The following is a 72,089-nucleotide window of genomic DNA, read 5'->3' on the forward strand; positions in this document are numbered from 1 at the left end:
ATTTCCTTCTGTCTTTCTTTGTTGAGGTGAACAAACTGTTGAGTTTCTTCACCTGCATCAAGTGTAAATAAGTATGCTGACGTCGTCCGTATATTTTTTCTATAAACCACCGTGTCAGCTAGAGGAAAGAGAAACTTGACGCGGTGGAAGACGTTTAACCCTCTTATGAACCCAATGAACATAATTTATGTTGCTGACGAAACTAGGATTCGAACACTGGTCCCGTGGATCCTTGCAGCTAAGGGGCACAACTCTGTACAGTTTCTACACGAGTGATCGGGAGATGTAACGAAGTAACAACAACAATGGCATTAGTTCTGCAAATTGCAGAATGTGTGAGTGGTGGACGGTAGGGCAGGACATGCTTTACCCTTTTCGCGAACACCTGGGGCCATCGCTGATTTCCAGTGATCCACCCATGTACTTTTCGGGGGCACGGGTGGCCCAGTCGTCTCAGGCGCCGCGATTCGCTGTGCAAAGTTGCGTCCCAAAGGCACGCCAGAAACCTATGATTGTGATTGTACGTCATATGTACATTGTAGGTAGCTGTAGGGTTGATAACTTGCGCATAAAGCCTGCTGTTAATCACATTGGCGAGCGGATGTGACTTGTTGTTAGGAGTTATGCGTTATGAGTCAGGCAACAGACACTTACTTTTTCACGCATTTTGTGTGAGTGACAACGGTAGAGCAGAGGCCTGTTCGGGATATTACGCGAGCGCGCGCTGTTGAACACGGCTGACATGCTTACTCCTTTCGCGAACACTTTGTGTCATCACTGATTCATTCATGATAAACTTTACCACAATTTGAAATGGAATATGTTGGGTGGCCCAGTCGTCTAAGGCGGCGCGATTAGAGAAGCGTCCCTTGGGCACGCCAGAAACCTATGATTGTGGGTTCGAATCCAGGTTCGCCCCGATTATGTTTCTAGGTTTGTCAGCACCATACCCGTGCTCGTGGGTTTCACCGAAGTGGTAAACGTCTGAGACCTGCATCACTTCGGGCTTTCCCACATTAAGCTGACACGCCGCGATATAACTGGAATAATGTTAAAAGCGGCGTTAAACTCAACTCACTCATGTACTTTTCACCGCTATTTTGCATTTTACGCCCAATGGTATCTGTTTCGGCGGAAAATCGAGACTGTTTATTCTCTGGCGTTGACATTTTATATAAATTATTTATTCAATTGCTGTTTCAGACCCGGATTTGGTATGACAAGCTCTAGTGGACCGTGTGCACAAAGACACGACACTGTAAACTCCCTGACCGCTGGCAATGGAGGACAAGCTCATCCATGTCTACACAGAAACTGATCTTCTAAGGTACCTCGTCGCCAACAACTTTAAGAATGACAACTCGTGCAACCCTCAGAACATTGAAACCATTGAGGTGTCCGGAGTCAACATCAGGAACCACTCCTTCAAAATGAAATTTATCGGCATCAAATCCTTCAAACAGCTCGGTGTCCACGAAGCAGACGGGAGATGCCACGTGAGCATCATGGTGTTCTCTGAGAAGAAGCAAAAGGACCGCGGGATGAGGGTTCTGACTGTCACTAACGGTAAGAAGGACACCCTTCACGTGAACACCCTCAGGAACCTGTGCTTCTCGATTCCAGCCCTGGTCCGGAAGCACGTGATCCTTGGGGACCTTGCTGACAGGGATCGGTTGTACAAGATGGATGCCAGACCCCGAGGTCTCTGTGTAATTATCAATAACAAAACATTTGAGGACTCCAACGGGAATGATTATTTACCCTCAAGACTGGGGTCCGATATCGATGCCCAGAACCTCAAGAAACTGTTCCAGAGCTTCGCTATGGAGGTCAAGATATGTATGGATCTCAGTGACTGTGATATCATCAAGGAGACCAAGAAGATATCACTGAGAGATCATTCAGACTATGACATCTTCATCTGCTGCATTTTGTCCCATGGTAAGAATGGTTCCGTGCTTGGCGTAAACAATTCAGAGGTTCCGATCCTAGAAATCACATCCACCTTCAGAAACAGAGGGTGTCCCTCACTGGCCGGCAAGCCGAAGCTGTTCTTCATCCAGGCGTGTCAAGGCGAGAGGCCCCAGAGAGGGGTTGTACAGTCCGACGTCATCATGGACGAGGAGTTCACGAAGGTTCTGCCCGATGGGTCGGACTTCCTCATCGCGTGCTCCACGGAGCCTGGGTATGAATCGTTCCGTCACACGAGCACCGGTTCATACTTCGTCAACTCTCTGGTGAAGCAGCTACGTGCTTCGGCCGACAGAAGCCTGGTGGACATTCTCACTGACGTGTGTAGCGAGGTGTCGGACCACACTTTCGACAACAACAGGAAACAGGTGCCCTGGTTCACCTCGACGCTCAGGAAGACGCTGATCTTCAACCAGTGTAGTCATTATGTCAATGTCTAGCGAGGAGGGGCGGTCGGGTAGCCTAGTGGTTAAACTGTTCGCTCGTCAAACCGAAGACCCGGGATCGATTCCCGACATGGGTACAATGCGTGAAGCCCATTTCTGGTGTCCCCCGCCGTGATATTGCTGGAATATTGCTAAAAGCGGCGTAAAACCATACTCACTCACTCTAGCGAGGAACAACTGAATGTGTTGCTGAGTGAGAGAGTGAGTTGGTGGGTGAGTGGATGGTGAGAGTGAGTGAGTTGGGTTAACGTCGCTTTGACATTGCTTAATGAAAGAAACTGAACTTTGTTCGGGATATGCTTCATGTCAAAACGGATTCAGGTGTACATTCACCACCAACAGCTGTACATAATATTGTGTTGATATGAATTGGAATTCGTGATTGTCTTATAGTTCTTGTGTGAATTGGTTCAAAATGAATTCAAAAGATTTTGCAAGAGTTAAACAATTAAAATGAACTTGATAACGAGACTGCTCACGCCAGAGACAAATCGAACAAAGACAGTATATGTGCAAAAGGTGGTTTGTTTCTGACACTGTCGCAAATTGCTCAAGGAATACAAAGATATATATATTTCTACGAAATAAATAAAAGTTTAATTATAAGCGTTGTCACAGTTGGATAAAACAGAAGCCTACATAGTGCTGAAACGGACCAAATCACAAAGTTTGGGGTGTGTTGATTCACTTCAAAGCGTGGGGATTCCGGGTTAGAAAAGGTCCCCAGCAACCTATGCTGGCTTTAAGAGGCGACTTAATGGAACTGGATGTCAGTCTCAGTGGCTTGGGTGATGACGTGTCAACATGCACCGGCGGCGTGGATGGATGCTCATAAAATCAATCACTGGATTGTGTGGTCCATATTCGATCATTTACGAGCTACCGTCATAAACAATAACCACATTCATAATTCATTTCACGATGAAGTGTAAACATTCTGTGCTTTTCTGTCTTTTTGTGAAGATTTCGTGCTCAAAAGTTGTTTGATCAAGGTTACAAAATTCAAGGCCCCAGTAAAGCTTTCAAAACGTTTTATGGTAGACATGTGACTTTGGCTTAATTAATGATGACATGCTTTGTTCAGAAGACACAATATACAGAAGATCTTTCCAAATTTGACCCATTAAGCCGGGTTTATTTTTGGTTGCGGCAAGCGTTGCGGTGACGTACCTTGACTAGCGATATAGTTTAGCGTGAGGGTCATCGTAAGCTGTTTCGCTGCCGTCGCAGAGAGTTGGCCGATGTTTAGGGTTTGGGAGTTTCATGGGGAGTAGTTTAATAACTGGCCAATTGTATTGGTGTTTTCAAGGTCATTTCGTGAGTGTGTGTTGTTGTTTTTTTGTTGTTGTTTTTTTGTCAACAAAGCAAAACGGCGAAAGGAAGACTTGAAATTCATGAGTTGACTGCCCGGCTATCTATGGTGCAGCTTGTGATCGCAGTGCTTGGAACATTGTAGTCGCCATTCGATAGTAACGGAAATAGCATTCAGGGTCACATCTCATTTCTTGAACCAGATTTCTGTAGTGTCTGAAAGCTTCGCGTCGACGTAGTTTTGGACGAACGTATTTTCTCCGTCCTCTACGTCGTGGGATATATCTGTATACGCACAACAATAGCATCATACCACTGAGGTGACCTCGCACTGTGTCTGTACTCGGTGCTGTTTTTCAGCGTAAAAGAGGGAAAATATAATATATAAAGACGTTCGTTTGCGATGAGAGTTCGGCGGTATCTCTACTCAACGCACCCCGACTTAAGGCTGCTACCGAAGTACAAACCAGTATTCAGTGACCAAAATGTCCGAAGCAATTCCCTATTTCGACTTGTGCTGTATGTCTTTGTGTTTGTTTGGATGGACAGTTGACTTGCCTTTGCATGTGTTTGTGATGCGTGCCACCAGTGGCACAGGATACGCTCACCTTTTCACGAACACCTGGTGTCATCACTATTTGATAGTGATTCATAAACACTTGCTTATTAGTCGTACAATGGACTCACTTTTTGAGATTTCTTGTGATTATGGCAAAGGACTTTGTCGCTTTTATTTCCTCGTCCGAGGAACCTGAGGTAACACGAAGTGAGTGACACTCCAGACACAGTGGGTGCTTGGAGCGTGAGGGCTGCATACGTATACTGTTGTTACAGAGTTCATTAAGGGTGACCGCATGGAACAGGACAGCCTAACGGTGGGCTACTGGTACTCCATTTTGTCTTGTAGTAAGTGAGTGAGTTGGGTTTAACGCCGCTTTTAATAGTATTCCAGTTATATCGCGGCGTGTCAGCTTAATGTGGGAGGAAAACCCGAAGTGATGCAGGTCTCAGACGTTTACCACTTCGGTGAAACCCACGAGCACGGGTATGGTGCTGACAAACCTAGAAACATAATCGGGATTCGAACCCACGATCATAGGTTTCTGGCATGTCCTGGGGACGCAACTCTGTACAGCGAATTGCGGCGCCTTAGACGACTGGGCCACACGTACCCCCTTATGTCTTGTAAGAACAGGGGGCTTGTGAGACGGGGGTGATGCCCATATACTACTAACAATTGACAAAAACTTCAGTAAGTGATTTCTCATTAGATCACTATGTAAGGGATATAACAGGTCATAAGACGGTATTGGGACATCAATACTATAAAGTAGACGTCAAGCAAAGTGCGTACGTCATATGTACATTGTAGGTAGCTGTAGGGTTGATAACTTGCGCATAAAGCCTGCTGTTAATCACATTGGCGAGCGGATGTGACTTGTTGTTAGGAGTTATGCGTTATGAGTCAGGCAGCAGACACTTACTTTTAACGCATTTTGTGTGAGTGACAACGGTAGAGCAGAGGCCTGTTCGGGATATTACGCGACCGCGCGCTGTTGAACACGGCTGACATGCTTACTCCTTTCGCGAACACTTTGTGTCATCACTGATTCATTCACGATAAACTTTACCACAATTTGACATGAAATATGTTGGGTGGCCCAGTCGTCTAAGGCGGCGCGATTAGAGTAGCGTCCCTTGAGCACGCCAGGAACCTATGATTGTGGGTTCGAATCCAGGTTCGCCCCGATTATGTTTCTAGGTTTGTCAGCACCATACCCATGCTCGTGGGTTTCACCGAAGTGGCAAACGTCTGAGACCTGCATGACTTCGGGCTTTCCTCCCACATTAAGCTGACACGCCGTGATATAACTGGAATACTATTAAAAGAGGCGTTAAACCTCACACACTCACGAATATGTCCCTGACAAACCAAGCATCATATTGGGCCACCGTATTTTCAATTTCTTCAATCAGTAGTAGTTGATTATTTACACACGTTTTATATTTTAATTTGAATAACTAATAAAGCATTGAACAGTGATTGTATATTCAAGAAAGACATACAACGCCTCAGTGACTCCAGAGTTTTATATGAATGACACAGTGAAAAGGTCACGTTTGTGTAACCATCACTCTTTCAAAAACAACCTAATTTTAGATTCCACATTTGAAAGGTATGTTACTTATTATTCGGCAATGCACACAGTTAATATGATACGAGTGTTATAGTTTTCGATAAGTTAATACTGTTTTTCATTTAGCAAATCTTAGACGATAAGACCCGATTTAATTCTGTTGATCTTGACCTTTAAAGGAAATCACCCGCGTAACAGTAAACACTGGGTAAATGTGAGAGGTGAGGTGGATTGGGGTTTAACGTCGAGTTCAAGATTATGGCACTTATATAGTGACGAGCATGCACGTGTGTGTGAGTGCGCGCACGTGTGTGTGCATGTCTGTGTGCGCGCGCGCGTTTGTGTGCGTGTCTGTGTCGGTGTGTCGGTGGGTGTCTGTGTGTGTATCTGTGACTTTTTAATTGGCAATCTGGAAGTTGGTGAGTAAATAAGAACACATAAATCTGAAATACTTCTTTTTGAGAATCTACATCAAAACGTGTGTGCTGCGTACGTGCGTTCGCTCCTCTGTGTGTGTGAGTGCGTGCGTGCGTGCGTGCGTGCGTGCGTGCGTGCGCTCCTCTGTGTGTGTTTCTCCAGCTATATGACGGCGGTCTGTACATAATCTAGTCTAGATCAGACAATCAAGTGATTAACATCATGAGCATCGATCCACGCAATTTGGATACAATGACATGCATCAACCAAGTCAATGAGCCTGATCACCCGATCCCGTTAGTCGCCTCTTACGACAAGAATAGTCGCCTCTTACGGCAAGCATGGGTTGCTGAAGACCTATTCTGACCCGGGTCTTGCCAATCTTGAACTGTGGCAGTGAACACTTGGTCATGACAAGTTTTGGACAGATCATCAAGAGCTGTGTTTCACCTAGAGCGATATGCGTACATAGATGAGGGGGTGAAGCGGGTTCAGTAGGACGGTTCAGCCTTATTTATTGCATGTTCATCCGAACCAGGGAACCTTAAGAGAGTGAGTGAGTATGGTTCATGCTGCATTTAGCAATATCCCAGCAATTCCACGGCGAGGGAACACCAGAAATGGGCTTCACACATTGTACCCATGTGTGTAATCGAACCCGGGCCTTCGGCGTGACGTGCGAACGCTTTCACCACTAGGCTACCCGACCAGCCCCACCCTTTAGAGACACATAGAAGGGATCAAATTCACTGGTCAAGCATCTGAAATTATATCAATGTATGGGCATCTTTGACGTACTTGCGGAGGTTTGCAACGACGTTATCACGAGGTACCAAAGCAGGTTTCTTGCCCCAACTCCACATTTAGGAAAACACTTGTGCACAAACGGGGCACAGGTGGCCAAGTCGTCCAAGGCGCCGCGATTCGCTGTGCATAGGTGCGTCCCTTGGGCACGCCAGAAACCTATGATTGTGGGTTCGAATCCAGGTTCGCCCGGATTATGTTTCTAGGTTTGTCAGCACCATACCCGTGCTCGTGGGTTTTACCGATGTGGTTAACGTCTGAGACCTGCATCACTTCGGGCTTCCCTCCCACATTAAGCTGACACGCCGTGATATAACTGAAATACTGTTACAAGCGGCGTTAAACCCAACTTACTCACTCACGCACAAACAGTGACATTCATTATTGACATTTTCTGCATAAACCGAGAGGGGCGGTGCCTTTCTGTGTCAATATGTCTGCATGAATTGGGACTATCAGGCAAATATAAGAAAAACAGAGGTATCTGTGATTGAAAGTGTTTTAATGTGGCAGTAGAGAGTGTCGTAAATTTGTAGTGATTTTAAGTGGCAGCAAATGACTGTCTCAGGAAATGTGATTAGAGTTACCTCCCTTGATTGCTGACAAACAAGATCATTAAAGAAGTTTCGGAATGGGACAGTTTCTGGAACGCTGGCTGTACCCATATAGGAGCGACACGAGTGCGATTCTAAGTGTTTTACGACCTGACTTGCGTCTTATCTACTTGGCCAATGTGGATTCGATAGTAATGGATACCCGACTAAAAACACCAATTGTTTTTTCAAGAAATCAAGAGTGGAGCAGGAGCTTCTTCCAAGGCATTAACAGTGACAAATTCTTGATATTCATGACTGTACTGACACATGTTCTAAGGTCTGTCATTTATTGGTCTTGTCACTTATTGTCTTTGCTGATTGTAAACGTAAAACTGTATGTTTCAATATACATTGTGCATTACTTCTTGACCTTGTAAGGGGCGGTCGGGTAGCCTAGTGGTTAAAGCGTTCGTCACGCCGAAGACCCGGGTTCGATTCCCGACATGGGTACAATGTGTGAAGCCCATTTCTGGTGTCCCCCGCCGTGATATTGCAGGAATATTGCTAAAAGCGGCATAAAAACCATACTCACTCACTCACTCACGACCTTGTATGGTCACTTAGTTCTATACAAACCGATTTCTGGGTTAACCTTTGGTGTTCAATTTGGAAATCACCTCATAACACTTGCAAAAACACAAACATGGTTATAAATTGAACTTTTTAAAATATAAACGTTAATAAAGTATATGGGGACCTCCATCCAAATGAACAATGAGAGAATTTTGGGATATATGTGTTCTAAAAGTTCCCATTATGATAAATAAGGTACTCGTGCCTTTAGGTACATAAAATAAGCAGCACTAACCCTTGCAACCTACACAAATGCACGTCTGCATAGCATGGTACCTTCCTGGACAATCATTGTTGTATAAAAACAATAACTTGAGCTCTGTTTATTGGATATTGACATAGGTGATGTAAAATGGGGTTTAACGTTGCGTCCAAGATTTTTGCACTTATATAGCGATGTGCATGCACGTGTGTGTGTGTGTGTGGCTGCTTGTACTCGTCTGGACTGATGCCAATATATGTTGCTAGCACGCTGAGTTACCATGCCGCAGGTTAAGATGAATACCCAACTCAGACACGGTATACTGACTCCGAGGCAACCAATACTTGTTTTAGCCCCTTAATGCCGAGCGCCAGACAAGTAACAACAAGCACCATCTATTAACGTCTTTTTATATGACGTGGCTGGGGATCGAACACCAGAACTTCTGCTCTCTGGGCGGACACTCTACCACTAGACCACAGAGGCAGTCGAATATTGATGCAGAAATGCAAAGGATTTTATCAAATAAGTAGTCAACACAAAACGGAGAACTGGCAATCTCTGTCCTGCACTTTTTTCATAGACATTGTATGGATGTCAAAGCTGTCTGGGCTTTGTTGTTTCAGATATTTGGGGGGGGCTTGGCATTTAGCTAACAATGGCCCAGTGTTCAGGAATTGTTTTGTACATACATAAAGAGATGGCTGAAAAGTGTCTAACTCATCATGTCACAGTCAAATACCAGAGAGTAACTACAGCAGCTGAATGTCAACATAGTATTTATTTCTAAGCCACAAGTAACACATATATACAAAGTCCAGGTTCACAACTTCAGGAGAGTGACCCAAGGATCTCCTCCAGTCAAACCACGTCCATGCTACGTCCAGTGTCACCACAGAATGAATACATAAGTCTCTCCCCAGATTGTTCCACGTCACACCTTTTCAGGGTCACCGCTTACGAAGAATCCTCTTGGTGCTGGCCCATTCCTGATCTATCTTCTGCTTCCTGAGGAACACTTCCTTCATCAATGTCCGTGACTCCACCTCGTTTATGCTCTCCCGGTAATGTTTCATCAGGTCATATTTCTCCCACGGTTTGGACACCGCCACCGCCTCCGCCTTTCGCAACCTCTTCTCCGACACATGGAACTCCTCCACCCCCTTCAAGTCCATCCTCTCCCACCTCTCATGCCAGGGCGGTGGACTCAGCTTCACCTACAAGACAGACCAACCCTTAGTTTAGTTCCTTACACAATAACAGACATCCTCTCATGCCACAACAAGGGACTCAGCCCCACCTAAAACAGAGACCAACCCTCAGTTCCTTACACAATAACAGACATCCTCTCCCACCTCTCATGCCAGGGAGGGGCAGTCAGCTTCGACTACAACACAGACCAACCCTCAGTTCCGTACAGAATAACAGACATCCTCACCCACCTCTCATGCCATGGCAGGGGCCACCAGTAACACAAGGGAATAAAACAAGAACACAACTCAAGATCCTAGCTTTTCTTATGGGGCCTTTACACAGGATGGCATCTTTCAGAGGCAAGAGAGTTAACTGACTATAAAAGTCCAGTTTCCACCCTTGCCGAACTAGGCTGGTATTATGGAGTTACATTTTGGCTGGACTAACAAGTCTATGCATAGTCCAATAAAAATCGCGCACCAAAATCGAAATTCGGTTCGTAAACTGTCGTGCAGATTTCAGTCGATTGCAGGATTTGCAAAGCATGTGCACTGCCAACTCGTTGTCAACAGATATTTTCCAAACCTTTTCACGTTTTTAATCACGGTGCTCACGTGATTTAATGCATTTCGCAATGTAAGACCCGACTTATCACAATATAGATCTTGATCATTGATCAGATCGTCTTGCCTGGGCGCCGCCATTTTGTGTGAAGCAAACGCAAATGATATGAGAGGTGGAGTCTGATCGGTCCATAGGAGAGGCTTAGAAGGAACATAACTGGTAATAGCCACTGGTGGCGCTACGATCGAGCCCAGTAGTTCCAGCCTAGTTCGGCAAGGGTGGAAACTTGACTTTTAAAGTCAGTTAACTCTCTTGCCTCGGGAAGATGACAGGATGTGGACCTTTGTGCCTTCCGTGTGCAACCATAGAAATTGCCAGGTCATTGTTGGAGGCTCAAAGGAGACAGAATGGTTGCCTAGGTCATTCCAAGGTGGAACACAGAAGGTTCAGACATCGCCAAGGACGCCGTGAAGTTTTGAACATGTTCAAAACAGTCGCCCAAAGGTCGCCGAGGAGGTTGGTTGCTCAAAGGTGGTTCAAAGGAGGCAGAAGGGAGGCAAAGCATTGCCGTTGTTGCAGAATGAAGGCACAGTGTTTTTTCCCGTTAATCTGGGCGATGCTTCTGCCTCCCTTGTGCCTCCTTTGGGCCACCAACAGCGTGCATTGAACGATGACTCTGGCGACCGCCGTGCCTCCATTCGGCAACCACGGCAACCCTTGAGATACCATGGCAATGCTTTTGCCTCTTTTCTGCCTCCTTTGAGCTACCTGTAGTGCCTCCTCAGCCTGCCTATAAATAGAGGGCTTGTACCTGCAGTGTTTCATTGTGGTTGCAGACATTGAACAACTTGAGCAGTTACTGCTAAACATCTGCTGGAGCAGTTACATAGAAACATGATTTTCTGGGTTTAGGCGACCATTGAGCGTTCTGGCCAGTTTTTGGACGCTCAAAGGTGGCACAAAGGTCGCAGCACTGTTTAAAGGGGCCTTTAGTGGATTATCTCAAAGCATGGCTACCTCCCAAGAGTACTTACAAGTAAGTTGCTGAAAAGGTTTGGTTGATTCACATGAACAAGGCATGACACACCAGTAAACATGACTCAGAAAAGATTTCGTCTCGCCACGTGAAACTGATGGCCAAAACAGTCATTCATCTTCTAGATTGTTTTACAAATCACTTGGAACCTTTTCAGTCACACATTATCTAAACAAGTAACAGTTGCAAAGCAGACAAGTAAAAGGGACAGGAACAGTGCTACCTTTAGGAAGGGGCATGGCCTATTGGGATGTAGTAAATAGACTGACCTTCATTGCATTGATGGGGACAGAGCTACCTTTGGGAAGAGGCGTGGCCTATTGGGATGTAGTACAAAGACTGACCTCCATTGTGTTGATGGGGATAGAGCTGCCTTTAGGAAGGGGCGTGGTCTATTGGGATGTAGTATATAGACTGACCTTCATTGTGTTGATGGGGACAGAGCTGCCTTTCGGAAGGGGCGTGGTCTATTGGGACGTAGTACATAGACTGACCTCCATTGTGTTGATGGGGACAGAGTTACCTTTAGGAAGGGGTGTGGTCTATTGGGATGTAGTACATAGACTGACCCTTACTGTGTTGATGGGGACAGAGCTGCCTTTAGGAAGGGTAGTGGCCTATTGGGATGTAGTATACAGACTGACCTTCATTGTGTTGATGGGGACAGTTACCTTTAGGAAGGGGCGTGGCCTATTGGGATGTAGTACATAGACTGACCCTTACTGTGTTGATGGGGACAGAGCTGCCTTTAGGAAGGGGCGTGGCCTATTGGGATGTAGTATACAGACTGACCTTCATTGTGTTGATGGGGACAGTTACCTTTAGGAAGGGGCGTGGCCTATTGGGATGTAGTACATAGACTGACCTTCATTGTGTTGATGGGGATAGAGCTGCCTTTAGGAAGAGGCGTGGCCTATTGGGATTTAGTATACAGACTGACCTTCATTATGTTGATGGGGACAGAGCTGCCTTTAGGAAGGGGTGTGGCCTATTGGGATGTAGTATATAGACTGACCTTCATTGTGTTGATGGGGACAGAGCTGCCTTTCGGAAGGGGCGTGGTCTATTGGGACGTAGTACATAGACTGACCTCCATTGTGTTGATGGGGACAGAGTTACCTTTAGGAAGGGGTGTGGTCTATTGGGATGTAGTACATAGACTGACCCTTACTGTGTTGATGGGGACAGAGCTGCCTTTAGGAAGGGTAGTGGCCTATTGGGATGTAGTATACAGACTGACCTTCATTGTGTTGATGGGGACAGTTACCTTTAGGAAGGGGCGTGGCCTATTGGGATGTAGTACATAGACTGACCCTTACTGTGTTGATGGGGACAGAGCTGCCTTTAGGAAGGGGCGTGGCCTATTGGGATGTAGTATACAGACTGACCTTCATTGTGTTGATGGGGACAGTTACCTTTAGGAAGGGGCGTGGCCTATTGGGATGTAGTACATAGACTGACCTTCATTGTGTTGATGGGGATAGAGCTGCCTTTAGGAAGAGGCGTGGCCTATTGGGATTTAGTATACAGACTGACCTTCATTATGTTGATGGGGACAGAGCTGCCTTTAGGAAGGGGTGTGGCCTATTGGGATGTAGTATATAGACTGACCTTCATTGTGTTGATGGGGACAGCTGCCTTTAGGAAGGGGTGTGGCCTATTGGGATGTAGTATAAAAACTGACCTTCATTGTGTTGATGGGGACAGAACTGCCTTTAGGAAGGGGCGTGGCCTCCATATCCATGGGGAAGGTCGAGTACTCAGGGGAACAGTCACGCAGATACATGAGATCCTCATCAAGACGTTTCTCCAGCCTCAGCACCTCCATCTTCTGCACCACAGGGTTATACATCTCGTACATGATTTCCACACCTGCCAACACATCATGGCCATAGTTTGTGTACGTCACTTGACACAATCAGAAAATATCATTTTGTTTGTTTGCCATTTAATGCCAATATTCCAGCTATTTCACGGATGCCTGTAAATTGAGACTGAGCCAGACAATCAAGTGGTTGATATTATCACAACGTCCCCCACCTCAGGGGTCTGATGACATGCAGTACAGACATCCATGACAGTAACTCTCCAACGCTGGAGGTACAAAAAGGGTGTGCGAAAAGGGGAGACAATTTAATGTTGTAGCCAGGACTTTCTTCATGTCTTATTATCAACAACACCTCAATGAAAGGAGCTTGAATTGCAGAGATGACACAAGATCGTCAGAGATCAGCTAAATGTTTGTTGCTATGACGGCAGTGTACATGGAAGAGTATCAAAATGTCAAAAACAAAAAATACAATTATTTTACATGTAGACTAATTGAAGAAACCTTGCAAAAATATGTATCAGAAAGCAGGAAACTTTCAATGTGTCGACATTCACTTGTGCTACAATCTGGTACAAACAAGAAATAAAAAGTCTGAAATAATTTGACATTTATGATATTTCTTTGATTATCAGTTAACAAGTCATCTTCCCGAGGCAAGAGAGTTAACTGACTATAAAAGACCAGTTTCCACCCTTGCCGAACTAGGCTGGTATTATGGAATTACATTTTGGCTGGACTAACGAGTCTTTGCATAGTCCAATCAAAATCGAGCACCGAAATCGAAATCCGGTTCGTAGAGTGTCATGCAGATTTCGGTCGACTGCAGGATTTGCAAAACATGTGCACCGCTAACTCGTTGTCGACAGATATTTTCTAAATCTTTTCATGTTTTTCATCAAGGTGCTCACGTGATTTGATGCACTTTGCGATGTAAGACCTTGACAATATAGATCTAAGTGATACGAGAGGTCAATAAGAGAGGCATAGAAGGGACATAACTCGTAATAGCCACTGGTGGCGGTACGATCGAGCCAAGGAATTCCAGCCTAGTTCGGCAAGGGCGGAAACTGGACTTTTAAAGTCAGTTAACGCTCTTGCCTCAGGAAGATGTTAACAAGTATAATATACATATAATGCAAAAGGATAAAAGGACATTGACAGTGACTGCCTTTAGAGCAAAGACTATCATATGCCATGGACAAATGGGAGACAATTCTCTATTCAGATTTTTTTAAGACCAATTCAAGTCCAGTAAATATCACAAAGCCCTACTCATTATCGTTCTAAATACATTTTACACTAAACTGAATTCCAAATCCGTTTAATTCTAACTCCTTTAGTGATAGTAATAAGCGAACCTATCTGAATAATTCCATGTGGATTATCTCCCCTGACTAACCTTGTCCATCCACCACATTCCTCAGGATGAAGTAGGCTCGGAGTCCGTGGCCGCCACGCCGAGTGCAGATACCCACGAACCGGTTTGTCCTCCCGGCTGTATATTTGTCTGCCACCGTGACAGCCAGGATGCTGCCTGAAGTCATACAGGGAACCAATGAATTTGTTGGCATCGCATTTGTGATAGAAGCACAAAGTCGGGGGTAGACCCTCAACATACTGTAAATCTTGAACTTAACACAAGCATGAATTAAATACAAAAAATGCGAGCAGTCTTTGTTCGCATAATGTAACTTGACTATGACTATCAACAATAACATGGCCTCCCTGCACACTTTGGATAGTGGAAATACCAACTTGAATATAAACACAAACATGGTTTGGGCAAGAGCTCTGCCCACTCGTGTCAAACTAGGCATCATTGACCACTCCAGCAGTTAGAACAGAGGCCACGAGGCGTACACTTCGTCAAAGGGTAACACGGACCAACGCGCACCGATAGGCTTCATCACACTCCTCATATCTACAGCCTTTGTCTGCCTTCAAGTTTGCATCTTCTCTGCGTACCAATCAGTGAACTGTTCTTGGTTCAATTATTTTATTGTCTTTGAACTTCCTTAATGCCAGTCAACTAAATAAACATATAAACTGTGTGTTGTTTTTAGGAAAACACTGTTTATTGTATTAGTGGAAGTGCTTTACTCAGCACAAATAAGCGGTGCTATTTGCTGTATGATTGAATGAAGGTAAAGGATATGCATCATTCCACTGGGGATGGGGTGGGGGAGTCGCATTGATATTGAGTCACATTTTTGGCTAGAGTTCAGCAGTTGTATCAATTTGGAGATGCATTAATTTCAAGATTTACAGTACATCTCAAAATGAAAGTAACAGGTGTTATTCGAAATGTTATCAATATTCACCTGGTATAGCTAACAACTTTCCCAAAGTTACAACAAGTAAGTGATTTTTTACAATCTTCTGGTCAGGATACACTGCACTACAATATCATTTCTTATCGAAAGTTTCTATTTCAACTATGGCAACTTCCGATAATACAATGTCGCATTTAATGTCGCGTCCAAGATTATTGCACTTATATAGCGACGTGCATGTGTGTGTGTGGCTGCTTGTACTAGACCGGACTGATGCCGATTTATAGTGCTAGCCCACTGAGATACCATGCCGCAGTTTAACATGAATACCCCACTCAGACACAGTATACTGACTCCAAGTCGACCAGACCTTGCTTTAACCCCTTAATGCCGAGTATTAATGTACCATCTTTTTACCGGCAGTGAATATAATAACCTTCTCTTTACCTCTGTCTATGAAAATTTACACCTTGTGATTTGTAATCCATAAATTGGTATATTAACTTAAATTGTATATTTTCATTCTTATCCTATCAAACACTATGCATTTCTAACACCCTTGACAGCAGGCTTGCCTTGAAAGAGTGAGTTGGGTTTACTGCCGCTTTTAATAGTATTCAAGTTAAATCATGGCATATAAGCTTAATGTGGGAGGAAAGCCCGAAGTGATGCAGGTCTCAGACGTTTACCACTTCGGTGAAACCCACGAGCACGGGTATGGTGCTGACAAACCTAGAAACATAATTGGGGCAAACCGGGATTCAAACCCACAATCATAGGTTTCTGGCTTGCCCAAGGGACGCAACTCTGCACAGCGAATCGCAGCGCCTTAGACGACTGGGCCACCCGTGCCCCCTGCCTTGAAAGAATTAGCTCAACTATTGACCCACTTCTACCATGTCTGTACAATTTCTTAAAATAGTTTGACAGCACTTTCTGCAACATTCCAACCCTATTACAGTGAGGGTACCAAGATCAGCTTCACAACTTGTACTCCTCATCAATCCATGACTTCAACTTGACATCACTAACATGACAAGACTAACACACCTAAAATAAATAACCAGGGTATTGTTTGGATTTAATGGGAACTGTAACACGTCCATAGAAATGAGAATAATAAGTTTCCGAAAAAAAACCACTCAGTAGGCCTAAAAAAATATTTAAAATGGTTCTCAGGCAATGACTATTGAAAATATAGAGTGGGTCGGCGGTGTATTTTGTGTGTGGCTTGTTCAAACTAGTATGTAACCAAATAAACAGTTGCGTACTATCAACCTGGGGAAGGACCTTGTTACATAAACAAGCATACAAAAACCTATTGCCACCATGACCACAACTTGATTTTCGCAGTAAAGGGAAATAACTGCGTAATTTAGGATTTTTTATATCTTTTTGGAAAAAGGAAATAAAAACGAAATGTGCTGCAGACTTTACGATGATCCGGGCTGTGCCTGAGAACCAAGACTATTTTTTTTTTAGCCTTAAATTTTATCCGTAGCTTGACCAGTGTTTATCAAGAACAGCATTCACTAATCAAACTATGGTATGTCAAACAACCTACCAACGTAAAACTCGGGGATGTCCATGTGTTCTCGGCGACGGTACATGTCCTCTCTCTCCAGCAGCTCTCGGACACGGTCTCGGTGCTCCGGCCGCGGCAATGGGAGAAACTCATGCATCACATTGCTGTAATACATGTGACTATAGTAAGTGAGTGAGGTGGTTTTGCGCAGCTTTAAGCAATATCTAAAAAGTTAACAGATACCATGTTTGATAATTGTAGTTGTATCTTTTTACTTTTATCATCAAAGATACAGTAGTCAGAGTGAGTGAGTGAGTATGGTTCAATGCCGTTTTTAGCAATATTCCAGCAATATCACAGCGGGGGACACCAGAAATGGGCTTCACACATTGTACCCATGTCGGGAATCGAACCCAGGTCTTCGACGTGACAAGCGAACGCTTTAACCACAAGGCTACCCGACCGCCCCTACAGTGGTCAGAACAACATGAACAAGGACACAAATAGCAGAGCTCCAGATAAGCTTTTGGTGTTGTGGGTATTTTACCCATGCATTTTAAAATCATTGGGTATCAGTAATTCTATCTGGGTATTCAAATTTCTGTTACCCACTAGTTTTTACACATGTGGGTATTTAAGTTAAATATTTAAAAACACTATTCATCTAGTCCCTGCAAACTGGTGTCGCGTGGGTTCGAGAGCTTTATAGGACTCAAAAATACCACGATACTTCCACAAGAAAGTGTGATGGCAAATGATCATGATGTAACTGTCATCGTGGAGTTTGGCAAGGTTGACGGAATGCCCGTTCATAATTTCAAAATAAGTTGCTGATTTGCTAATCGAATACGCAGGGTTACTTCACAATATTTTGATTATACGAACAAATTTTATTTTTGTAGCGTATCTGTAATGTTTGTTGCGTATTTGATACGCTTGGATTATATTTTACTGCGTATTTCTGCATTTCTGATGCGTATTTCACGCAGATACGCAGCTTATCTGGAGCTCTGAAATAGTCAGACAAATAAAGATAATCTTAATTTGTTTTCTCACTGTAAACAGTAACATATTTAGTTTTTACATTATCAAGGTAATTAGGAATAAAGTTTGTTACGAATGTTGAGGTATTAGGGTTGGGACAATACTCCAACTGTGCAATCCAATACGTGATATCTTGCTCACGATCTGATACGTATCATGATACTTACAAGTGCACTTATCTGTGGTGCCTTAGCCATCTGTTTCAAAGACAGGATGGCCAAATACCTGGTACACTGATGATTTACAGATATCAGTGTCAAGTATGGAGCAATGGATGAAGATATTTACCTTTTCACCACTAACTAGTGTCTGGTGTTACATTTTTTAATGCAAACATTTAAGGGATGAATTGATACTTTTAACTTAGTTATCACACCACTGCTTGTGTCATGGATGTACTACTGCTCTGTGGGCTGACCTGAAATCTGGAGGCAGTTCCACATGGCGCCGTGCCCGCACTTCATCCAGGTCCTTCATATCGGGGTGCTGGGACAGTGGCGTTCGCCGATGACGTTCCACTTTCTCATTGTCTAGGTAGTTGATCACTCTGATGTCATTGCGACCTGAGGAGAGGAATATCAACAAATGATGAGTCAGTCGCTATTCAGCACAAGGTGAAATTGAATGGTAGATCTACATTTTCACTTTCGTAAATAAATGCACACGTATATATTTAGGCTAACATTTCTTTACAACTATCAACTATAATATTACACTCATCATACATGTACCAAATAACCGTGAAGATCTGGGTTAGAACAGTGAGTGAGTGAGTTGGGTTTAACGCCGCTTTTAACAGTATTCCAGTTATATCGCAGCGTGTCAGCTTAATGTGGGAGGAAAGCCCGAAGTGATGCAGGTCTCAGACGTTTACCACTTCGGTGAAACCCACGTGCACGGGTATGGTGCTGACAAACCAAGAAACATAATCGGGGTGAATCGAGATTCGAACCCACAATCATAGGTTTCTGGCGTGCCCAAGGGACGCAACTCTGCACAGCAAATCACGGCGCCTTAGACGACTGGGCCACCCGTGCCCCTGGGTTTAGAACAGAGACCATATAATAGATTATCTATTATATGGTCTCTGGTTAGAATAGGTCTTCAGCAACCCATGCTTGCGGCAAAAGGCCACTATGCTTGTCGGGAGGCTAGTAACAGGATCAGGTTGTCAGGCTCGCTGACTTGGTTGTGGCATGTCATACTGCGTGGATCGATGCACATGATCTCAATCACTGGATTGTCTGATCCAGACTTGATTATTTACGGAATATTGCTGAGTGTGGCGTTAACCAACAAACAAATAAACACACAACATGTACTAAAGAATACTGCACTCGCACTTTACCGTTACGTTTCACCTAGGCCTATTTCATATTGTAACATGATAACTCGTGTTTAGCATTGAGATTGCATCAATTTATCAACAGAACAGTGACAAATAGTTTGGTATAACTTCTCCAGAAATTACCTGATACCACCGTTCTTTTACAGATGATATCATAAGTCCTGACTGACAGTCTTAATGACCTCAACTTTCTTGCAAGGGATGCCATGCTTATGCTCCCATTACTGTAATGCGTCGGCGCAGAACACTTCCGCTTCCGGTAGAAAAGGGGGCACCTGTCATGGATGTAAACATGAGTACTTCTCGAGATCTTTAACAGTGAGACATATTCTATGAGGATTTTCTTTTAACTGTTCATTTTCAGTATGGATAAGAATTGAACCTGCATATGTTATGTTCCGTGAATTTAAGTATCTTGACTTTACGACCGAATATGCCACTTGTTGTGTTATTGGTTCAGTTTTCGATCACCATCCTGTACAAACGACGTCGTGTGTTGTTGTAGAACAGTACTTTCTAGTAGGCCATGTTAACACCCATTGTGATAATGCTCCCTGTCCGTATCCCTCTCAAACATATATATGATTAAAAGGATTGAGCTGCAATGCATTCCTATATAACTTTTATTGGGCAGAAATCTTTTCTCACACTGTTTCCTGTAGTTGTACTCATGGTACTAGTTATTCAATGCAGTTTACCGGGCTCGACTTATATATAAACATTGTCTCAGGCTGCTGACCGTGGATCTTGCTTCTCAGATCACGTGTGCCTCTTTGATTGTATCTGTTAGATGTGTTATGGTGAAGGTAGGTTACCCCATCGCGATGCATGCACGTGTGTGCGTGTGTGTGGCTGCTTGTACTAGTCCAGACTGATGCCGATTTATAGTGCTAGCTCACTGAGATACCATGCCACAGTTTAACATGAATACCCCACTCAGACACAGTATACTGACTCCGAGCCGACCACTCGTTTTAGCCCCTTAATGCCCAGCGCCAGACAGGGTAACAACAAGTACCATCTTTTAATGTCTTTTGGTTTGACGCGGTCGGGAATCGAACCCCGGACCTTCTGCTCTCCGGGCGGACGCTCTACCACTAGACCACGGAGGCGGTCACCTTTCCAATGAAGAGTTGCAGGCTAAAACGGCACCTCAGCAAACATCACTGATTTCTTGGGCTACAATGGCACCTCATTTGGCTACTAATTGTCAGGCCAAAAACTACACATCTATTTTTAAGAACAATATGAACGATATAATTAGTAGGATATATGCTATATTACACTTTTTTATGAAAGGGGAGATATATTTGAAATATCTATAAAATTACTAATTATTTCCTACTTACTAAAATAAATATTAAATATATAGTATACCTGTTTTAAGGCGATTAACATTTCACAATTATTTGTGTTTGCAAGTGACCATGTGAGTTTAATTTCATGCCTTTTTCGCCAGGCAATATAAGCTGTTTTCGCTTTAGGCGAGGTGCATTTTTCGCTCAGTGACGTTTTGCTGAGGTGACGTTTTAGCTATAACCCCCAATGAAGTACCCCTTTACAATAATTAGGGTTAGGTACTAAGGCTGGGACGAGTCCAAATTTACTACCCGGGTACCTATGCCCCTATTACACGACCCTACCCGGGTACACTCTGTAGATCTCAAGAGATAGGTACAAACTGTCCGATTGGGAAATGTTTGCCCTAGCAAAATGTATTTAGATACACATATAAAACGATCTGGTCATGTATACACTGAAGTCTACTGCATGAAGTTTTATCTTTGTATTCAAACATATGTTTTAGATAATATTTGTCATTAAACAATATATCACATGACTCACCACTGGTCCAGGTAGTCCTGTGGGTACCCGGGTCCTACTCAGTACCCACCCAACTCATGTACCCGAGTTACCCGTCCCAGCCCTATTAGGTATCAACTACAGTTTACAGGCATACATCCCTTCACAATCCTTAGGTTTGGGAACCCCTTGCTAATCTAACACCCCTTTACAGTTCTTGGGTTAGTTTTTGTGATATTCAAGAATCTCTTTGGTCTGTTGACAAACGCAGAGCTCCAGATAAGCTTTTGGTGTTGTGGGTATTTTACCCATGCATTTTAAAATCATTGGGTATCAGTAATTCTATCTGGGTATTCAAATTTCTGTTACCCACTAGTTTTTACACATGTGGGTATTTAACATGTTTACGTTAAATATTGAAAAACTCTATTCATCTAGTCCCTGCAAACTGGTGTTGTGTGTGTTCGAGAGTTTTATAGGCCTCAAAAATACCACGATACTTCCACAAGAAAGTGTGATGGCAATTGATCATGATGTAACTGTCATTGTGGAGTTTGGCAAGGTTGACTGAATGCCCGTTTATAATTTCAAAATATGTTGCTGATTTGCTAATCGAATACGCAGGGTTACTTCACAATATTTTGATGATACGCACAAGTTTTATTTTATGCAGATACACAGCTTATCTGGAGCTCTGCAAACGATATGATGATGGTTGGAGTGTAACAAAGACTTTATTTATCTTCACAGTGAGAACAGGGTGGTGCAATTGATACCCACTCTAACATGGTCCATCCCCTAAATGGACCCGTGAAGATCGGGGCTAAAATTGGCCTCCAGCAACCCATGCTTGCCGTAAAAGGCGACTACGCTTGTCGTTAGAGGCGACTAACAGGATTGGATGGTCAGACTCACTGACTTTGTTGATGCATGCCATCGTATCCCAATTGCGTGAAACGATGCTCATGATGTCAATCACTGGGTTGTCTGGTCCAGACTCAATTATTTACAGACCGCTGTCATATAGCTGGAATATTGCTGAGTGCAGGGTTAAACAACAAACAAACAATCCCCTAAATGAGGCTTATTAGATTAACTCATGTCGAAAGAGGCAACTTACAGGATCAGTCTACCTGGCAAACTGAGTTTGATCCTCCATGCTGTGCTACTGATAACACCAGACACTCATAAATGACATTGATTACTTGTAATGGTTACCATGGCTACAGCACAAGTTCTTCAAAGGGAACTTGTTCTTTGCAGTATAATATTAGAATAAGGAAGTTATACATCTTATCATGGTTTATACCTAAGTTTTACAACATAAATTTAGAAGTCATCATTATTTCAACCAAGAAACTTGGTATTATCAAATTATTATTCATGTTTAATTCCAAACATACCGTATTCAACGTAATAAGCGCCCCGCTCTAATAAGCGCCCACGTCGATATTAATATATTAGCCAGTAAACAATCCCAATTAGCACCCCTTATGATTGATCAATGTACACAAGACTTATTTATTCGTGTATAATACGCACTCGTGTGTAATATGCACCCTTAATTATTGGCAATTAAATTCAGGAAAATATATCTGTCATGTATAAGCACATACTTTTCTTTGGTATCATTTCAGGCTGTCAGCATAAACTACGAAATTTACAACTTTTCAACTCTGTTTTTGTCTCATCAAAATTATATTCTGATAAGAGCCCCCTCTTTCTAATTTTGAGAGCGCCCTGGGCGCTTATTGCGTCGAATACGGTACTTAGATTATGGCACTGTCTCTATAAACCATTGTTATATTCTACCCAGATGACTGCTAGACATCCAACCTGACTAAATGGTTGCCAGCTACTGACACAATGAAGAGAGGGCCAAGTCCCTCCTCCAGTGATGCCACCTCACCAGGAAGTTGTGGCCCCGCCCCAAAGATCCCCCGCACTGGTTCATCTGTCACTAGACAATGGTTCCGTCATCCTCCGAGCGGGCGTGGCGCCAGCAGGGGTCCAGATCTGGGGAAGGGTGCTTCAAGCTTCGTCAAGCCAGGCACCAAGACAGCAGGACCCTACATGCTAGGTCGGTTGCTGATGAGATTCTTACAATGCTAAGGCCAGACATTTTTTAAAACTTTTAAATTTGAGAAGAAAATTATAATTGAAAAGTGTGTTTTTATATTCTGCTGACAAGAAATAAGTAAAATGTTAAAATAACACCTTATTCACTGACTCAATCATTGTAAAAAATTACCGGGTATTTAAATTTATAATTAAACACGTTAAATTAAAGCCTCTTGAAACATGTGAAAGTGTATGTAAAAACTCCTGCTGCCACTATTTTTATGTGTTTTTTCTACCTACTTAACATTTTGAAGAAATCCAATTTCTTTTATCTGAAATTCAACCTAATGTCCTAAATGTTTAGGCCAGAAATCTGTTAAAAAAGCAGAAGAATAAAAGCCTTTCTCAGTCAAATAGTTGAATGAGTATATTACATAAAAGGACTGGACGCTCAGATTTTCCCAAACTGATCTGTGCCACAAATATACAATGTGTCAGATTATGCATGACATTTGTGGAGGTAGGATTAATATTGACATGTTTCCAGCAGGGTTCAACAAATATGCTGGTCTAATGGACACCTGCCTTAAATAAAACATGAATCGTGTCACTTACCAGATCATGAAAGTGACTGTCGGAATGTGTTTTCTGATCATGCAACCTCGAAATATTTAACAGAGGGTATTCCGTACGACAGTTAGGGGTTTTATGATTATATCCATACAATCTAGGCCATCTATAAGCCATTCCAGAATGGTTTTTTTATCAGTTTTAAATTTTTTTGTCGAGAATATGTCAAAATATGTTTCGAAGCGTAGTCGCCAGTTTGAAACTAGTGTCGTAAAGCTCGAGAAAGCTGCCTTCTGATTGGATAATGTCGATTACTTGTCAGTCATTTCATTGGTTGGTCAAAGTTTGCCAAAGGTCGTTCTGACGTGACTCGTAATGGGATGTCCTCAGATCTTTGTTTGGCAGTAGCAAAAACTAAGATCTGATTTTAATGAGATTGGGTTTATTGACACAAGATTTGGCACTCCCGGTACCAGGCAAATATAATGAGAACAAAAGGAGTACGGCTCATCAATTTCATTACCATATTTATGCATTAAAGTTCACAACTGTTTAAAATATTCAGTCCTGGTTAAGAAGTTCTGAGTTCTGCATTTTAAGTTACACCTCTGCTCTGCTCTGCGCCTGTCACACTCTCTATTAAAGTTACTCTCATTTGCACATTTCATGATTTGCCATTTGGTGGTATTATTGTGGAAGATAAGACTTATATAGCATGCATTTTTACTCAGTGTCATATTAATGTTATTTCAATTATTACAGTTGGGCATATGAAAGTTTTTCGGTATGTTTGATCTTCTTAAACAGGCGGGGCGGTCGGGTAGCCTAGTGGTTAAAGCGTTCGCTCGTCACGCCGAAGACCCGGGTTCGATTTCCGACATGGGTACAATGTGTGAAGCCCATTTCTGGTGTCTCCAGCTGTGATATTGCTGGAATATTGCTAAAAGCGGCGTAAAACCCCACTCACTCACTCTAAAACAGGCGCTTTATCTGTGAACACATGTGAATCATGAGTAGACTCATTGCAACTGTCATTCGTTACCACTTGCCCCTTTTCGTAACCTGCAAGAAGGCTTGTCCCCCTGTTGATGAACGTGATGACAAACCAATCGGAATGTGCATATGACTTTGGTAAAAAAATCCCTCAGGGATCATTTTTGTTTTTACATATGTCTTGTATTTAAAAATATACCAAAGTTACAGTTAAATGTGTTCAACCAAACTGTATAATACAGTAAGTCCTGATGTGTTTTCAATAGCATCTGGAATATATATGATATATGGGGGATATATACACGAATCATTACGGAACAATATGACAATTATTTTAGCTATGCCAGTTTGCGCATAGATGGAGCTTGGTCGCAAAAATAGCCACGAGAGGGCACGGGTCGCTATTCGGCTTGTCCCGGAATAACACGAGTTGGTCACGAGCGGCAACTGTGAACTCTTTAATGGTTTTGATCTTCTTAAGCTTTATCTGTAAACACATCCGCATTAATAATAATAATAATTTATGCATTTGTATAGCGCAGCATTCACTGTGCATGTGCTCTGTGCGCATTGCGAGTACTCACTAGCTACTACTGTAAACACAGTCAAAAACTCTGAATAACTCGTTTATATCATAAAGTGTATTTCTACTAATGTATTTTGGTATGCCTCATTTATGAAATCAGCCTTCTCGGGGCTATCTGAAATTCAGATTTGGCATTCCCGGCCCAATACTTGCGATATGAAGGTGTGAAGGCTTATTCTCATTGTGTCTTATACATTAAAATAATGTTACCGTATTCAACGTATTAAGCGCCCGGGGCGCTCTCAAAATTGGAAATAGTGTGCTCTTATTAGAATATAATTTTGGTGAGAACAAAAACAGAGTTGAAAAATTGTAAATTTCGTACAGTAGTTTATGCTGACAGCCTGAAATGATTCAAAAGAAAAGTATGTACGTATCATACACGAGAGATATATTTTCCAGAAAATATCGCCATGGGCGCTTATTAGAGCGGGGCGCTTATTACGTCGAATACGGTATATATAAATTCCATGTCTACATCACTATCAGTGATTCAAGAAGCCAGCTGCAGTTTTAACTCCACGGTAGAATGACTTTCACCAAAAAAATAACTAAATGATTGACATAGCTATTTATTTTTATTTCGACCGACTTTTTGTGGAAAAGCTGGAATAAATCCGTGAAACATAAAATTAAACATGTGTGGCCTTATTATCATCTACTTGACCGGTACTGCAACTGGTATCTGCATCAGTTATCATCCAAGTCAATGTGCAAAGCCGAGTCTATCAATGTCAAAATACCGTATTCGACCCAATAATCGCCCGGGGCGCTTAGAATAAAGACAGAAGGGGTGGGCACTTATTGGGACCAATTCAGAGTCAAATTGGCGTAAATTCATCGATATTCTTCTGTTGCTGGGAGGCTAGAGATAAACTGTTACTTACGTTTTACTGGTGAACATCTCCTCATTACCCGACTACAAAAGATTCTTGACCGTATGTAAATAACAGGTGAGTAAATCCTACTTGGGCATCCGGGAAGGGGGGGCGCTTATTGGGACATGGGCGCTTATTGGGTCGAATACGGTACACACAATTTCAATCCAGTGAAATCTTTGATTGTGATATGGCATCTGGGTGAGGTTATTATAGCAGGAGTTGTGTCCCCTGCTAATGTCCGTTTCATTTCAGCTTGACATCACTTCGATGAAAATAATAGCAGGAAACTGGCGAAGACAGTGAGGTGTTAATTGTTGTCACACAAAATTCAATGATCTTATTTCAGTAATACACCACAGTATACAGCAGCTTTTTGAGAACAGCTGCTTTATTGATGTGTGAGTGAAATGTGTAAAAATGTTCATCTTTGGAGTATCAATAACATGATGAAGCAATCCTTTGTCCAACAATTTCAGTCCAGATTTAGACTAACATCTAACATATTTCACAGACAAAAATTATAGTTGTTAAATTATAGTTATGAAATATTATAAAAAAGAGCCCAGAGACTTTCTCCATTCCTGAAACTACAGAAATCTGGACTTGCAAAACATTATAGACTTCCATTGGCTCTATTGGATATATTTGTTTCAGGGTCTGTATGACAGACTAGAAGTCTGGGTTTGTCATATTTTACTTGGTGATAAAGTGGCAACATGAATTTGGATCTGCAGATAAACTTGGTTCTGTATTGAGAGACACCCAAATTGAGACCTGTATTGACAGATGTTGTGAGTGAGTGAGTGAGTTGGGTTTAACGCCGCTTTTAACAGTATTCCAGTTATATCGCGGCGTGTCAGCTTAATGTGGGAGGAAAGCCCGAAGTGATGCAGGTCTCAGACGTTTACCACTTCGGTGAAACCCACGAGCACGGGTATGGTGCTGACAAACCTAGAAACATAATTGGGGCGAACCTGGATTTGAACCAACAATCATAGGTTTCTGGCGTGCCCAAGGGATGCAACTCTGCTCAGCGAATCGCGGCGCCTTAGACGACTGGGCCACCCGTGCCCCCGACAGATGTTGTGACAACTGTGAAATAATAAAATATCAAAAGAGAGAGGTTGATTAATATTTATTTCCACCAGTATCAGTGTTATATAAAATTAGGAAAATGGACAAGGCGTAACTCAAATAAAGCAATAACTTAATAAATATAAATAAGTATAAATAGTGAATACATGTATATACATCTTAATAAAATAATATCAATATTGTACAGAATTCATTATAGTACATTTCATATATACAGCTGATATTTTCTAACAAATGAATTAAAAGTTATTTTAGAAGTGGATATATATAAGTAAAAATATATAGGGGGAAATGTATATAAAATCTATTATCTCAAAAGTGGGTGGATGTTATGTTCAAATGAATTTAGGGTACAGGTAGAGTGAGTGAGTGAGTTTTTTACGCCGCTTTTAGCAATATTCAAGCAATATCACGGCGGGGGACACCAGAAATGGGCTTCACACATTGTACCCATGTCGGGAATATAACCCGGGTCTTCGGCGTGACGAGCGAACGCTTTAACCACTAGGCTACCCGACCGCCCCGGGTACAGGTAGAAAGAGACAGAGTGATGTAACAGCTCAGTAAGGGTTAAACTATGTGTAAAGCATGCACTAGGAACCTATCAGTTTTTGCGACATTTCATGTCAACTGGCAGGTTTGAGAGTTCCCCAAATTCTTGTGATACTGACGACCGATGAAGGGCATGTTTAGTGTCATCCAATCACAGCCTACAAGAAGTCTGCCACTGCCGTTTTGGTAGACAGAGCCCAGTCACATGATCAGCAGTGATTGTCCCCAGGACGTCAAGTCAACAGGGTTTACTGTAGATGAATACCGTATTGGACGTAATAAGCACCCAGGGTGCTCTCAAAATCAGAAATAGAGGGGCTCTCATTAGAATAATATTTTGGTGAAAAAAACACAGTTGAAATATAAATTTTGTGGTTTATGATGACAGCCTGAAATGTTTATGTACGACAGATATAATTTTCCAGAATTTAATTGCCCGTAATTGAAGGTACATATTACGCACGAGTGTGTATTATACGCAAATAAATAAGTCTTGTGTACATTAATCAATCCAAAGGGGTGCTAATTGGGATTGTTCACTAGCCAATATATTAGCAAAAATATCGTCTTGGGCGCTTATTAGAGCGGGGCGCTTATTACGTGTCGAATACAGTATACAACATGGTGTGATGGATATGTGGCCGCGTGCAGTGCACCCTGGAATGTAATCATAATGAACACTTGACACAACAACTGACATCAAATCTTAAACAGTGTCAGAAATAGCAGGAAGAGCAGTTAGTACATATTTTGATATGTTATTGTATTCACAATATTGAATACCTGTATTATAGGAGGTATGGCCATGTTGACCTTGAACAGGGCTCTAGCCATCTTCCCGAGGCAAGAGAGTTAACTGACTTTAAAAGTCCAGTTTCCACCCTTGCCAAACTAGGCTGGTATTATGGAGTTACATTTTGGCTGGGCTAACGAGTCTATGCATAGCCCAATCAAAATCGCGCACTGAAATCAAAATCCGGTTCATAAACTGTCGTGCAGATTTCGTCTGATTGCAGGATTTGCAAAGCATGTGCACCGCCAACTCGTTGTCAGCACATATTTTCCAAATCTTTTCATGTTTTTAATCAAGGTGCTCACATGATTTTATGCATTACGCGATGTAAGACCTGTTTTATCACAATATAGATCTTGATTATCAATCAGATCATCCTGACTGGGCACCACCATTTTGTGTGGAGCAAATGCAAGTGATACGAGAGGTGGAATCTGATTGCTCCATAGGACAGGTTTAGAAGGGACATAATTGGTAATAGCCACTTGTGGCGCAACGATCGAGCCCAAGAATTCCAGCTAAGTTCGGCAAGGGTGGAAACTGGACATTTAAAGTCAGTTAACTCTTTTGCCTCATGAAGGTGGGCTCCAGCAGATATGGCAATATGCTGTGGAAGTGCTATCTTAATACCATATTTTCATGTGTAGTGAGCACTTGAGTATAATCTATTCTTTGGTACAAGTTTTTGTTATATATATATTAATGTGGGTGTGGGTAGGTAGGTAGGTAGGTACTGGTAGGAACATTGGTACGTACGTACGTATATGCATTGTATCGCTTCAGGTGAAAGAACGGGAGATAACAAACTTGGTGAATGGAACGTGAAATGAGCAATAAAACATCACTAGACCTGCTAAACATGATGATCTACAATTTCCTCGTATTTCCTGTTGTGCCAGAGATTAAGATTACCGTGTGTATTTGTTTTGAAAATAAGCTGGTAATAGCAATCAGGTGTACACTCTTTCATATGTTAACATTTCTTCACGATCAGAATAGCAAGGCTCAAAAATGACTCATCACACACCATGGCAATACTGTCACAATGTTATATCAATCGTGGTGTATCCATGGCAATATTGTCACATTGTTATGGCAATTGGGGTGTAACCATGGCAATACTGTCACAATGTTATATCAATTGGGGTCTAACCATGGCAATACTATCGCAATGTTATATCAATTGTGGTGTAAACATGGCAATACTGTCGCAATGTTACCTGTATATCAATTTGAGTGTAACCATGGCAATACTGTCACAATGTTATATCATTTGTGGTGTTACCATGGCAATACTGTCACAATGTTATATCAATTGGGGTGTAACCATGGCAATACTGTCACAATGTTATATCAATCGTGGTTTAACCATGGCAATACTGTCGCAATGTTATGTCAGTTGTAGTGTAGCCATAGCACTACTATCACAATAGTTGATCAACTGTGGCAATACTTCAAATAATGTTTCACATGAAGTTTAGCTGCGACAATATCACCACTGGCAAGACATTTGTGTAGTTTCTCTGGCAACATCGCCCTTTGTGACAATGCTCACAAGTTACAAATGGCACATCGTCTGTTCTTAGGCAGGCCATGTTTGGTACTCTTTCCACTCCCAAGAGCCCATGTGTTGGTGAAGCACACTCTGTCTGGCCCGTACTGATCCTGCAGGGCTGTGATGTCCACATCCTCCGTGTACAGCACCTCCACGTGGAGGGTCCGAGTCGTGTGTACCGTCCCTCCCTCTCGGTACAGGAACGGGTTGTCGTAGGGGTCGAGCTGAAGCAGGGTTGCCTCGCAGAATCTGTCTGTGTCCGATTCTTTTATTGTCATGACAACTGTCACGTAATGAGCTTTGTAGGTGCAGTAGAAATCTGTGAAATATATATTTGTGTTTGCCGTGAAAAGCCCTTCAACAGGAACATCCAGTCTCCGGTTGCCGTAATAAGAGGAAGTAGGAATTCTTCCAGTCATTCTGTCGAGGGAGACACTGAAAAAGAGGCCATCAATGTTGTTGTTGATTGGGGAGTGTGGGTCTCCATTGCGGTCTTTAATGTATTTCTCCATCAATCCATTCTTGTTTTCCATGATGTCGTCCATTTTCTCTCGTGGCTTGTTTCGGAACATGACCTTCACCTCATGTGTATATGGATCTGATACGAATAACTCGGCCTTTTCCTTCAGTCTCTCCAAGTCATCCTTACTCATCACTGTTAAACATAAATTTTATTCAGGGTAAGAAATTCTTCTTCTTTTTCACTTGTCCTCAAAAATGTGTCTGTTACAGTGTTGCCATCTACCTTTTCATGCTTATAGAGAAGGTGGAGTCAACAATTAAATGTCACTTCTGAATTTTTCTACCTAAGACCTATGTTAATTTCAGACCCTAGTCATTAGTGAATAGACATTTAGGGGTCAACAGTTGGGGCCTGGTCACTTACATTGACTACTTATTAAGGACCAGTCAATCAGTTTCTGGTCATTCAAGAACCAGTAAATTAGGAACTGTCTTTCTGGACTAGTAAGGGCACGGGTGGCCCAGTCGTCTAAGGCGCCGCGATTCGCTGTGCAGAGTTGCGTCCCTTAGGCACGCCAGAAACCTATGATTGTGGGTTCGAATCCAGGTTCGCCCCGATTATGTTTCTAGGTTTGTCAGCACCATACCCGTGCTCGTGGGTTTCACCGAAGTGGTAAACGTCTGAGACCTGCATCACTTAGGGCTTTCCTCCCACATTAAGCTGACACGCCGTGATATGACTGGAATACTGTTAAAAGCGGCGTTAAACCAAACTCACTCACTCACTTCTGGACTAGTAAATTAGGAACTGTCTTTCTGGACTAGTAAATTAGGGACTTGTCATTGAAGGATAGGTATTTGTCAAGTAGGGACCATTCATTTAACTAGCTATTTAGAGACCAGTCATGGGTGGATGTCGGTGCCATAGAGGACACAATAAATATTTTGACTGCTAAGGACAAGGGGTTCACAAAAAGACTGTTAATTGAGACTGGTTATTCTCAGGCAATGATGTTTTATATTTACCAAAAAAAAGCAATTTGTTGGAGGGGTATAAAACATTAGATAATTGCAAAATGCATAATTCATTATGAATCAAGAGCATCTGGATGGGCTATGAAAGAGACAATTAATTTTTTTTCTGATTAGATAAGGTAATCCATTGATTCCTATAATGTTGATTCAATACCTGAGTTCAGGATCAAACTTTTAGACATTCGCTGATACTGATACTGTTTGTGTCCGTCGTGATCCGTCCGCGTCGTCTGCAGGAGAACTCCACCATAGGTTTGCCTGGGGGGTAGTGGGAACGGGACCTTCACCCCAGAGGCAGGCATGGGGGTCTCAAGCAGGTACTGGGTGTCCCCCCGGTACAGGTATATCAGGGTGGTACAGGCATCGGGGAGGCTGCAGTCAGGCAGCAACTTGTAGTCTGCTGGTGGTGTGTATCGTGAAGAAACTTCAAGATCATCCTGTTGAAGATGAATAAGACTTACCGTATTCAACATAATAAGCGCCCAGGGCGCTCTCAAAATTAGAAATAGGGGGCTCTTATTAGAATATTATTTTGGTGGAAAAAACAGAGTTGAAAGATACATTTCATGGTTGATGTTGACAGTCTGAAATGTTTATATACGACAGATATATTTTTTCAGAATTTAATTGCCCATAATTAAGGGTGCATATAACACACGAGTGCGTATTATAAGTGAATAAATAAGTCTTGTGTACATTGATCAATCGGAGGGGGTGCTAATTGGAATTGTTCACTAGCCAATATAGGAGCAATTATCGCCATGGGCGCTTATAAGAGCGGGGCGCTTATTACGTCGAATACGGTAATTACATATTACATGAAGAAACATACATCTAGGATTCCAAAATGAGTGCCTTTTCGAGGCACATTTACTTGAGTTTTTTAAGTTATGTATTTTATTATTGCATTCAATATACCGATACAGTAATGTAAAACTAAGCATTCAAGCCTCCTCTAGTATACTGGTCCTGTTATCAGTGAAATACAAGTCACCTCTACAAGCCATAAACATTAGTTTTGCTCATATTAAAAGTAGATTGGTAATCTTGTAAATCCAGTTTTAGAAATTTTAATGACTGTTGCTGTAAATTTGGTGCCACTATTAATAACAGCCTCTGAGAAGGTCTAGATAAATCAGAGCATCTCCTCCATGCTTGTATTTCATGTCTGTAATGAAAGGTAATACTGTAATATAATCTGCAGTGAGAGACTGTACATTTTACTTACAGGCCCCAATGGGGGCGGTCGGGTAGCCTAGTGGTTAAAGCGTTCGCTCGTCATGCCGAAGACCCGGGTTTGAATCCCGACATGGGTAAAATGTGTGAAGCCCATTTCTGGTGTCCCCCGCCGTGATATTGCTGGAATATTGCTAAAAGCGGCGTAAAACCCCACTCACTCACTCACTACACTCCCCAATGATCTAGCTGGAAGTTTGTAGACTGTAGTGTAAAACATTATTCACTCTCTTACTGTAGCCATGGCAACAGAAATTGCCTCCTTCTGAGGTAAGAGAACCTACTTACCAGGTTTTGGAAAAACTCACTTCCGAGCGGGATTTGAGTTTTGCTGAGACTGAGTGACACTTCTGATCCTGTAAGAAAACCTTTTTTTATGCGGATTCTGGTTTCCATGCATCTTACATGTACATGTGTTGTATTCAATTTGATATTTAGTATTGCAAGTAATTTCAGGATGCCCCTGCAATTTTAGACTGGGTCCCGTTCCACAAAGCGATCGTAGTGCAATGACAGTCGTAAGTCTATGTTAAAGTATGGGAGTTACGTTCACCTTAGAGCTACAATAGCTTTGTGCTTGTCATAAGAGGCGACTAACGGGATTGGGTAGTCATGGTAGTTGATGCATGTTATCGCATCCCAATTGCGTGGATCAAAGCTCATGATGTCAATCACGGGATTGTCTGGTCCAGACTCGATTATTTACAGACCGCCATCATATAGCTGGAATATTGCTGAGTACGGTTACACAACAAACAAACAAATGCTTTGTGGAATGGACCCCTGAAGTGGGTTTTGGTTTGGACATGGTTAGGAGAGACAGAAACATATCAACCTGTGCATGAGGAAACTCTGCCAGAGCTCACAACTTGAAACATGCGAAGAGTTTGTCGGACATCTGGCACAGTCAGGCCGTACACCAACACATGAGGTCTCTCGTCATCTATTTGATCAAGTGTCAGTTCCCTTGTGGCCAGATCTTCAACTAGGTACACGCCATGAAGTGTAGAGTATGGCTTGACAATGAACACAATAAGATGTGAAACTTCGTCATCACTCCAGGACACTGTCAGATTCACAGTACGTGTTTCAGTCGTCAATGAAAACGTGAAAGATTTATCCTGAAAGAGAAATCAATACAGTTGACAGGTCAGCCTGACACTACTGACATACACTACTGCTTGGCATACTTGCCACTTGCAGTCTTGCCCCCTGCTGTTGTGCATGTACTGATAATTGATCAGTATTGATTATTGATTGGTACTGGTTATTGATTAGTATTGATTGCTGATCAGTATTGGTTATTGATTGGTACTGATTATTGATTAGTATTGATTGCTGATCAGTATTGGTTATTGATTGGTACTGATAATTGATTAGTACTGATTATTGATTAGTATTGATTGCTGATCAGTATTGATTGCTGATCAGTATTGATTACTGATTAGTATTGATTATTGATTGGTACTGATTATTGATTAGTATTGATTATTGATCAGTATTGATTGCTGATCAGTATTGATTGCTGATCAGTATTGATTATTGATCAGTATTGATTCATATCAACTAATGCAAACATTTAAACAGTGAGAAAGAAGTGGATTTTACCTCTGGGCAAATCATATTTGCAGGGCTCCAGATAGTTATTTACTCCCTAGTTATCATTCAATTTGGGTATTGATAGTTTTCTTTGGTTATTCAATTTATTTTTACTTCCTTGGGTCCACACTATTAGGTTTTTTTATGCCAATGAGTAGCCATTTTTTAAGAATAAGAACTCCTAATTTGCACCTGTTCATGTGGTGCCCCAAGAGTGTCACTTGTCACTAAGCTCACAACAGAGATATTTTATACATGTCTAACTTACAGTAAGCATGCAGTAGTGCTTGTTTGAATTTACTCTTGTGGAACGATGCCAGAATTTGATCGGTAAATAAAGATGTGAGGAACCACAGGTATGCAGGCTAAAACACCGACACTAGGCAAGTACACACAGTATTGTTACACCTCAGCTATTGGGTTTTTCTTATGGGATGTGAAATGTAATTTGACGAAGATTATTGCAATTATATAGCACCACCTCAACTATTGTTGTTGTTTTTTAGGTGAGGTGATTTGTGATTTGACAAAGATTATTGCAATTATATAACGATATGCATGCATGTGTGTCTGTGTGTGGCTGCTTGTATTAGTCTGGACCAATGCCGATTTTATAGTGCTAGCCCCCTGAGATACCATGTCCCACTTTAACATGAATACCCTACTTGGTCACAGTATACTGACTCCAAGCTGACCATTCCATGTTTTTGCCTCTAAATGCCAAGCGCAAGGCAGGGTAACAAGAAGTACCATCATGTGGTACGAGGTGGCGTGACCTTCCTCTCTCCAGGAAGATGCTGTGTCCACTAGACCACGGGGTAGTCAGTTTTGACTCTGTTGTAATTTTATGCTTATTTGTATGAAAGCAACTCAAAAATAATTGTAGTGATGTGCTTTGTTTCATCCCTCTTGATCTCTAATGTGGGACATTTGTTTATCATATTCTATTTTCTATATGCCAGGTATTTCTAAATTCTTTTTTTCATCTATATTTGAATTTTTTTTCAAAAATTATAGAAATGTTGTTTCTCTTATTTTTATGAGCAAGAATACATTTTTTTAAATCAGAAAATTGAAGCAAATACCAGGATCCACCAGGGGACCACTTTTAACCTTGAATTATCCTGTCATCAGAATAGGAGACAATGGTCAATGGGTTTGCATCCCAGAACCGGACATATCAGCACCACACTTGCTTGGGTTTCACCACACAGATAATCTACGGCCTGCATCACTCTCCTCCCACATTAACACTGACATGCCATGGTAACAGTGAACTACTAATCATCATGTTCATACAGGCATTACATCCAACACTAGCACTCCAACACTAGCACTCCAACTCCAACACCAGCACTCCAACACTAGCACTGCAACACTAGCACTCCAACACTAGCACTGCAACACTAGCACTCTAGCACTCCAACACTAGCACTCCAACAGTAGCACTCCAACACTAGCACTCCAACACTAGCACTCTAACACTAGCACTCAAACACTAGCACTCAAACACTAGCACTCAAACACTAGCACTCTAACACTAGCACTCCAACACTAGCATTCCAACACTAGCACCCCAACATTAGCACTCCAACACTAGCAATCCAACACTAGCACTCCAACACTAGCCCTCCAACTCCAACACTAGCACTGCAACACTAGCACTCTAGCACTCCAACACTAGCACTCCAACACTAGCACTCCAACACTAGCACTCCAACACTAGCACTCCAACACTAGCATTCCAACACTAGCACTCCAACACTAGCACTCCAACACTAGCATTCCAGTCCAACACTAGCACTCCAACACTAGCACCCAAACACTAGCTCTCCAACACTAGCACTCCAACTCCAACACTAGCACTCTAACACTAGCACTTCAACACTAGCTCTCCAACACTTGCACTCCAACTCCAACACTAGCACTTTTAACACTAGCACTCCAACACTAGCACTCCAACACTAGCACTCCAACACTAGCATTCCAACACTAGCACTCCAACACTAGCACTCCAACACTAGCACTCCAACACTAGCACCCCAACACTAGCTCTCCAACACTAGCACTCCAACACTAGCACTCCAACTCCAACACGAGCACTCCAACACTAGCACTCCAACACTATCACTCTAACACTGGCACTCCAACACGAGCCTTCTAACACTAGCACTCTAACACTAGCACTCAAACACTAGCACTCCAACACTAGCACTCCAACACTAGCACTCCAACAGTACTCCAACACTAGCTCTCCAACACTAGCACTCCAACACTAGCACTCCAAAACTAGCACTCCAACACTAGCATTCTAACACTAGCACTCCAACACTAGCACTCCAACACTAGCACTCCAACACTAGCACCCCAACACTAGCTCTCCAACACTAGCACTCCAACACTAGCACTCCAAAACTAGCACTCCAACACTAGCATTCTAACACTAGCACTCCAACACTAGCACTCCAACACTAGCACTCCAACACTAGCACTCCAACTCCAACATTAGCACTCCAACACTAGCACTCCAACACCAGCACTACAACACTAGCATTCCAACACTAGCACTCCAACACTAGCACTCCAACACTAGCACTCCAACACTAGCACCCCAACACTAGCTCTCCAACACTAGCACTCCAACACTAGCACTCCAACTCCAACACGAGCACTCCAACACTAGCACTCCAACACTATCACTCTAACACTGGCACTCCAACACGAGCCTTCTAACACTAGCACTCTAACACTAGCACTCAAACACTAGCACTCCAACACTAGCACTCCAACACTAGCACTCCAACACTAGCACTCCAACAGTACTCCAACACTAGCTCTCCAACACTAGCACTCCAACACTAGCACTCCAAAACTAGCACTCCAACACTAGCATTCTAACACTAGCACTCCAACACTAGCACTCCAACACTAGCACTCCAACACTAGCACCCCAACACTAGCTCTCCAACACTAGCACTCCAACACTAGCACTCCAAAACTAGCACTCCAACACTAGCATTCTAACACTAGCACTCCAACACTAGCACTCCAACACTAGCACTCCAACACTAGCACTCCAACTCCAACATTAGCACTCCAACACTAGCACTCCAACACCAGCACTACAACACTAGCACTACAACACTAGCACTCCAACACTAGCACTCCAACACTAGCACTCCAACAGTACTCCAACACTAGCTCTCCAACACTAGCACTCCAACACTAGCACTCCAAAACTAGCACTCCAACACTAGCATTCTAACACTAGCACTCCAACACTAGCACTCCAACACTAGCACTCCAACACTAGCACCCCAACACTAGCTCTCCAACACTAGCACTCCAACACTAGCACTCCAACTCCAACACGAGCACTCCAACACGAGCCTTCTAACACTAGCACTCTAACACTAGCACTCAAACACTAGCACTCCAACACTAGCACTCCAACACTAGCACTCCAACACTAGCACTCCAAAACTAGCACTCCAACACTAGCACTCCAACACTAGCACTCTAACACTAGCACTCGAATTCTAGCACTCCAACACTAGCACTCCAACACTAGCACTCCAACACTAGCACTCCAACTCCAACATTAGCACTCCAACACTAGCACTCCAACACCAGCACTACAACACTAGCACTCCAACACTAGCACTCCAACACTAGCACTCCACCTTCAACACTAGCACTCTAACACTAGCACTCCAACACTAGCACTCCAACACTAGCACTCCAACAGTACTCCAACACTAGCTCTCCAACACTAGCACTCCAACACTAGCACTCCAAAACTAGCACTCCAACACTAGCATTCTAACACTAGCACTCCAACACTAGCACTCCAACACTAGCACTCCAACACTAGCACCCCAACACTAGCTCTCCAACACTAGCACTCCAACACTAGCACTCCAACACTAGCACTCCAACACTAGCACTCTAACACTAGCACTCCAATTCTAGCACTCCAACACTAGCACTCCAACACTAGCACTCAAACACTAGCACTCAAACACTAGCACTCCAATTCTAGCACTCCAACACTAGCACTGTACTTACACTGTCGGACATGCTGAATCTCCACTCTGAGCAAGTCCCACAACCAGTGTTAGGCAGCCATTGACATGGAGTATGTGTTTATCGGATGTAGATCCCAAAAGTGGGAGACATACGTTATAAATCCTATTGCCTAATGTCTAGTTCCCAATCCAAAGTCAAGTGTCATGTATTAACAACATTGGATCATTCAGTAAGCAGCCATTTTTGTCTTTCCTCGTATCGTATGTCGATTTCCAAGATGTATATTAATAGCTCCAGCTCAAACAGAAAGTAGAAAATTGATCAGCTTCAAAAGCATTACTCTAGCTATCAATGTCTGTTGACATAGAGGTGATAATTATCTGGCAATAAGGGCTACTGAAACAGACACTCAGTTCTGTCAATGTCTGTCAAATTTTTTATATATCTTTTGGGGGGGGGCGGGATCTAAAAGGTTTAGAGAGTTTGCTAACACTTCAGTAATAAAAAGTGTAAATATGAAATATCAGAAAAGTGCTTAAAAAAGCATATTACTGATATTGCCACCACTAAAATATTAAAAAGTTATTTTTTTATATTTTTTTTACCTTTTGATTATTTTTTTGGCGCTACTTTAAGCTCACAGTAAATGTGACTCCTATTCCGTCTGTCTCCTAATGCATTATGATAAATGTTTAATCCATTGCTGCAGTGTAATATCAATGAAGGATTGTACACTGTGCAGACATTGTGTCATTTCCAGGTAAGCATGTTGATTTCCTAGAAGTCTAGAAATAGTTCAGCACAAAGCAAACTGAAAGTGAAAGTAACGTTTGATTAAGAAAGAGCTACTCCAGCTATCAAGGTGTGTTGATATGGAGGTGGTTGATTGTCTTATCTGGCCACAGCAACTGAAACACAGGCACATGATACTGCTTCAGTGCAAATCTCTTTTTTTTTAAATATTTACAGAGTTTTCCAACACTACAGTAATGAAATTTGGAAAAAAAGTAAAACCTGAAAAGTTCTATTTTAAGCTTACTTTGATATCATGGTCATGTCACCGTGAAAGCCATTTTGAAAATGTCAAATGTCATTTTTTTCAATAGCTCAGACACTTTGCATGTATCACTATTTAATTTGATATGCAGTATGTTAAATGCATAAAAACATTTTTTAAATAAATTGTAAGCATGGTAAGTGATCAGTATTGATTATTGATTAGTATTGATTGCTGATCAGTATTGATTATTGATTAGTATTGATTGCTGATCAGTATTGATTATTGATTAGTATTGATTGCTGATCAGTATTGATTAGTACTGATTGCCGATCAGTATTGATTATTGATCAGCATTGATAATTGATTACCGTATATGACCGCGGACAAGCCGACCCTGTAGATAAGCCGAGGTGTTAACTTGACCATTGAAATACGAAAGAAAATGATATGACCCACAGATAAGCCGAACCAGGAAGTGAAAGGCAAAAAACACTGCGAAGTCGGACTGCAAGACATGTGCCGGTACTCGCAGATATTAAAAAATATAAGATGTGGGAAGCTGTTTCTCTTGGGTTTTTTTAATCTCATAATGATTGTTATATGTTGCCATCAACAACAGGCGCCATTTTGTGAATCGGTGTATATAGAATTATGAACCCGTGAGAAAATATATCAGCTAGAGCAAAGACTCGCAGTTTGAATTCAGCATCGTAAGCATGGCATTTTTTGTTTCAAACTCAGGAGGAGAATGTCAGTCAGTAAAAATATCCCAACTTTTATAACCCACTTTATACCACTATTGTATGTTAATCCAATTGAATTAAATAAACTATGAACACATTGAATGACCATCACTTACTCACAGGCTTCTCCAGTTTATTAAACTAATCTCTCGAAAACAAAAAATTTAATCCCCTACTCCCAACACGATCGCTAAGCACCCACAACTTGAAAATGTTTGTGTAAACAACATAACAATACCAATCGGCCCGTTATTATCAGTGCTCCCTCATTTCCTTGTGTACCGTGTTGCTTTTTAAACAACAGGAAGCAATCACAGTGGTCACACTTTGTGACGTCACAGGAAACAGCTGATCACATGTTTTTGCAAATGGCGAACGGAAAAACTCGCCGTTACAGTTATTTGCCTCTTTCAATAAAGGTAGACACTTGTTCACTATCAATTTATGAACTTTGCAAAACGTACGTAATAGCTATTGGCAATTTCATCTGGGGATTATATATTATAGCTGTGAATTACATATATTGTGACATGTAAAGATTGTGGAGTTTATGAAGAACGATAAACTTTGAGCATTCAATTGAAAACTTATTATCGGAAGTAGTAACATGCATAACATTTTTTTATAATGACAACATTGGTGTATAATAATAACTTTCTTGATAATTTATAACAATAATGGCTCTAGTCGTGGCAACTTCCCAACTTTCGGGAAGTTGTAATTTATCGGACCGTCATTCAGGCGATGTTTCTGATAGATCACGATCTGAAAAATACTATCATGAAAGTGTATCCCGTGGATAAGCCGACCCCTTTCTACAGAATCTTTTTTCTGGTCCTCAAAATTCGGCTTATACGCGGTCATATACGGTAGTACTGATTGCTGATCAATATTGATTATTGATCAGTATTGATTATTGATTCGTACCAATTAATGCAAAAATGTCAACAGTGAGACAGAATTGGATTTTCTTCAGGGCAAATCATATTTGCATGGCTTCAGATAATTTTTTAACCATTGATTATATACTCCCATGTTATGAATCACTTTGGGTATTTATAGTTTTCTTTCGGTAATCAGTATACAAAATTTTCCAAGGAAACCCCTCTATTAGGTTTTTTAAGCCAATGAGTAGACATTTGTTTTAGAATATGTCTGCTTAAAATGATACTTCAGTTAACTCCTAATTCGCACCTGTTCATGTGGTGTGTCGACCTGTGAAGATCCGGGGTAGAATAGGTCTTCAGCAACCCATGCTTACCATAAAAGGCGACTATGCTTGTCTTAAGAGGTGACTAACGGGATCAGTTGGTCAGGCTCGCTGACTTGGTTGATACATGTCATCAATCCCAGTTGCGTTGATCGATGCTCATGATGTTAATCACTGGATTGTCTGGTCCAGACTCGATTATTTCACAGACTGCCGTCATATAGCTGGAATATTGCTGAGTACGGCGTTAAAAAACAAACAAACAAATCCAGGTGTGTCACTTGTCACTGAGCTCACAACAGAGATATTTTATACATGTCTAACCTACAGTAGGCATGCAGTAGTGCATTAACTGTAGTGGAATTCATGTATAGACGATGCCAGCATTTGATCAGTAAAATCTGTGAACAAACACAGGTATGCAGACTAAAACACCTACACTAGGCAAGTACACACACTGCTGTTACACCGCAACTATTGTTGTTGTTTTTTGGGTGAGGTGAAATATGCACTAGCACTCCAACACTAGCACTCCAACACTAGCACTCCAACACTAGCAGTCCAACACAAGCACTCCAACGCTCCTACACTTGCACTCCAACACTAGCACTCTAACACTAGCACTCCAACACTAGCAATCCAACACTAGCAATCCAACACTAGCACTCCAACACTAGCACTCCAACACAAGCACTCCAACACTAGCACTCCAACACTAGCACTCCAACACAAGCACTCCAACACTAGCACTCCAACACAAGCACTCCAACGCTCCAACACTAGCACTCCAACACTAGCACTCCAACACTAGCACTCCAACACAAGCACACTAGCAATCCAACACTAGCACTCCAACACTAGCACTCCAACACAAGCACTCCAACGCTCCAACACTAGCACTCCAACACTAGCACTCCAACACTAGCACTCCAACACAAGCACTCCAACGCCCCAACACTAGCACTCCAACACTAGCACTCCAACACTAGCACTGTACTTACACTGTCCGACATGCTGAATCTCCACTCTGAGCAAGTCCCACAACCAGTGTTAGGCAGCCATTGACATGGAGTATGTGTTTATCGGATGTAGATCCCAAAAGTGAGAGGCATACGTTGTAAATCCTATTGCCTAATGTCTAGTTCCCAATCCAAGTGTCATGTGTTAACAATGTTGGATCATTCAGTAAGCAGATATTTTTCCTCGTAACATATGTTGATTTCCAAGATGTTTATTAATAGCCCCAGCTCAAACAGAAAGTAGAAAATTGATCAGCTTCAAAAGCGTCACTCTAGCTATCAATGTCTGTTGACATAGAGGTGATAATTATCTGACAATAAAGGCTACTGAAACAGACACTCAGTTCTGTCAATGTCTGTCCAATTTGGTGCCCAAAAAATTTTATGAAAAAGGTTTAGAGAGTTTGCTTACACTACAGTAATGAAAAGTGTAAATATGAAATATCAGAAAAGTGCTTAAAAAAAAGCATATGACTCATATTGCCACCACTAAAATATTAAAAAGTTATTTTTTAATAATTTTTTTTTACCTTTTGATTATTCTTTTGGCGCTACTTTAAGCTCACAGTAAATGTGACTCCTATTCCGTCTGTCTCCTAATGCATTATGATAAATGTTTAATCCATTGCTGCAGTGTAATATCAATGAAGGATTGTACACTGTGCAGACATTGTGTCATTTCCAGGTAAGCATGTTGATTTCCTAGAAGTCTAGAAATAGTTCAGCACAAAGCAAATTGAAAGTGAAAGTAACATTTGATTAAGAAAGAGCCAATTTAAGGTATGTTGATATGGAGGTGGTTGATTGTCTTATCTGGCCACAGCAACAACTGAAACACTGGTACATGATACTGCTTCAGTGCAAATCTTTTTTTTAAATATTTGCAGATTTTTCCAACACTACAGTAATGAAATTTGAAAAAAGTACAACCTGAAAAGTTCTATTTTAAGCTCACTTTGATATCATGGTCATGTCACCGTGAAAGCCATTTTGAAAATGTCAAACGCATTTTTTTCAATAGCTCAGACACTTTGCATGTATCACTATTTAATTTGATATGCAGTATGTGATATGCAGAATAACATGTTATAAATAAATTGTAAGTGAGTCCATGACATTTGATTGGATAATAATTTGCATTTTATATATAATTTGCATTTTATGTATAATTATGATTTGGCCACGCCCACAAATGGACTACTCTTTCCTGATTGGCTGATAAAAGAATGTGCAGGGCTTGTTGTTAAATAAGCTCTCTGTGAGGATATTGTTGACATATTCACTGTCAAACTTACAAATGTCTCGAAGTAAGAGCTTGGTCCCTGTGTACTCCTTTATTAATCATTATTTAACCTCCGATGTGTCAAATCTGATGTGACAAAGTTATTTTTGTCTCGATTATATTTTCCAGTCCCAAACATGTTCAGTAAACTACGGTTATAACAAACTCAAAGGGACCACTAATTTTTGTTCGTTTTATCCATCATTGGTTATACGCATTTTGACTATCAGACATCTTTTCTCAAGTCATGTGACATCATTTTACTCAATAAAGAACAAAAGGGTGCACTGTACATTTTCAGAATATGCCCACTTCAATCACTGTGTTACTATTGCTAACTGAGGGTGTAATTTGAGGACAAATGTATTTGTACTTAAGAGTAATTCAATTGCCTTCAATTGTTTATTGGGGGCGGCCAGGTAGCCTAATGGTTAAAGCGTTCACTCGTCATGCCGAAAACCCGGGTTCGATTCCCGACATGGGTACAATGTGTGAAGCCCATTTCTGGTGTCCCCCGCCGTGATATTGCTGGAATATTGCTTAAAGCGGCGTAAAACCATACTCACTCAATTGTTTATTGATGCTTTGAATGGCAGCGTGATCGGGTGGTCAGGCTCGCTGACTTGGTTGAAGCATGTCATTGATCCCAATTGCGTGGATCGATGCTCATGATATCAATCACTGGATTGTCTGGTCCAGACTCGATTATGTACAGACCGCCGTCATATAGCTGGAATATTGCTGAGTGCAGCGTAAAACAACAAACCAACCAAACAATATCCGTTATTTTGTTATGAGCGTGTTAGTTATATCCATCAGCTTAATTTATATGATAAAATATATGGCAAATGGACGGGACCAAAACAACATTTTGTTATATCCCTCAGTTCGTTATAAGCATAGTTTACTGTACATCCATCATCAATATACTCTGATAAGACGATCTCGGCACAACTCATCGGTCATCACAGTTTTATTAACAACTCTTTAAAAGACGGACCGCCTCCGTGGTCTAGTGGTAGAGCGTCAGCCCGGGGAGCAAAGGGTCCTGGGTTCGATCCCTGGCCGCGTCATACCAAAAGACGTTAAAAGATGGTACTTGTTGTTTCCCTGTCTGGCGCTCGGCATTAAGGGGCTAAAACAAGGACTGGTCGGCTCGGAGTCAGTATACTGTGTCTGAGTTGGGTATTCATGTTAAACTGCTGCATGGTATCTCAGTGAGCTAGCACTATAAATCGGCATCAGTCCGGACTGGTACAAGCAGCCACACAAACATACACACGTACATGCACGTCGCTATATAAGTGCAATAATCTTAGACGCGACGTTAAACCCCATTTCACCTCACCTCACCTTTAAAAGACGGAAATCTCCACTGCATTGAGTTCAGTGTGTCAAAGGCTTATTGTCTTGTAGTTACACCCAGTGACACCTAATTTCAAAGAAACATTTAATTGATGTGTCAATCAGAGACTAACATATCATTTGATCAACACCATGGACATAAGTGAACAGAGTCATGTGGTTGTCACGCATTTATCTTGTGATTACAAGTTGTGGAATGTGTAAACATGGTTAAATAAGTCAGCAACGATTATAGGCAGGGTTTAGTAATAACACTGTTTTCTTGTTCATCCATGGGCGTCTTCAGAATTAAACTAGGGAGCCCTTTTGGTACATGTCATGAAAAGGTCAAAAGTCAGGGTCACAACAGAAAAACTCACAAAAGTGTTTGTGGTTACTGAGATAGATATAAAAATGAGATCAATGTCATATATAATTTGGGGGTGCGGGTAGCCTAGTGGTCAAAGCGTTCGCTTGTCACGCTGAAGACCGGGGTTCGATTCCCCACATGGGTACAATGTGTGAAGCCCATTTCTGTCCCCTGCCGTGATATTGCTGTGGCTCACACTTGAATGCACTCGCTCTCATCTCAGGGAGCTGACAAGTGTTGGCGATCCAACACCCTTTTCGATCTAAAGGAGCTGACACGCTTTTCCAACCAACACCACTTTTCGATATCAGGGAGCTGACACGCTTTTTCGATCTTAGAAAATGACAGGCTTTCCGATCCAAGATTCCTTTTCGATCCTTAGGGTTAGTCTGGATAGCGCTAGGGTTAGCCGTAAATTATTACTTTTTACAGTGCTTCCAATAACCCAATGAGGGTAATCCTATTAGAGTATAGTCTGTGATAGCACGTTTTGTCGCTCGATTGGTTACTCATTTTGATGGACAATGGCAGGCGTGGTTTCTTCAAGAAGATGAATGGAGAGGGTGTGATGTCAGTAACACACGTCCGTAGTTCACTGTTTACTTGACTGCGTGTTAATGAGGTGCAAATGATCCATTAAGCGAGCACTAATAATATATGATGGCACTCTTGGTCCAGTTGTAGAGCGTTGGGTAATTAATGTACTAATTAGTATGATGATGCATGTCATCGATCCCAATTGCATAGATCAAGGCTCATGATGTTAATCACTGGATTGTCTGGTCCAGACTTGATTATTTACAGACTGCCTTCATATAGCTGGTATATTGCTGAGCGTGGCGTTAAACAACAAACAAACAAAAGTTATTTAATTTATTCTTTCTTAGAAGAATGATGTGTTGAAAGATTGCTGTGTAATGTATGATTTTCCTAATCTCATTCATCATGAATCGTCAATCAATTATTGATTACAAGCCAATGAATTCCCAATACTAATAGACACCAAGTGAAAGAGCAAAAAGAATCGTTCTAAATAATTTGCTGTCTAGAGTTACTTCCCTTAAGCGTGCCAGGAATCTTTGATCACCTACCGTATATGACCGCGGATAAGCCGACCCCGTAGATAAGCCGAGGTGTTAATTTGACCATTGAAATACGAAAGAAAATGATATGACCCGCAGATAAGCCGAATCAGGAATTGAAAGACAAAAAACACTGCGAAGTCGGACTGCAAGACATGTGCCGGTACTCGCAGATATTCAAAAATATAAGATGAAAAACGTTGTAATTATATTGAAAAAGTCATTATTATTTCTAATAAAGATTTAACAATCTGTATCCCGTGGATAAGCCGACCCCTTTCTACAGAATCTTTTTTCTGGTCCTCAAAATTCGGCTTATACGCGGTCATATACGGTAATATGAACATTGGTTTGTCACAAACTTGGTAAATGTCTAGGACCAGTATCACTTTCCTCCCCTGCTCAGCCGAAATGATGTGATGTAACTGAAATACTCACTCACTTTGTCAGATGTCCTGAGGATTGCAGGACAAATAAGACCCAGTTCTCCTGCTTCTAGTAAGGGCCCTCTTAATAAGAGATCAGGTGGCTGCTTGTCACTGTACCCAGACTTGATTATTTCCTGTTCGGGTCTGGAATAATGTGCACAGAGGCATTAAACAACACTCACTCACTCACTCACTCACTCACTCACTCACTCACTCACTCACTCACTCACTCACTCACTCACTCACTCACTCACTCACTCACTCACTCACTCACTCACTCACTCACTCACTCACTCACTGTGACACAACTTCTGGTTGCAGGTCCACGACTTGGGTCATCACCCGTACGGAGCATCGTCCAATGCCTGGCCAGGAAGGAAGACACAGACGAGTTCTACACCATCAAGGTCAGGGTCAGCTCTTGTGCTGTGTCACCGATAGAAGTAACCATAAACATCTAAGGCAACATTCTTGTGCTGTGTCAGCGATAGAAGTAACCGTAAACATCTAAGGCAATGTTCTTGTGCTGTGTCACCGATAGAAGTAACTGTTAACATCTAAGGCAACGTTCTTCTGCTGTGTCACCGATAATAGTAACCGTAAACATCTAAGGCAACGTTCTTGTGCTGTGTCAGCGATAGAAGTAACTGTAAACATCTAAGGCAATGTTCTTGTGCTGTGTCACCGATAGAAGTAACCGTAAACATCTAAGGCAACGTTCTTCTGCTGTGTCAGCAATAGAAGTAACCGTAAACATCTAAGGCAATGTTCTTGTGCTGTGTCAGCAATAGAAGTAACTGTAAACATCTAAGGCAATGTTCTTGTGCTGTGTCAGCGATAATAGTAACCGTAAACATCTAAGGCAACGTTCTTGTGCTGTGTCAGCGATAGAAGTAACTGTAAACATCTAAGACAATGTTCTTGTGATGTGTCAGTGATAGAAGTAACTGTAAACATCTAAGACAACGTTCTTGTGCTGTGTCACCGATAGAAGTAACCGTAAACATCTAAGACAACGTTCTTGTGCTGTGTCACCGATAGAAGTAACCGTAAACATCTAAGGCAACGTTCTTGTGCTGTGTCAGCGATAATAGTAACCGTAAACATCTTAGGCAACGTTCTTGTGCTGTGTCAGCGATAGAAGTAACTGTAAACATCTAAGGCAATGTTCTTGTGATGTGTCAGTCATAGAAGTAACTGTAAACATCTAAGACAACGTTCTTGTGCTGTGTCACCGATAGAAGTAACCGTAAACATCTAAGACAACGTTCTTGTGCTGTGTCACCGATAGAAGTAACCGTAAACATCTAAGGCAACGTTCTTGTGCTGTGTCAGCGATAATAGTAACCGTAAACATCTTAGGCAACGTTCTTGTGCTGTGTCAGCGATAGAAGTAACTGTAAACATCTAAGGCAATGTTCTTGTGATGTGTCAGTGATAGAAGTAACTGTAAACATCTAAGACAACGTTCTTGTGCTGTGTCACCGATAGAAGTAACCGTAAACATCTAAGACAACGTTCTTGTGCTGTGTCACCGATAGAAGTAACCGTAAACATCTAAGGCAACATTCTTGTGCTGTGTCAGTGATAGAAGTAAGTGTAAACATCTAAGGCAACATTCTTGTGCTGTGTCAGCCATAGAGGTAACTGTAAACATCTAAGGCAATGTTTTCTTGTGCTGTGTCAGCGATAGAAGTAACCGTAAACATCTAAGGCAATGTTCTTGTGCTGTGTCAGCGATAGAAGTAACTGTAAACATCTAAGGCAACGTTCTTTTGCTGTGCCAGCAATAGAAGTAACCGTAATTATCTAAGGCAACGTTCTTTTGCTGTGTCAGCGATAGAAGTAACTGTAAACATCTAAGGCAACGTTCTTGTGCTGTGTCAGTGATAAAAGTAACCGTAAACATCTAAGGCAACGTTCTTGTGCATGTTGGCTAGTGCTCTCCTCAGTCCCTGATGGCCTTGTACAACAAACAATGATAATGTGATGCATATAATATGTTGAAAAACACTAGGAGGAACATGCCTCACAATGCATCCTCTAGGGCAGTTGGGTGACCTATTCATAAAGCGTTCGCTTGTCACGACGAAGGTCCATGTTCAATTCCCAACATGCCTACAATGTGAAGCCCATTTCTGGTGTCCCCTGCCGTGTCATTTCTAGAATATTGCTAAAAGCAGCCCAAGACCCAACTAACTCACTGAAGGCAAACCTTTTTGGAACTGTAAAACCACAAGACTTTTATTTTCTATCAGTTTAAAGGGAGAATATGTTCCATTGTATTGTTCCCATTTCTAGTCTCGATATAGATGCTGTGATTAGTGCCATGTTTGAATTTTAGCCATTTGATAACTGTAAGTAAGGTAATATATATCTGTTAAAGTGATGTGCATCATACAATTTAGGTTAGCTGATGAACTATTAACATTTGAACACTTAAATCAAACATGTTAGGATTGCCAATAACCCTACAGCCTAGTTCAGCTTTAGTCATGCTGATGGTGCTTACACTTTTGTATTTTTGTGTTTGTGATATAGTTTGTGTTTTCCAGATCCTGACGATGGAGGACCCTGAGAAGGAGAGCCAGGACGACCGCCAGGGGAAGATGTTGATGCACACGGAGTACTCGCTGTTGTCCCTGCTGCACCAGCAAGATGGCGTTGTCCACCACCACGGGCTCTTCAAGGTACTCACTCCAGCCTCACCCTGTCTACTGTACTGCCTCACCCTGTCTTCACTCCAGCCTCACCCTGTCTACTGTACTGCCTCACCCTGTCTACACTCCTGCCTCACCCTGTCTACTGTACTGCCTGACCCTGTCTTCACTCCTGCCTCATCCTGTCTACTGTACTGCCTCATCCTGTCTACACTCCTGCCTTACCCTGTCTACTGTACTGCCTCACCCTGTCTTCACTCCTGCCTCACCCTGTCTACTGTACTGCCTCACCCTGTCTTCACTCCTGCCTCACCCTGTCTACTGTACTGCCTGACCCTGTCTACACTCCTGCCTCACCCTGTCTACTGTACTGCCTCACCCTGTCTACACTCCTGCCTCACCCTGTCTACTGTACTGCCTCACCCTGTCTACACTCCTGCCTCACCCTGTCTACTGTACTGCCTCACCCTGTCTACACTCCTGCCTCACCCTGTCTTCACTCCTGCCTCATCCTGTCTACTGTACTGCCTCACCCTGTCTTCACTCCTGCCTCACCCTGTCTACTGTACTACCTCACCCTGTTTTCACTCCTGCCTCACCCTGTCTACTGTACTGTCTCAGTCTGTCTACAGTCCTGCCTCACCATGTCTACTGTACTGCCTCACCCTGTCTACTGTACTGCCTCAGCCTGTCTTCACTCCTGCCTCACCCCTGCCTCACCCTGTCTACTGTACTGCCTCACCCTGTCTACTGTACTGCCTCAGCCTGTCTTCACTCCTGCCTCACCCTGTCTACCAGCAACACCCTTCCTTCTGCATTAAAAATGAGTTATTCATACTTCCTTCAGGATGAGTGTCTGGAGGAGACCCAGTCTGTAGACAACAACGGCCTGGTGGAGTACACTGGGCGCCGCCGGAAGCGTCTGTGTCTGGTCCTCGACTGTCTGATCCCTCACGACTTCAGCACCATGACAGCGGACCTCATCAACCTCCAGCACTACGTCATCAAGGAGAAGAAGCTCTCCGAGAAGGAAGCCATCGTCATCTTCTACGACATTGTGCGTGTGGTTGACAGTCTGCATAAGGTCAGTTTGGACACGATTCACACAAGCCAGACTTGTGATTGTGAACTGGCTGAAGAATCATGAACACTCCTGTACATAGACCAACTTTATTCCTTTTGTTCTCTCTTTCTTAGGATTAAAAAAATAAAAAAATTGGTTCTCAGGCAATGACTTTTGAAAATATATAGCTGGTGGGCAGTGTTTTTTTGTCTTGTTAAAACTAGAATGTTACCAAATAAACAGTTGTGTACCATCAACCTGGGAAAGGGCCTCCCTACATAAATAAGCATACAAACTCCTATTGCCGCCATGACCATAATGCGAGATGTGCAGTAAAGCAGTGCACATGTAAAGGGAAGTAACTGTGTGCTATACTGGATTGCATTGTTTTTAAGTATTGGGATTTTTTTTATTGTTTTGGAAAATGGAAATATAAACAAAATGTGCTTCAGACTTTATGATGTTGCAGGTGGTACCTGAGAACCAAGACTATTATATATTTTTTAAGCCTTAATGCGACATTTAATCTTTTATCTATGATGATGGGTTGGAATCCGATTTCACAACGACAATGTTTCTAGGTTTGTCAGCTACATACCCGTGCTCCAGGGTTTCGCTGAAGATGTCAACGCCCATATTAAGCTGACATGCCATGGTGTAACTGGAATACTGTTGAGAGCGGCATTAAACTCACTCACTCACTCACTCACTCACTCACTCACTCACTCACTCATGAGAGCCTATTATAATCCAATAGTTCCCCAGGTTCAGGGATATACAATTGGTGGGTAGACATGCAATTCCTGGGTAGATATACAATTGGTGGGTAGACATGCAATTCCTGGGTAGATATACAATTGCTGGTCAGATATACAATTGCTGGTCAGATATGCAATTGCTGTGTAGATATACAATTGCTGGTCAGATATGCAATTGCTGTGTAGATATACAATTACTGGTCAGATATGCATTTGCTGTGTAGATATACAATTGCTGGTCAGATATGCATTTGCTGTGTAGATATAGAATTGCTGGGTAGATATGCAATTGCTGGTCAGGTATACAATTGCTGTTCCGATATGCAATTGCTGTGTAGATATACAATTGCTGTTCCGATATGCAATTGCTGTGTAGATATACAATTGCTGGGTAGATATGCATTTGCTGTGTAGATATACTATTGCTGGGTAGATATGCATTTGCTGTGTAGATATACAATTGCTGGTCAGATATGCATTTGCTGTGTAGATATACAATTGCTGGTCAGATATGCATTTGCTGTGTAGATATAGAATTGCTGGGTAGATATGCAATTGCTGGTCAGGTATACAATTGCTGGTCAGATATACAATTGCTGGTCAGATATGCAATTGCTGTGTAGATATACAATTGCTGGTCAGATATGCATTTGCTGTGTAGATATACAATTGCTGGTCAGATATGCATTTGCTGTGTAGATATAGAATTGCTGGGTAGATATGCAATTGCTGGTCAGGTATACAATTGCTGGTCAGATATGCAATTGCTGTGTAGATATAGAATTGCTGGGTAGATATGCAATTGCTGGTCAGGTATACAATTGCTGGTCAGATATGCAATTGCTGGTCAGATATACAATTGCTGGTCAGATATGCAATTGCTGTGTAGATATACAATTGCTGGTCAGATATGCATTTGCTGTGTAGATATACAATTGCTGGGTAGATATGCATTTGCTGTGTAGATATACAATTGCTGGGTAGATATGCATTTGCTGTGTAGATATACAATTGCTGGTCAGATATGCAATTGCTGTGTAGATATACAATTGCTGGTCAGATATGCATTTGCTGTGTAGATATACAATTGCTGGTCAGATATGCATTTGCTGTGTAGATATACAATTGCTGGGTAGATATGCAATTGCTGGTCAGGTATACAATTGCTGGTCAGATATGCAATTGCTGTGTAGATATCCAATTGCTGGTCAGATATGCAATTGCTGTGTAGATATACAATTGCTGGTCAGATATGCATTTGCTGTGTAGATATACAATTGCTGGGTAGATATGCATTTGCTGTGTAGATATACAATTGCTGGGTAGATATGCATTTGCTGTGTAGATATACAATTGCTGGTCAGATATGCAATTGTTGTGTAGATATACAATTGCTGGTCAGATATGCATTTGCTGGTCAGATATACAATTGCTGGTCAGATATGCATTTGCTGTGTAGATATACAATTGCTGGGTAGATATGCATTTGCTGTGTAGATATACAATTGCTGGGTAGATATGCAATTGCTGTGTAGATATACAATTGCTGGTCAGATATGCATTTGCTGTGTAGATATACAATTGCTGGTCAGATATGCATTTGCTGGTCAGATATACAATTGCTGGTCAGATATGCATTTGCTGTGTAGATATACAATTGCTGGGTAGATATGCATTTGCTGGTCAGGTATACAATTGCTGGTCAGATATACAATTGCTGGTCAGACATGCAATTGCTGGGTAGATATGCAATTGCTGGGTAGATATGCAATTGTTGTGTAGATATGCAAGTGACTATGGTGTTGCATGTTGTTGTCTGCAGAAGAACATCGTTCACCGAGACCTGAAGCTGGGCAACATGATGCTCAACATGCGGACTCGTCGCATCACCATCACCAACTTCTGTCTCGGCAAACACCTGGTGTCGGAGAGTGACCTCCTGCGTGATCAGCGAGGCAGCCCCGCCTACATCAGCCCTGATGTCCTCAGTGGTAGGCCACATTAAAAGAGTTAATATACATATTCATGGTTTAATTATACCGATTACCGGTATTTATACCAAGGTTCTGTCCGTCCGTCCGCCATCTGTCTGTCTGTCCATCTGAAAGCTTTGTCCGCGCGATTTCTCTTAAACTATTCAGTGGATTCATCTCAAACTTAGTACATATAATCTGGTGAACTTGAACAGAGAATTTTTTTTATTTATTTTTTTAATTTATAAAATTTAAATACACGACTTCACAACTAAAGTTTACCATTACCACGAAGAGTGTGTGGTATTAATAACGATGTCACAGTCTGAGATAGGATAAGTATATAAATATACAATTTATTAGAAAATTTACAAATTCTAAAGAACACATGTAGACATCGTAATGAATGCCTTGTGGCACACTTTCTATCCCGGGGGCTGTCGGGGAGCCTAGTGGTTAAAGCATTCGCTCGTCACGCCGAAGACCCGGGTTCGATTCCCGACATGGGTACAATGTGAGAAGCCCATTTCTGGTGCCCCCCGCCGTGATATTGCTGGAATATTGCTAAAAGCGGCGTAAAACCATACTCACTCAATTGTTTATTGATGCTTTGAATGGCAGCGTTTGGCCGCGGATATTTTGATAGGCAGATTGGTGACATGTGAGAAGCTCAGCTCAGGGATTAACAGTTTGTCATACAATTAAACATTATCATTGACAGAGTACACACCGCACCACAAAGTGAGTTCGCTATATCCATTATTTAGATCCGGGTTAGAATAGGTCTTCAGCAACCCATTCTTGTCGTAAAAGGCGACTGTGCTTATCATAAAAGGCGACTAACGGGATCGGGTGGTCAGGCTCGCTGACTTGGTTGAAGCATGTCATTGATCCCAATTGCGTGGATCGATGCTCATGATATCAATCACTGGATTGTCTGGTCCAGACTCGATATTGCTGGAATATTGCTAAAAGCGGCGTAAAACCATACTCCTCCCTCTCATTCTCTCACTTTCGATCCCGGAATCAGTTTTCCTGTCACTAATTAATGTTTTATCCATGACATTCACAAGTGTCGATGTCTTGTTGTCAGGCAAGCCCTACCTGGGCAAACCAAGCGACATGTGGGCTCTCGGTGTGGTGCTGTTCACCATGTTGTATGGCCAGTTCCCCTTCTACGACAGTCTGCCCACGGAACTCTTCAGGAAAATCAAGTCTGCAGAGTACAGCATACCCAAGTAAGTCTCTGGAATGGGTGAGCTGTGTGCAGTGCTGTACATACACCCTGTGCACTCAAAAGAACCCACTCCTCCAATGGTAGATGACCAGATGGTGGAAACACGAATACGTACATACACCAAGAACACAAGTGTCAACACGTGTGGTGTCCCCCAGGGCAGGTGACTTAGTTCACATGTTGGAATTGGTACCCGATATATGAGGCGGATGTAAAAATCTTCCAGTGCCCCTGGGCATCTTGGGTTGTATACTCCCCAGGGAGTTGAGAATGATAACTGAAATGCTAACAGATCCACTGGTCAGGGAACAAATAAAACCGCATTTAAGCAGATACTGGTACATGGACACCTGCGGTATAATAATGTATAATATAATATAATATAAAGTGAGCGGTTGCGAGCATGGGACTGTTAACAGGGAACTAGGCCCGTGAAGAATTCGGGGTAGAATAGGTCTTCAGCAAACCAAGCATGCTGTAAAAGGCGACTGTGCTAGTCGTAAGAGGCGACTAACGGGATCGGGTGGTCAGGCTCACTGACTTGGTTGAAGCATGTCATTGTATCCCAAATGCGTAGATCGATTCTCATGCTGTCAATCACTGGATTGTCTGTCCAGGCTCAATTATTTACAGACTGTCGTCATATAGCTGGAATATTGCTCAGTGCTGCGTTAAAAAACAAACAAAACAAATTTTATTCTACTACCATGTTGTTTCACAAGGCAACTTGTGCTGGAAATATGATGTAAATATTCTTCGGACTTTTCTTCAGAGTTAAGCCTGAATGTTGTGTATGTTGTCAGTGATGGGCGGGTGAGCAAGGCAACAGTGCTTGTGATCCAGAGACTGCTGGTGCTTGAACCACAGACTCGGATGACTGCCGGTCAAGTCCTGGATGACCTCGGGACAATCATTGCCACATGGTACGTACAGCAACTTGATGCAGCTACCTGTACAACACAGCAATACCTAATCTCTACCTGTACAACACAGCAATACCCAATCTCTATCTGTACAACACAGCAATACCCAATCTCTACCTGTACAACACAGCAATACCCAATCTCTACCTGTACAACAGCAATACCCAATCTCTACCTGTACAACACAGCAATACCAAATCTCTACCTGTACAACAGCAATACCCAATCTCTACCTGTACAACACAGCAATACCCAATCTCTACCTGTACAACACAGCAATACCCAATCTCTACCTGTACAACACAGCAATACCCAATCTCTATCTGTACAACACAGCAATACCCAATCTCTACCTGTACAACACAGCAATACCCAATATCTACCTGTACAACACAGCAATACCCAATCTCTACCTGTACAACACAGCAATACCTAATCTCTACCTGTACAAGACAGCAATACCTAATCACTACCTGTACAATACAGCAATACCCAATCTCTACCTGTACAACACAGCAATACCCAATCTCTACCTGTACAACACAGCAATACCCAATCTCTTCCTGTACAATACAGCAATACCCAATCTCTACCTGTACAACACAGCAATACCCAATCTCTTCTTGTACAATACAGCAATACCCAATCTCTACCTGTACAATACAGCAAATGTAAACAGTTTTTAGGGACTGGTCATTTTTTATAGGGAGAGGGTGGGTGGCTAGTCTTAACAAGAGTTTGCCACTAACGTGGCTATATCCCCCGCCCCTGCTGCAGAATTTATGACATAATTAAATCTAAACAAACCCTAACCTTTTTTATCCGAGGTGGAACTTGTCATGGAAATTGAAAAAAAAAGAAGAGTTTGGAACCTAAGTCCATCTTGTTGCCATGGAAACGTAAAAAATGTAAATTTCGAAAATTTCTAAATAGCAAAAGGCACCAGTTCAGCATGTACCTGACAGACATGCAAAGTTTCATGAAAAAGAATTGAACGGTTTCTGAGTTATGCTCCGGAAACGAACCCTACCCTAACAGAACCCTAGTTTTATCTTGTTTCCATGGAAACGTTAAAAATGTAAATTTCTAAAATTTCTAAATAGCAAAAGGCACCAGTTCAGCATGTACCGGACAGACATGCAAAGTTTCCTGAAAAGATATTTAACAGTTTCTGAGTTATGCTCCAGAAACGAAACGAGATGGACGGAGCCTGTTTCTATATCCCACGCCAACTTTGTTGGGCGGGGGATAAAAAAAGAGAGCCCTGTCTGTCAGTGTCTTACGTGTTAAACATTCCCTCCCTTTCTGTCAGTGTTTTACATGTGTTCAATATTCCCTCCCAAGGAGAGCCCTGTCTGCCAGTGTCTTACATGTGTTCAACTTTCCCTCCCAAGGAGAGCCCTGTCTGTCAGTGTCTTACATGTGTTAAACATTCCCTCCCAAGGAGAGCCCTGTCTGTCACTGGACCAAATCAACAAGTGCCAGAGAACCCACCCTCCAAGCCGGACCACCCTCCTGCCCTGCCAGTCCTGACCCAACCAAGTGACCTGGAGGTGAAGCTGCACCAGCTACAGTCCGACTCCCAGAATGAGGCCAAGGCTCAGAAAGTTCACGTTGTGAGGAAAAGGCCAACTAATGCTCAACCCACAGTGAGGAGAGTGAATGTTGATGCCATGCCGTTAACAGCAGACGAACTCCGTGCTCACCAACACCTTCTGCCAAAATGACACAAGTAGGTGTCTGTGGTCACTTCAGTCTCTGTCAGATTTCAGTACTATGAGGTATTTAGTGTGGGAAATGTAGTTGAATGCAGATTTGGTGTTATTCCATATCAGTTCATTACTGATCATGCTTGTCTATGAGGGCAGTGTTCCCGCTGGCTTTTGAAACTGCCAGTCCTTGTGGACTGGCAACTCTTAAAATTACCAGTCCCCCAAATTTTTGCCAGTCTCAACTTTCAACAAATAAAAAAACGTATGAAAATTATTTGGTTATATTTCTTCAGTGAAAAGATGTCATCTCTGAAGTAACTTAGTTAGATCTATAGGTCATTCACACAAACTTCAGTCACAATTTTCTCCCCTTTTTTGTATTTCGAGACAAAGTAGCTACTAATGGATATTTCACCTAGAAATGGACAAGGGGAAACACTGATGGTAACAGACAAGCTGACTTTGTTCGAAAAATGTACTTATATGAATATAAAGTTTTGTTCAACAACAAAGATTTATAAGGTACTTTATTTGCCGGTCCAAAGGGACTGGCAGTCACATGAATTACCGGTCCAAGCCTAATTTTACCAGTAAAAAACTGGTTATTACTGGTAAATGGGAACGCTGATTAGGGTGAGAATTAAAATCCTAAAATTTCAACATGGAAAACAGGGAATCATGATTTTCACATTTACAAAGTGCTCAATTTATGATTGAAATTATCATGTACTAAACACAGGGAGGAGAATGAATATTTTCCTTTTCAGCTGAAACGTTGTTGCATTGTAGTGTGGTCCGTAATTTGGGGGCGTTTATTGGGGAATCCATCAGATTTTAACAAATTTGATGTCACTAAAATTTGCGGACTCTTGTGGACCTGCAGAAGGTTCTCAGCCCTGTAAACAGTGTCATATTTCATTTAAGGCATATGCATGAGAAACAATCGGCAACATGGATATCATATTGTCATGACATTTCCTGAAAATACTATTGTACAGATGTATATAATAAATCATAAATTTTTAATAAACTGTGACGTCACTGTGCATGTCAAATTGTTGTCATTTGTAGACAAGTATGTGATCTAGCCGATGATAAAACACACACAATACAACCTTCCAAACCAGGCATGTCACAAACGGAGAAAATTTACATCCTACAGTGTACTATACAAATACACTTCTAGACTATTCTGTATTAGTACTGTAAGATTTTAGCTGCTAACTTTGGAAGGTTGCTGTCAGTGTTTTATCATTTCAAGACAAATTCTGCGACTGCAGAAAGATTTGCAGAAAATGTAACTTTCCGCAGAATCGCAGAAAAATCGACCAATTTGCCTTTTATTTTATCAATCAGTACACTAATTTTCATTATTTTTAAGCATTTTAATCAAACTTTCCATTCCGTTAGTGCCCAAACAATTAATATGTGATTCAAACATGCAAAATAGGACTCCTACATAAAACAAAATAAAGCTTTTTTAAACGTTCTTGTGGTATCATGACTGTTACTGTTAAAACTGTTTACAGCTAACCATAAATAAATATGACACTATGCATATTTATTTGCATGTCTTGAAATGTCTAAATGCAAGAGATTATAGTTTTTAAAGGAAGAAAATGAGTTTGTATTAATGTTTAAGGGGGAATGTTTTTACCACAGAATTGTGCAATTTTTGCTACATAGTTTTGGTAATTTTCCTAATTTTGATAATTTTACCCCAGAACATGTCTATATGATACAATATTTAAGAACGATTTCCCCAAAATTATTGTAAACAAAATTTAGTTCAACATCCCCCCACCCCCACAAAAAAACACAAAAAAACACTGCCGCCCACACAATAATGTCTAATTCTTGAGAACCAATTCTATTATTTTTTTAAGCTATTTTGATGGGTCTTTTCCATGTGGTCCTCAATTCATGAAAGTATTATAGGGCCCTGAACCCTTGCCTTTCATGCATAGTTTTAACCACTGTGGAAATAGTAGCACCTTCCTTCTACACACCGACCGCCTCCATGATCCAGTGGTAGAGCATCCGCCCAGAGAGTGGAAGGTTCGAGGTTTAATCCTCGGCCACGTCATACCAAAAGGCATGAAAAGATGGTAATTGTTGCTACCCTCTCTGGCGCTCGGCTTTAAGGGACTAAAACAAGGACTGGTCGGCTCGGAGTCAGTAAACTGTGTCTGAGTTGGGTATTCATGTTATACTGCAGAATGGTATCTCAGTGTGCTAGCACTATAAATCAGCATCAGTCCAGACCAGTACATGCAGACACACACATGCATGCACGTCGCTATATAAGTGCAATAATCTTGAACGCGACATTAAACCCCATTTCGCCACACATCACCTCCTTCTCCACACATGTAAACAGTCACAGCAAGTCAATAGCAAGAACCAAAGCATTTTAAAATGATTTATTAATTGTAAAAACTTGAAAATCAAATAAGCAAGTTCTTTTTACAAAACTTGTACATCAAGGTAAATTTATTCATATCAATAAATAGGCCGTTGAGAAGATTATAACACACATGCAATTCCAGAGTCTAGAAAATAGTGATGATCAGATTATGATATTCTGCAGAAACAGTTCTTTGAAGGTAAGTAATGCTGTTATGACTGACTTGAATTCACAGTAGTGACTCTTTAGTTTAATTAACCTCGTAAGGCTGAGCTGGTCAGCAACAACGGGTTCAGGGACATTTTCCCGAGGCAAGAGAGTTAACTGACTATGAAAGTCCAGTTTCCACCCTTGCTGAACTAGGCTGGTATTATGGAGTTACATTTTGGCTGGTCTTGACTGGGCGACGCCATTTTTTTTTAAACAAATGCAAGTGAAACGAGAGGTAGAATCTGACTGGTCCATAGGAGAGGCTTATAAGGGACATAACTTGTAATAACCACTGGTGGCGCTACGATCGAGCCAAGGAATTCGAGCCTAGTTCCGCAAGGGTGGAAACTGGACTTTTACAGTCAGTCAACTTCCTTGCCTCAGGAAGATGGTTCAGGGATATCAGGATGTGTTGTTCAACAATACACTGTGATAAATCTGCCTGAGCCATTATGCATGATATTTCCTCATCAAGTCAAGGATGATGTTGATTGACATCGGACCTTAAAGGGGCACTGATCTAACGCAATTACCCGGACTGGTTGTTGCCTTTGTTATTTGTTTTTTCCCCGTGAGTACCCGGATGATACACAACGCAACTGAGCGTGACCAGAGACTGGGCTTCCGTCTGCAAGGACAGCTAAATAAACTTGGAGGCTGGAGTCAATATTTGTTTTACGCATTTTTGAACATTGATTAGTTTAACCGTGATCTATAAAGATTTCAACAAAAGGCGCATGTTAATTAATTTCTTCAGCCTAAACAAACAGACAAAAAGAACGGCGGAGCTCATCGTATGTCGTCATTTGGAAATACCCCAGATGGTTATAGTTTAATAATAATAAAAAGTATCCATGCAGTGAAAGCATTTTCGGATTTTGGATTGCGTCGATAATACGATTACTACTCACTTGTTGTCATCCACGTTTTCTGGTATAACCCTACACTTGTGTATTTGTCGTCATTCACTTGATGCTCAGTTAATGAATTTATTACAGGTACAATTAGTGGTAGCACCACTTAGATTACCTGACAAAGGTTCCCATTTGGCATTTATTGTGTCTGGGGTAATTATTCAATCTAAATCCAGGTTTGAAGTGAGGTGAAATGTGTTTTATGTAATATGCACGTGGCAGCCCAGCAAGAGGTGAATGATCAGTTCATTTACTTTTTTTGTAAATCAACGGATGGTTCCTAGTCATCAAAGGATTAACAGAAAATACGTTGATTGATTAATCACTGTTATCTTGCACAGTGGATATGTCAAAAGGGAGTGTTTACATGTCTAGGTTTACTAAAACAAAGGGAATACACTCATATCATGGCGTGAAGTGTCGATGTAAAAACAACATACTTTGTTCAAAGGGTTAACTAATAATACGTTGATTGATTGCTCATTGTTATCTATCACTCAATGGATTTTTTAGGAACCGTGGACGTTATGAAAATAGTTGTCACGTGGGCTTTCTCAGCCGACCCTTGAGACTTGACACCTATGTGAAACACCTGAAACAATCAAAGTGATCAGTTGAGAAAGGAACACGGGTTATAATATCCCGAAACGATATATATCTTTAAAAATATTTGATTGTTACAGAGACACGTGACATCGAATAAGTTTCTTTGTACAGCTGCAGACGAGTGGGATATTGTTCCTTTGTGTGGATATTCACGGATACATTCCTCAAACAAGGAAGCTGTCCAAAATTTATACACATAAATTTGGTAGGTTGTAATTATGGTATTTGCATTTTGTTTTCCTTCATTCGCTGTAGCATTGAACCGATTCGTTCTTGTTCCTCTACGTCTTGGTTGGGAAATTCTTCAGATTGACTAAAATTGATTAAGACGATCAAAAGGGCCTAACAACATCACAACAGATTATTATGTTGGATTAGAAGCCAAACAACATAGAAATGAACTTTTCAACATAACATTTTCAGTCTCTTGGTGATGACATTAAACATCAAAATGTTTGGAATTCGTTATCATAATAATACAGATGGAAATGTTTTTCAGCCACTTTGTAAAATAACTGAATATTTAGGCGTTTAATAAATTTGAAAATGTTACACATTTTGACAGTAAAAAAATATACACACTATAAAAAAAAGCAATGCTCAGGTGAAATATTTACTTTGTGTTGCAAGTCAAAATAGTGTAAACGAAAATCGCAAAATTACCAAGCAAGTGACTTATCAAAATTTCGTCACCATTACCGATGCTACCCGCAAACAAACCTACATTTCCTTATTATCTCGAAAACTGTATTTCATTTTGTTGATCAATGTGACCATACGCCCTTATTACTACCCATAAAAGTGACTAATGCGCTTACGAATGGGGCAGCAGAGGTCGCGAACTAGTCTAGATTTCTGCTATACATCCGAGTACTCACTGGGAAAAAACAATAACAAAGGCAACAACCAGTCCCGGGGAATTGCGTTAGATCAGTGCCCCTTTAAGTCTGTGTTGTGTCAGCGCCACAGCAGTGAGAATGTCACACACACCAGGCACAGCAGCATGGAGTAGACGGTCATCGGGGCACCGCCTGAAATTAGAAACAAGCTGAGTGACAAGGAGCATGTACATACTGAGTCAGAGAGAAGCTGCTGATGTTGCAGGTCATGGTTCCAGTGTTTAACCTGCGTCTTATTATCTTCCCTTGTTCCGGCTGGCTTTTGAAACTGCCAGTCCTGGTGGACTGGCAACTCTAGAAATTACCAATCCCCCCTAATTATTTTCAGTCCCATTTTTAAACAAATAAAATAACTTATGAAAATTACCTTGTTTTAATGTTCAATGGAATGACATCATCTCTGAAATAACTTAAATAGATCTACATGTCATTGACACAAGGTTCAGTCACAATTTTCTCTCTCTCTTTTTTTAAAATTCAGACTGTCCCTACAAATATATATTTAACCTCGAAGCCAAGAGAAATTATATTTCCTTGCACTAAGGATAGACAAGGGGAAACCCTGATGGTAACAGACAAGCTGGCTTCGTTAAAAAAATATACTTATATGAATATCACCGATGTTTTGTTCAACAACAAAGATTTATAAGGTACTTTATTTGCCGGTCCACAGGGACTGGCAGTCACATGAATTGACCGTCCAAGCTTAATTTTACCAGTAAAAAAATGGTAATTGCTGGTAAGAAGGATTACTGTCTTCAATGTTTTGGCAATAACAAATATGTTTCCTAAATCTAGAGTGCAACCTTTAGTGATCAAGTGTGGACCAGACAAATCAGTGATGGAGATTATGAGCAACGAGCCACATCGTCGTAGTAATATGGCACACTGTCTACTAACATTCAGTCTGACCACAAGGGCTGGAACAATACACCAACTGTGCAATCCATATGTATCACGGTACCTTGTTCACGATCCAATACGTATGACAATACCTTGTTCACGATCCGATACGTATCACGGTATCTTGTTCACGATCCGATAATATCACGATACCTTGTTCACGATCCGATACGTATCACAATACCTTGTTCACGATCCGATACATATCACGATACCTTGTGCACCATCCGATACGTATCAGGATACCTTGTTCATGATCCAATACGTGGGGTGTGGTGAAAGCCATCTGCTTCACAGACAGAATGGCCAAATACCTGGTACACTGACGATTTGCAGTTGGCAGTGTAAAGTGTGGGGCAATGGATGAATATATTTACGTTTTCACCACTAATTTTCACTATTTTATGTTTGTTGTTTAAAGCCACACTCAACAATATTCCAGCTATATGAAAAGAAGCAAGTCTGAACCAGACAATCCAGTGATTGACATCATGAGCATTGATCCATGCAGGGGTAGAAACTAACATATTACGTCCACTAGTCCTTATAACGATAACATATAGCAAAACCCTTAAATATGGCAAATTTCTACTAGTCCTTATGATACCTTAACTATTGGGCAGTTTGGCAAGGACTACAGGATTAGTGCCAATTTCTAACGCTGCCATGTAGTTTGGATACGATGACATGCATCAAACAGCATTAGAAACTGGCACTAGTCCTATAGACCTTGCCAAACTGCCCAATAGTTAAGGTATCATAAGGACCAGTAGAAATTTGCCATTTTTACATGCTTTGCTATAGGTTATCATTATAATATATAAGGGGACTAGTGGAGTAAAAATGTTAATGGAGTAAAGTCAGCAAGCCTGACCATTCTGATCCAATTACGGTATTCGACGTAATAAGCGCCCCGCTCTAATAAGCGCCCATTTGCTAATATATTGGCTAGTGAACAATTAGCACCCCTTCCGATTGATCAATGTACACAAGACTTATTTATTTGCGTATAATACGCACTCGTGTGTTATGTGCACCCTTAATTATGGGCAATTAAATTCTGGAAAAATATATCTGTCGTACATAAACACTTCAGGCTGTCAGCATAAACCACGAAATTTATCTTTCAACTCTGTTTTTTCACCAAAATAATATTCTAATAAGAGCCCCCTATTTCTAATTTTGAGAGCGCCCTGGGCGCTTATTACATCAAGTACGGTAGTCACATTTTTTATGGCAAGCATGGGTTGCTGAAATCCTATTCTAACCCGGATCTTCACGGGTCAAATTTATTATTTCACTAATAATTAGTCTGTGGTGTAACAGTTATAAAGTAAACATTTAAGGTATGAATCATTATCAATATGTTTTTCTTTGCGAGCGACTGTGTTTGTTTTGTTTGTTTATAGTTTTACACCGCACTCAGCAATATTCCACCTATATGACGGTGGTCTGTAAATAATTGAGTCTGGACCAGAAAATTCAGTGATTGATATCATCAGCATCGATCCACGCAATTTGGATTGATGACATGCATCAACCAAGTCAGCGAGCCTGACCACCCATCCCATTAGTCGCTTCTTACGACGAGCATAGTTGTGATTGATGCTTGTATTAACAAGTAAATAATTGCAATCGACCGGTTCAGTGATGAATCGTCCCACTACCCCTAACCACATAGAGAGAATTAAGTCACCTCTCCAAACCAGCATATGTTCCTGGCACGCTACTCTAACCCAGGCACTCCACAGGGATACCTGCAGCTGTGCAAACCATGATATAGTCAATAACGTACTTGTAATTTCACAACCCGAGATACGACTAATTATAGTTGTCGCAGCTCCGATCGCAGCATCAAAGATAAGTTTTTGAAAGGTGTCACATGATGATCCTTCTTCCCTCAGACAGCTCAGGTAGGTGTTCTGCTGCCTGGAACAGAGAGAACAGTGTGAGACGGAGTTGCACATCATAAGGTTTTGGTTGGTTGGTTTGTTGTTTTACACCGCACTCAGGTACAGGTGCAACTTTCTGTGAGGAGTTGCGTCCCTTGGGCACGCAAGAAACCTATGATTGTGGGTTCGAATCCTGGTTCGCCCTGATTATGTTTCTAGATTTGTCAGCACCATACCCATGCTCGTGGGTTTCACGGAAGTGGTAAACGAGACTTGCATCACTTCGGGCTTTCCTCCCACATTAAGCTGACACACCATGATATAACTGGAATAATGTTAAAAGCGGCTTAACCCCCTGGATGCCACAGGGACATATATGTCCCTCCTCTACAACCCTCACTTTGAAGTCGAATAAAATTCAAAATACATCATGCACACTAATACACTCCACAGTTTTGAATAAGGTGGGGAATTCCCTGTTCTGTGATATCATCCATTGGCATTTTAGGCCAAGCAAAAGTACAAAAAAATGACCTCTGAAAATTAGGTACTACGTAAATGGCGCCATTTTTTACACAGTACTAAATCACCACTCACCGCGTTATTTACAGCATGTTTTGAAATCTAAATTTCTGATATTTACTCCGAGAAATGAATTTCAAAAATAGCATATCAGTGATCACGGGTATCTGTCCTTTATGAAATCACCAATGATCATTCCAAAACGTCTCCGATAACCCTACAATCGTTTAGAATGTTTGGAAAATACGCAAACACGAACGCCGAAGTGAACTTTCCGCCATATTGGATAGCGTTTACAAAATCACGTATCAGGTACACCGGTTATGAGACGCCTGTAGCATCACGTATATGTCAAACTTAGCTGCGATACACACATCCTTCAATTCCTCATACATTTTAGAATCGAATGAACAATGGTCTTTGTCATTAATACGAAGTGGCTGGATGAAATCAAGCAAAATATGTTATTTGTGAAAACGAACGCTGCGCTCGAAAAACTGCACTTGTTTGAAATGTAAACAAAGCAAAATACAGATTTTACACAGTGTAGCATTTTCTCCTATTTTGAGCTATCCATTCGTCCATCGTTCAAGATATTGGCTCAACATTTTCAGAATATGCATGGGAAGAGAATCGTAGGAAGAATTAGGGAATTTAAAATAGATACATTGACAATTTATGTTGAAAATATCAAATCATTGCAAAGTTACCGTCCTGTGTGACGCCATGACTGACGCAAAATCACGCACAACGACAACGGTATTTATCGGAATTTCTGACTAGTTCGGTTTGTTTCAATGAAAATAATAACAACAAATAACAGTACATAGATTGTCAGAATGTTTCTGATTACTTACATGTCACATTTATGTATATACGATCCCTGAATCAACGAAAGTCCTCTCGTAATATCCCGCGTACTGTTGACAGTGAACACGCCATTTTGTAAAAGTCGGTCACAGGTAGTGATGTCATACGTCAACATTGTTGTACATATTTGGTAATTTCTTTGAGGCCTAGGTGAAGGTCCTTGAACAATGTTAAATGAGAGTGCTCACGATCATTGTACCATGTTGTTTACAGTTTCAGTTATGATGTAGATTTTGCATATCTTTTATACATTTTTTCACACAATTAATTTCACTTTGGACATTTGTCAATGTTCAAAATAATATCATACGTAAATATAGGCCACAACATTTATGAACGAACCTTTGATAATCTCCTGTTTGTTTGAATATTGTTTACATAACAATTGATAGGTTTTCAGTGTCGAATACGATATTTCTTTCCTTTGGACAAGTGTAACAAGATGAAGTGTAAATATGTTACTGCAGCATGTACGTATTTCTTGGGATGTGCAATAGTCAATATTATAAGTTCATATTAGCAATGTCCATGAATAGCCGTTTCATTTTATTTTACGGTAAAATATATGCACACATTTCAGAAAGAATTGTCTTGGTCTTGGAATTTTGTTTTTTTTATGTCGTTTGATACACAGAACAGTGATATCTAACGATTCGCCAGGTGCGCGTTAGTCACAAACAATTTACGAATTATTCCTCTCGTTTTGCATTATATAATCAATGGGTTCATTCTTTTATCAATATTGTGATCACAGGATATTAAACTGTTTACTTAATTTCTCCAGGAATTGTAAAATGTATAAAATAAAATCCATGCCAGGTACCCCGTTGCAAGGTTCAACCTTATACGATTATTCTGATAATTGTATACCAATAGAGCTTTCTTCGCATCTTTCATTGTGTAGACGAGATGAAGAGAAATAATAGCATAATAATGAACAAATATATGTCCAATATTGAATATAATTTTGGTTGTTTTGAAATATTCTCTTGGGTATTTCATTACGTAAATTGATGCCAAACAGGTGCGCGTCTTGTCCAATTAAGATACACGACAAACTATCTAATTGTTTACATATTCAAGACATTATTTACTTGGTGAAAGCAGTAATTTTATGTTGTGTCGAAAAAGCGTCAAATTCCGTTTTACACATCGAGATTTTCCATACCATGAACGAAAATTATGGGAGATATATATTAATCAAAATATCAGTGTCGTCTTTCTCCGACGTTATCAAAGACATAAAACCAGCCATGACGTCAAAAGGAATGGTGTTATTTTGGGGGTATTTCATTACATTTTATGATAAGGCTAGTAATGGTGCAACCTATTCAAATTACACTTACACAATCAGGAGAATGTTGGAATCTAAGGACTAAGTTATAGGTTAGATAGGGCTATCCATTAATTTCTCTATTACCTCTTTTTTATGAAGTACGATTTGATCATTTCTTATTGGTTTTTTTAATAACTAAACTTATACAGTTTCAATATGGATATTTGTGTTGGAATAGTTTGGTTCCTCGTGAACGAAACACCACGAAAATATATTGTACTTACCCACAGCTAATTCTCACAAAGTGACCTGGGTTACAATAAACTAGTGCTAAGCATAGCGGAGTTATGCCCCCTTTTCTTTGTACGCGTGTAATCTCTCTGTCGTCTTTTGACGTCATAGAGAAAAATTAGTTTTCGTCATTTACAGCATGCTATTTTTGGCATTGAATGTATGTCGTTATACATACGCATATAACTCCATTTGATATATAGTTATGTCGTTCAGATATAAGGCAGTATTTTGTTCGCTGACAGTTTCCGTAAAGCCTCGAAATAAACAAAATCGTAGTACAGTACTTTTATCGGTGTACGATAAAAAGCGGAAACATTTACTGTTTTTCAACGCAGAATAAATTCTCGGACAACACTTAGAAGTGTATTGTTTTTAAACCCGTTTAATATTTGCAGTTAATTTTACACCATCAAATAGGAAATTTAATATTCTCCACCTCTGCGTAAGTTTATAGCCAGAGGTCGATCCAGTGCCGCGTGAGCGTAATTCTCGCACAACCTTCACTTTTCCGATCTTAGGAAAATGGGCGTCAGAAAAAAACCTCGGCATCCAGAGGGTTAAACCCAACTCACTCACTCATTGTTACAATGCATTTTCAATCTTTAGTAAATAGATTTGGTGACAGTAATATAAAATATGCTTAGGGTAGATCTAAGTTACTTACAAACAGAAAGCACTGGTGTCATTTGATGTGCTGTTCATGGTTGTGGGAGGTGGCGTGCAGGCAGTCAAGTCACAAGAACTCTCTGCCACTGGGATGACCCAGACAACCGCCACTGAAACAACCACAGCATCAGGAAAACTCTGGGATGAAGCAGTAGGATCATAGATAACTTGAGTTACTGCAGATAGATGGCATAAAGTATGCTACCCAGCTAACAATTTCAGGTTATGGCAACTTTGTGTTTACGTGGTTGTAACGTTAAGATATTACGTCAGTGTTCGAAATACCTGCCTGCCCGACCGTCCGAGACGGGTTGATTTCAACTCGGGCTGCCAGATTTTCAAATCCCCCTGCCCGACGGTCGGGTTATATTTCATATGTGACAATATTCTAAATATTTCCCGATGATAATCATTAATTCACACATGTAAAGATGAATGATAAAATATAAGCAAAAAGAAACCCCGTTAGGTTATCCTGAGAAACATATGATTATAGTGGGCAGGCAGGTTTTGGTCAGGGCTGGCAAGTATTTCAGCTAGCCAGTCCTGTGGTCTGGCTGAAAATTTTGGGAGTTTCATACCCTCATTGCGTCCATACATCGTTATCCTGTGGACTATTTATGTTGTCACAACGTTGTGATAACGTTGTATTTTACGTTGTGGTAATGTTGTACTCTACGTTGTGACAAAGTCATTCTGTGGACTACCGTGAACTAACTTTGTGTTAGAACGATGAAATACGTTGTGACGACCCTATCTCATGACAATACCCCACGAAAATGTTGTAAAAACATTTCGCTACATGTTCCGGAAATGTTTTTTGAAAACATGTTTTATTCACGTAAATGTGTATGGTTCGAGATACCCTTTACCAATGTTTTGAAACCAGGGCGTCCAACAGTCCTGTTAACAGTTAGGTTGTTTTGCTGACAATGTCCAAAACGTAAAAATACAACTGAACTGTTACCACATGACTATAACAAATAGTCAGACACCATAACGCTTTAGGCTTGTACTGCTGGAAAAAAAATAGGAATGGCAGACATGGTACTGTAATCAAAATATAGGATATTTAATCGAAGAATTGAATTTCAAAAGTAGCATTTTAGTGATCACTGGCATGTTTTGTTTTTGGGTTGTTTTTTTTCTTTTCTTTTTTTCTTTTTTTTTTATTAAATCGCTAATAAGATAATCATCGCCGATAAGTATAGAATCGTTTAGAATGTTTTGGAAAATACGCAAACACGGACGCCGAAGTGTACATTCCGCCATATTGGATAGATTTCACAAAATCACGTTTCAGGTATGCCGGCTATGAGACGCCTAAAATAAGATCACGTATATTTCAAACTCAGCAGCGATACATGCATCCCCGAATTCCACTTACATTTTGGAATTAAATGACAAATGATCTTTGTCCCCAATTTAAAGTATCTAGTTGGAATCAAGCGAAATTAATTAGATCTAGCCTAGATATGGAAACGAACACTGTACTAGTAAAACTGTACTTGTTGAAATGTAAAAGCAAAATTCAGATTTTACACTGTGTAGCATTTTCTCCTATCCATCGTCTAGTATTGCATACATTGGCTCACGCGTTTGGTGCTATTCGTGGGAAGGGTATCGTAGCACGAATTATGGAATTTAAAAATATAGATCTACAATACAACAATCAAGTAAATTCAACAGAAATCGTAAAAGTTTCCGTCCTGAATGACGCCATGACTGACGGAAAGTTACGCGCGACGACGGTAGTTATTTGCATTTCTGACTAATTTTCTCGGTTACATTGAAAAACATAAAACAAATAACAGTACGCAGATTGTCAGAATGTTTCTGATTACTTACATGACACATTTATGTATTTACGATCCCTTTATCAACGAAAATCCTCCTGGAAATCCCGCGTACTGTTGTCAATGCACTCTCCTACCCAGAGTTCCATGCGGCCGGCAGCCAGCTAGCATAGTACCTCTGCCACAGGCCAGCGCCATGTGACGATTCGTCACATCTTTCACAGTCCATTCAAGATATTGCATATGCTTTTCATCCGTTTCATGTTTGACAAGTCTACACATTTTCATAAGCAAATGTCATAGAATGGTTAACTTTCATTGAGAAAGTATGCAAATACGTAAAAATCTACTTGTTTTTGCGTAGTTATCCTATGTTTACATTGGTTGTACGGCTCCACGTGCTGTCATCGAAGCGCAACGGAGAGCTAGCGACACGGTCACTTTGATGCATAAATATATATTGTCATGCAACTCACTGTCGCAGTTGTAGTAGCATATCTATATAGTTATGCAAAACAATATGTAAAGCGCCCCCCAATACTTGCATTAGTCCGTTCTATACTGATTTCTGAAAAAGCGCGTTTGTTTACAAACAAGAGAAAAGTCCGGTCACGTGATATGCAAATTAGCCTGTGGCAGTGGTGTTATGCTGAGTCACCACTGCGACGGAGTGTGTTGTCAATGATCACGCCAATTTGTAAAAGTCGGTCACTGGTAGTGATGTCATACGGAAGTAAACATTGTTGTACATATTTGGTCATTTCTTTGAGGTGAAAACTTTAAAGCCCCACCCTGACTATAAATAGCCCGGAAGGTGGCGGTGTTTCAGTTTCGAACAATGACTGACAATGTAAACACAACCGAGTGTCGGGAGACGTTTTTTGAAAACCATAAGGGAACCAGATCACCATTGACCGTCAAACTTCGTGTCAACTTGAATGACAAACCATGGATACAACAAATGGCTCCATATCAAGATATAAGTCAATAGATTTTCTGTAGTTTTATCATAAAAAATCGTATCGATCGTGTTTGGCGTCTGCATCAATCACAGTGGGCGGAGCTTATTTACGGTTGCGCTATAAATAGCAAAGCACATGGTCATGTGTACATGTGACACATTCAATGCATTTGTGGTCAAAGTGAATTGTGTTGCATATTTTTACGGCAGAACAGCAGCAGAACATCAGTTTCGGTTAATGTAACAGTAACGATATTTAAATACGAAATTGACGACGCGATTCTTTGAGTTCAATCCGAAAAATACAGATATTTATTTAGTTTTGGTCATTTGCATTCAACAATTAGATTTGTGCCACACAATAATCAGTTTATATTTATAAAACCTAAATTATTACACAGATTTTTCAACTAGTGTTTAGGAAGGGGCCTAATTTGAAGCACCAGAAGTTGCGCCAATATTTCTCAGCTTGACTACAATAGATTAATATGTCACGTGTATCAACGTTAACATAACAATGCACATAAGCAACTGGTAAATAAGTAA

General features: G+C 41.2%; 5 protein-coding genes across 9 annotated transcripts in view; 2 read left to right on the forward strand and 3 right to left on the reverse strand.

The window, feature by feature from the left end:
- Positions 1-3,011, forward strand: part of LOC124145235 (caspase-3-like) — a 7,033-nt gene extending 4,022 nt beyond the window's left edge. Inside the window, exon 2 of one of the 2 annotated variants that reach the window (XM_046514964.2) lies at positions 1,204-3,010. In XM_046514964.2, coding sequence (XP_046370920.1) covers positions 1,281-2,411 — 1,131 coding nt within the window. In that variant the 5' untranslated portion in view covers positions 1,204-1,280 and the 3' untranslated portion in view covers positions 2,412-3,010. Of the gene's footprint in view, positions 1-1,203 lie in introns of both variants that reach the window. The other variant, XM_046514965.2, reaches the window with a different exon arrangement.
- Positions 3,012-9,220: 6,209 nt separating this feature from the next.
- On the reverse strand, positions 9,221-19,602 carry LOC124145236 (39S ribosomal protein L19, mitochondrial-like). Its single transcript, XM_048384641.1, has 6 exons — positions 19,397-19,602; positions 18,344-18,488; positions 16,921-17,045; positions 14,483-14,617; positions 12,937-13,124; positions 9,221-9,675 (listed from the first exon to the last, which is right to left on the reverse strand). Exons 1-6 carry the CDS (start codon positions 19,479-19,481, stop codon positions 9,409-9,411), a joined length of 945 nt encoding a protein of 314 aa, XP_048240598.1. The 5' UTR covers positions 19,482-19,602; the 3' UTR covers positions 9,221-9,408.
- On the forward strand, positions 19,521-58,373 carry LOC124145185 (serine/threonine-protein kinase 40-like). Of its 2 annotated transcripts, XM_048384639.1 has the most exons (10): positions 19,525-19,591; positions 20,004-20,079; positions 22,893-23,156; positions 47,323-47,408; positions 49,557-49,691; positions 50,509-50,745; positions 53,305-53,473; positions 54,549-54,693; positions 55,496-55,615; positions 57,060-58,373. In XM_048384639.1, exons 3-10 carry the CDS (start codon positions 22,943-22,945, stop codon positions 57,340-57,342), a joined length of 1,389 nt encoding a protein of 462 aa, XP_048240596.1. In that variant the 5' UTR covers positions 19,525-19,591; positions 20,004-20,079; positions 22,893-22,942; the 3' UTR covers positions 57,343-58,373. The 2 variants fall into 2 exon arrangements, with proteins under 2 accessions (XP_048240597.1, XP_048240596.1); XM_048384640.1 differs by lacking the exon at positions 20,004-20,079 and having other exon boundaries at positions 19,521-19,591.
- LOC124145237 (phytanoyl-CoA hydroxylase-interacting protein-like) lies at positions 29,164-42,543 on the reverse strand. 2 transcript variants are annotated; one of them, XM_046514968.2, is made up of 5 exons: positions 42,478-42,543; positions 33,731-34,016; positions 33,184-33,251; positions 31,814-32,096; positions 29,164-30,817 (listed from the first exon to the last, which is right to left on the reverse strand). In XM_046514968.2, exons 1-5 carry the CDS (start codon positions 42,487-42,489, stop codon positions 30,159-30,161), a joined length of 1,308 nt encoding a protein of 435 aa, XP_046370924.2. In that variant the 5' UTR covers positions 42,490-42,543; the 3' UTR covers positions 29,164-30,158. The 2 variants fall into 2 exon arrangements, with proteins under 2 accessions (XP_046370924.2, XP_046370923.2); XM_046514967.2 differs by lacking the exon at positions 42,478-42,543 and adding an exon at positions 38,563-38,805 and having other exon boundaries at positions 29,165-30,817.
- Positions 58,374-61,387: 3,014 nt separating the features above from the next.
- The window catches only part of LOC124145243, a 17,068-nt gene continuing 6,366 nt past the window's right edge, over positions 61,388-72,089 (reverse strand). Inside the window, exons 2-5 of one of the 2 annotated variants that reach the window (XR_006862527.2) lie at positions 68,785-68,896; positions 65,062-65,195; positions 62,343-62,495; positions 61,388-61,450 (exon numbers count right to left, since the gene is read on the reverse strand). Coding sequence is in view for 1 of the 2 variants with exons in the window: in XM_046514973.2 (XP_046370929.1) it covers positions 62,422-62,495; positions 65,062-65,195; positions 68,785-68,896 (320 nt within the window). In the remaining variant the exon portion in view is untranslated. Of the gene's footprint in view, positions 61,451-61,915; positions 62,496-65,061; positions 65,196-68,784; positions 68,897-72,089 lie in introns of those variants that run through there. The other variant, XM_046514973.2, reaches the window with a different exon arrangement.

Source organism: Haliotis rufescens, unplaced genomic scaffold (assembly GCF_023055435.1).
Source record: "Haliotis rufescens isolate VD_foot unplaced genomic scaffold, xgHalRufe1.0.p SCAF_5, whole genome shotgun sequence".
NCBI classification, from domain to species: Eukaryota; Metazoa; Mollusca; class Gastropoda; order Lepetellida; family Haliotidae; genus Haliotis; species Haliotis rufescens.

Coding starts and splice junctions, on each gene's coding strand:
- LOC124145236 (XM_048384641.1), bottom strand. CDS start 19,481: ATGGCATCCCTTGCAAGAAAGTTGAGGTCATTAAGACTGTCAGTCAGG. Junction 14,618..16,920: donor CATCCCCGAGTTTTACGTTG/GTAGGTTGTTTG, acceptor GTATGACTTCAG/GCAGCATCCTGGCTGTCACG. Junction 13,125..14,482: donor GAATGTGGTGGATGGACAAG/GTTAGTCAGGGG, acceptor ATGTGTTGGCAG/GTGTGGAAATCATGTACGAG.
- LOC124145185 (XM_048384640.1), top strand. CDS start 22,943: ATGAAGAGAGGGCCAAGTCCCTCCTCCAGTGATGCCACCTCACCAGGA. Junction 47,409..49,556: donor ACGAGTTCTACACCATCAAG/GTCAGGGTCAGC, acceptor TGTGTTTTCCAG/ATCCTGACGATGGAGGACCC. Junction 54,694..55,495: donor GCAGAGTACAGCATACCCAA/GTAAGTCTCTGG, acceptor GTATGTTGTCAG/TGATGGGCGGGTGAGCAAGG.
- LOC124145237 (XM_046514968.2), bottom strand. Junction 33,252..33,730: donor CAGAGTTTCCTCATGCACAG/GTTGATATGTTT, acceptor GTTTTCTTACAG/GATCAGAAGTGTCACTCAGT. Junction 30,818..31,813: donor AAGTTTGATCCTGAACTCAG/GTATTGAATCAA, acceptor TATGTTTAACAG/TGATGAGTAAGGATGACTTG.